This window comes from Bubalus kerabau, chromosome 3, assembly GCF_029407905.1.
Source record: "Bubalus kerabau isolate K-KA32 ecotype Philippines breed swamp buffalo chromosome 3, PCC_UOA_SB_1v2, whole genome shotgun sequence".
NCBI classification, from domain to species: domain Eukaryota; kingdom Metazoa; phylum Chordata; class Mammalia; order Artiodactyla; family Bovidae; genus Bubalus; species Bubalus kerabau.
In genome coordinates, this window is record NC_073626.1 from 46,434,460 (window position 1) to 46,498,615 (window position 64,156).

Here is a 64,156-nt window from a genome sequence, read left to right on the forward strand (position 1 = left end):
GGACATGAAAGTGAAAGTCGCTCAGTCATGTCCAACTCTTTGCGACCCCATGGAATTCTCCAGGCCAGAATACTGGAGTGGGCAGCCTTTCCCTTCTCCCGGGGATCTTCCCAACCCAGGGGTTGAACCCAGGACCCTGCATTGCAGGCAGATTCTTTACCAGCTGAGCCACCAAGGAAGCTGGAAGCAACTCAGAGACAGTGAAGGACAGGGAAGCCTGGTATGCTGCAGTTCATGGGGTCACAAAGAGTCGGACCTGACTTAGGAACTGCACAACAACAGCTATAGGAAATAAGAGACAAAACATGAGAACGCAGGCACCACTTGGAAGAGTTAAAGAGAAGGTGCTCTTGGGTTTAATATGTCATTCACCTCCTCATTCATTATTCATGTATATTTCAACTAGGATTTCTTTTTTATGGGTTTATTTTTTAATCAGGAGCCAATTAAGGTTACGACGTGGTCATGACTAGATATTTGATCTTAAGGAGTTACTGTTAAACATTTTAAGTGTTGTATTTTCTTTTTTAAAATGTTATTTATTTTTAATTGAAGATAATTGCCTTATAATACTATGTTGGTTTCTGCCGTATATCAACATGAATCAGCCATAGGTGCCCTTTCTCTTGAACCTCCCTCTAACCTCCCACCCCATCAGACACCTCCGAGTTATGACAGAGCACCAGATTTGAACTCCCTGTATCATACAGTAAATGTCCACTGGCTATCTGATTTCACCTACGGTGATGTATGTTTCAATACTACTCTCTCCATTTGTCCCATGTCCCCCCATTAATCTACAAGTCTGTTCTCTATGTCTGCATCTCTACTGCGGCCCTGCAGATAGGTATAGTTCAGTACCATCTTTTTAGATTTCATTCATATGTGTTAAAATATACCTGTCTTTCTCCTTCTGACATACTTCACTCTGTAAAATAAATTCTAGGTTTCTCCACCTTATTAGAACTGAGTCAGATGTGTTGCTTTGGAGGCTGAGTACTATTCCGTTGTGTATACATCCCGTGACTTCTTTATCCATCCGTCTGCCAGTGGATATCTCGGTTGATTCCGTGTCATCAATACTGTTAATAGTGCTGTGATGAACAATGGGGAGCATGTGTCCTTTTCAATTATGGTTTCCTTGGGGTATATGCCCGGTAGTGGAACTGTTGGGTCATGAAGTAGTTATATTCCTAGTTTTTTAAGGACTGTCCATACTGTTCTCTGTAGTGGCTGTATCAATTTGCATTCCCACCAACAGTGCAAGAGGGTTCCCTTTTCTCCACACCTTCTTTAGCATTTATTATTTGTAGATTTTTTTGATGATGGCCATTGGGACCAGTGTGGGTGATACCTCATTGCAGTTTTGATTTGCATTTCTCTAATAATAAGCAATGTTGTGCATTTTTTCATGTGTTTATTGGACATCCATATGTCTCCTTGGAAAAATGTCTGTTTAGGTCTGCCCACTTTTTGATTGGGTTGCTTGTTTTTCTGGTATGGAGCTGAATGAGCTATTTGCATGTTTTGGAGATTAATCCTTTGTCAGTTGTTTTGCTTGCTATTATTTTCTCCCTTTGGAGAAGGAAATGGCAACCCACTCCAGTGTTCTTGCCTGGAGAATCCCAGGGACAGAGGGGCCTGGTGGGCTACAGTCTATGGGGTTGGAAAGAGTCAGACACAACAAAGCAACTAACACACATTTTCTCCCATTCTGAGGGTTTCATCTTGTTTATAGTTTCCTTCACTGTGCAAAAGCTTTTAAGTTTAATTAGGCCCCATTTGTTCATTTTTGTTTTTATTTCCTTTACTCTAGGAGGCAGGTCATAGAGATCTCACTGTGATTTATATCAAAGAGTGTTCTGCCTGTTTTCCTCTAAGAGTTTTATAATTTCTGGTCTTACATTTAGGTCTTTAGTCCATTTTGAGTTTATTAGGCTGGTAGGGAGTGTTCTAATTTTATTCTTTTACACATAGTGGTCCAGTTTTCCTAGCACCACTTACTGAAGAGACTATCTTTTCTCCACTGTATATTCTTGCATCTTTTGTCAAAGATAAGGTGCCCATCGGTGCATGGGTTTCTCTCTGCACTTTCTATCTTGTTGCATTGGCCTATTATTTCTGTTTTTGTGCTCGTGCCATGCTGTCTTGGTGACTCTAGGTTTGTAGTATAGTCTGAAGTCAAGGAGGTTCATTCCTCCAGCTCCATTCTTCTTCCTCAAGATTGCTTTGTCTATTCGGTGTCTTTTGTGTTTCCATACAAATTGTGAAATTTTTTGTTTCAGTTCTGTGAAAATTGCCATTGGTAGTTTGACAGGGATTGCATTGAATCTGTTGATTGCTTTGGGTAGTATAGTCATTTTTACAATATTGATTCTTCCAGCCCAGGAACATGGTACATCTCTCCATCTGTTTGCATCATCTTTGATTTCTTTTATCAGTGTCTTATAGTTTTCTGCATATAGGTCTTTTATCTCTTTAGGTAAGTTTATTCCTTGATATTTTATTATTTTTGTTGCAGTGGTGAATGGGATTGTTCCCTTAATTTCTCTTTCTGATTTTTTCATTGTTATTGTATAAGAATGCAAAGAATTTTTGTGTATTAATTTTATATTCTACAACATTGCTATATTCATTGATTAGCTCTAGTAATTTTCTAGTGGCATCTTTAGGGTTTTCTATGTATAGTATCATATTATCTGCAAACAGTGAGAGTTTTACTTATTTTCCACTCTGGATTCCTTTTATTTCTTTTTTCTTTTCTGATTGCTTTAGCTAGGACTTCCAAAACTATTTTGAATAATCATGGCAAGAGTGGGCATCATTGTCTTGTTTCTGATCTTAAAGGAAATGCTTTCAGTTTTTCACTGTTGAGAATAATGTTTGCTGTGGGTTTGTAATGTATGTCCTTTATTATGTTAAGGTATGTTCCTTCTATGCCTATTTTCTGGAGAGTTGTTTTTATCATACATGGATGGGTGTTGAATTTTGTCAGAAGCTTTCTTTGCATCTATTGAGATGATTATATGATGCTTATCTTTCAATTTGTTAATATGGTGTATCACATTGATTGATTTGTGTATACTAAAGAATTCTTGCATCCGTGGGATAAGGGTCCACTTGATCACAAGGTATGATCCTTTTAATGTATTTTTTGGTTCTGTTTGCTAAAATTTGGGTTAAGATTTTTGCATCTATGTTCATCAATGATATTGGCCTGTAGTTTTCTTTTTTTGTGGTATTCTATCTGGTTTTGGTATCAGGGTGACGGTGGCTGGTGGAAAGGTTTTCAATCCTCTTCCTTAGCCACTCTGCCTCTGGGACTCAATTGTGGTTTTATCGCCACCTCTGCATGTGGGTCACCCACTGGAGTCTGCCTTGAGACTGACTCAGCTGACTCAGTGGCACAGCTGCTTGGATCTTGGGGACTCTGGAAGCACCAGGCGTGCAAGGGCACAGGCAGTCATGGGCACAGGTGAGATGGCACTGTTAGGGCTTTTTCCCAGCCTCTGGCCACTCTGCCCCAGTGAGGACCAGGCATGGAGGTGGTGCAGCTGCTTGGGTCATGGGGAACCCGGCAGCACCAGGTATGCAGGGAAGCCGGTGGCCACAGGCACAGCAGATATGGTGCCCGTGGAGTCCTCTTCCAGTTTCTGGCAGCTGGCATTCAAGGGCTTGTCTGGCTGGTCCTTCTTTGTTGCTTGGCACAGCAGGTGCTCAAGGGCGCCCCTGGCTGATGTCCTTATCTGTTGGTCAGCTTGTCAGGCTCTAAGAGGCCACCCTCCCGGGGTTTCCTCTGTTGGGCAGCTGCTGGCCCCTGCAGGTGGGGAGAAGGAGAGGCTGTAGTGACGGCTGCACCGCCTTCGCCTGCGGAGACTCTGCAGGGTCGCCTCGCCTCCTTGGCTGCCCAGCTCTCTTCCAAGGGCCTTCCCTGCCGTGATCTCCCCCTGCACACCCCTGGGGCCCTCTCCCCACAGGCAACAGCAGTCCACACCCTGATTGCCCTCCAATCCCCACACTCCAGCTCCCAGCCATAGCAAGTACCAGAGGACCTGCATCCCTGTCCAGGGTGTGAAGGCTGCTGTGTGGATGGTCCATGCAGATTTCACCCCATTCAGACCATCACAGATCATCTGCTTCCCTCTCCAACGGCCTCAGATGCCTCTGCTCTGTTCCAAACTACTGCTCCTACGTGGGGATCTCACCCCTGCTTCAGTTCCTCCACCCCTTGGGAGCAGGTCCAGTCTCACTCTCCCCCTCTTTTTCCCTTTCTCCCTTCATCCTCCCAAGTTTTGTGGGGATCTATATATTCCTTTCTGGTGGTCAGGGATACTGCCAGCTCTCAGTTGGTGCTCTGTGAGATCCTCTGCATCTGAAGATGTATTATTCCTGATGCATCCATGGAGGGAGAAGTATTCCACACCCACCTACTCCTCTGCCATCTTGTCATCTCTCCATTAGTCATATATATATTTTGAACCCCCTATTATGCACCAGGGATCCTGTAGTGGACAGGAACAGATAGATGCTTATTCCCTGGGAACTAAAGGAGTGAAACAATTGCATAAATTATAATTACTACTGGGACTTCCTTGGTGTTCCAGTGGTTAAGAATCCACCTTCTAATGCAGGCAATGCAGGCAATCCCTAGTAAGGGAACTAAGATCCCATAAGCTGATAGGGAGCTAAGTCTGCCCTCCTCAATCAGTGAGCCCAGGTTCCACAGTTAAGACCTGACAGCCAGAAATAAAATAATTAAATAAATGATTAAAAATATAATTACCATAGTTTTGAGGAAAGAAAACCACATGGAAATATATAAACTTATAGCCGACCCAGTCTAAAAAGCCAGGAAGTCTTTCCAGTGGAAGAAAGGGTAACATTTAACTCAAAGGAGAAGCTTATAGTAGACCTTCCTTAAATGCACACAGATGTTTATTGCAACCTTGTGAATAGTAGAAAAATAATGTTACAGCAAGTCTCCTACATAAGAACCAGTTCCATGCTGAGACTGCATTTGTAAGTCCAATTTGTTCATTAGGTCCAACAAAGTTAGCCAGGTACCCAACAAACACAGTCGGCTATATAGTACTGTACTGTAGTAATACATAAAAACTAACACAAAAGTGAAGAACACATTTTTAATCTTGTAGTACAAAGTACAGTAGCACAACAGCTGGCACACAAGGGTTGGCGTTGAGTGAACAGGCAGGAAGAGTTACTGGAGGAGGGAGAGGAGGTGGGAGATCTTGGAGCTGAAGGATCGTCGGCAATTGGAGGCAGAGGGCATGCTGCTTTCCACTCAGTCTTACAGCATCTTTGAAAATTCGCACTTTAAGGTTCATATGTAGGAGACTTACTGTATACGGTTGCATACTTTTGGCAGAGAAGTGATAAAGAGATGAAGGCTTTTGAATTTTAAGAAGCCCACACTAGTCAAATCTAGAATTAGACACTGTAAGGATAGGGATGGGTGGCGAGCAATAGCAACGCTGCAGAGGGGCAGAAGGGAAGACAAGAGAGGGGGCAGACATCACAGGACAGAGATCCACAGAGCAGATGTGGGCAAAGGGATGAAGGGCAAGTAAGCGTGGTATGTCTGGGAGACAGGGATACAGGATTGCAGACAGTCCCAAATTAGACCTTCCAGAAGCGGCAGGAGAATTGGCAGTTTGCTCTTGTTTTCACACTCCCCGCCCCCTCATTGCTTTAATTGCAAAAGTACAAGCTACACCTCAGACCTCAAGTGCCCTCTGTGAAATCCACTCCAGGAAGGAATGACCTTGAGAACACCTAGAGCGATCACTACTGATGTATCTCTAAGTAATTTATACAGCATAGGAGAGTGATGAATGTTAGTGATCATGTTAATAACACTGGTGATCGTGGCTGCCGCATATTGCCACTCTAAACTGCCTTAGGAGACTCACATTCATCCATAAGAATGATAAAATAGCTAACGGCGTTTCAGAAGGGAAGCCTTTGTAAAGATATTTAAACGGGACAATTTTCATGCATCTTAGCAAATAGTTTCCCACTAATGAAAATTAAAAAAAAAAGTAGGTACAGTAATCAGTACATTTCATTAAATATCTTCTGTTAGCATCACTACATATTCTGTCCCTCTATTTCATTGCATGATTATGTATTATACTAGTAAATACTGGTAAGATTTTTAAAGTTATGTGTGGAGGTCATAAAAAATATAAGCAAGCTATTTGTTCTGCCCAAATTGAAGAGAAAATGCATGTGTGAGAAGGTAGGACCTAATGGGCTATTAAAAAATATAAGAGGATGGTTTTCTCCATTTTAATTACCATTTTGTTTCTCTTTAAAACTAATGATTAGTCCACACATGTATCTACTTATATATAACTGCATTTTTTCCATACCTCTTTTCACAAAGACTCACAGCATCACTTTGAACTTTAAATTGTATTCAAAATCCTTCCATCTTTACACATACATGAACATACACAGACACACAGACACACACACACACACAGACACACACACACACACACACACACACACATCAAAGATTCAGATAAACAGCTGATTTCTAGGCATACCTACTAGGCCCAATTAACTTTCCACCCTCTGCCCTAACTAGCGTCTGGTATGATGCCTTTCCTACCGAAAGTTCTCAATAAATATGTGTTGAGTTAATGACACTTACCTTATGAAACAAATTAAATGTGGAACATAGATAAGATGTTCATTTCAATGATTTCCACAGTCGTCATACAAGAAATGTCATAAGACAATTAAACTCATGTGATTATTCATCCAAGAGTGCTTTTTGCCCAACACTGGTAGGGATTTTCCTTCTTAATTTTCCCCAAAGTTCTGGGGGAAAATGTTATTGATAAGCACAGCTAGTTTTTTATTGTTAGACGTGACATTCTTTCTGTATCAATGGCTGTATCTGCCTGGAAGGCATTGCCTTCAAGTGCACTAAAACGTTTATTTTAAAGCTCTTGAAAGGACCAGAAGCCTAGTGCTCCTTTGTTCTATAAATAATGGCTGAAATATAGTCATTCATTGAAATGGCTTCTTATCATTTTTCTAAGACATTTTGAAGGGACACAGTTTTGTTAAAAGCAAAATAAACAGAAAAAATAGTCACTGAGAATATAAATTTTCTTATTTTCCAATAAATTTTAGTTGTTTTTTCTCTTCTATGATTTCTCTCTCTTATTTTTCTGCATACTTCTGTGCATCTATATATTACTCTGTTATTCTATTTCATTATAGTTTGTCTTCTCAATTAAATTACAAGTACTTCAAGGGTCAGAAAAAATACCTCATACTGTTTTGAAATGCCTTGTGTATGTGAACTCAATACGGGCGATAGATGAAGCTCTGTTCAATGAAATTTCAGTGCCACTATTTTGTTCTTGGACCTCAGCCTGAATTTTGCGGAATGGGGTAAAGATGGACTTGCTGTTTGATCAATAAATATTGTCTTTGGAGCCTCTTAGTCATAAATACCATCTTCTCACTCATTGTATTTGTTATTTTTTAAGTATAAATTTATTTGTAAAATCCTACTTTTAGTTCCTGGTTTCAATCTATGCTGCTGTTTAAAAAAATAAAGGTTAGAAAATACTAAGCAGAGTTTTCACAGGAAAGACTGAGGTTTATGTGTTCTTTCCCATACTGTCTGGATCTTGTTCCTTACCACTGTTCTTTCTATCCTTTGCTGTTTCCTTTTCACAATGTTTATAGATTTAGAGAGGTCCCCAGAAATAAATTTCACATGACCCTGTTCCTGAAAAGTAGGAAGACTACTTTTCACATACATGGCTAGTTTATTTCTTTTCCCCACTGACAACCTTTAGCTACTCTGGTTATTTCTTATTTCATTCATTTAAACTTCCACATCCGCTCTGACCCCAAACGATACTGATTTTCAGTCTCAATGGTTGCCAGTTGGTCTCCTTTCTGTTGTCACTGCTGCTACCCTGCCACCCTTTTTAGACCACAGCTGGCCGAACTGCTCTTTCTTACACTCTAGAATTTATCTAGATGGGAAACAACTATGAGATCAGTCATTATTTCACCATCAATAGATACTAGGTCTGCGCTTTGCAGCTTTACAATCAGGAATCTTCACAATCCGAGCCCAAGTGTAACAACAGTGGCCGCTAATTACCACACATCAGTGCCCAGATAAGGGTTTTACAAGTACTATTCCTAATTCATAATTCTTACAGCAATCCTAGGCAGTAAAAAACTATGATCGCATTCTGCAGGTGAGGAAATATCTGCAAACTTTATTCCTAAACTTACCTTCCAACGCAGTCCTGCCACAACCATGGCCATGCGTGGCCACTTCTGTGCAGGGCCCCAGAACTCACTTTTACTTTCTTGCCTCTAACCTTTCCTCTGTGATCTCAGCACCTAGTTGTATGTCAGCTTCCATCTTCTGTCAAGTTTGCTTATCAGTCAGGACTCAATTCAAATTCCAACATTTCTGTGAAATTCTGCTCGCATTCCCCAATGATCTAAGCAGTTAATCATTTCTTCCTCTTGCCCGGAAAGCACCTGGAGCTTTCCATTTAAAGTTCCTCTCACTGGCTCATGCTAGTTCTGTTTGCTGTACTTGTGTGCCGTCCCCTCGTCTAGCTTGCAGGCTCCTTAAGGTGTCATGTCAATTTGATACAGTCTCTTAACCCATTAAAGATGGAAAGCCCTTAATATAGGGTCTTTAATACATTCTTCCTCTCTACTTATAGTTTCCTCTCTTTTATTGTTTAGAATAATTAACATCTTAGTAGATATCCTTCTTTGCTATTTCACTTGCTTTATGTACGAATGCATATCTTAATAAAATTCAACTTCCCATGAGCCCTTTTAATTTGTTTAATCTAAATACTCTTGTTTTTAAAATAAGATAAGCATATATTTATTAACGTAGTTTCAGGTGCTTATATTTGAGAAGGAAATGGCAACCCATTCCAGTATTCTTGCCTGGAGAATCCCATGGACATAGGAGCCTGGCAGGGTACAGTCCATGGGGTCACAAGAGTCAGACATGACTTAGGGACTAAACCAGTTGCTCACAGTAAATGAAAATCCACACAGAGAACATGGATTGAGTGAATCAGAAGACTGCATGTGAAAAATGAAGAGCAGAATTGCAAAAAGATTAAAAGGTGAAACATGGGAATTGGCAGAAAGAGAAGAAAGAAGTTAAATGTGTAAAACAAGAATATTCTCCACTTGCTGTTAAAGAAAAGAAACTACAGATCACAAATAGCACAATCTGGAAGCTTAGCTTTGCGATGTGGTGGGACTTACTGTTAGTTTCAACCTTTGCCTTTTGCTCTGTTTCAACATCTAGAAAATGTAAATTTCATTTGCCTGCATCTATTCATCATTCAGGAGGACCTAACTCAAATCTCAACAGTTTAGCATTTTCCCCAAGTTATTTATTCCGGGCAAAATAACCATAAAAGTCATTTAAAAAGTCAATGCAAGCTTATGATAATTGACACATCACGCCAGAAGTTCAAAATATGCCTATTTTTTTCCTAAAGATTCATTTTTCTCCCTACTAGGATGCCTTTTAAACATTTATGGCAAATGGCTAGACCTTGAAGACAACGTGATGATACACTTATTAGAAACACTCGAAACAGATTTACTGAGATGTAGACGAGACAATATAAAATTCGTTTTATTAATTGCTGCAATTATATTCAAACCAAACGAGAGTGTCTCTCGGTCCGGTCCACAACATTGCTCCATGGCACCCCACCGAGTGACCTGCTTTTCGCTCAGGTCTTCCTTTCATTCCAAGTCAGGAGCCAGGACAATCCAAAGACAGTCCCACATCTCTGAAATACTTAAAATTCTTCTCTCTTCCAAAAAGGTGACTTCACAAGCACTTTGTCTGACACCTTTCTACTGCCTGCTCCCCTCCAAGTCCGGATACACTCGGGCTGGCGGCGGGGTAGGGTCTGCAAGGCCGGCTCCTGATAAGAATTATCTCCGGGGAGCCGAGTCCGCCGGGTCCCCGGGGGTGGTCCCAGCCCGGTTCCCACCGCACCGCCCCTGCCGCATTCCTGAGCCGGGAGCGCACCGGGGAGGGGGTCCGCCTACCCGCGCCCCCACCCCCAGCCAGGTGAGCGCCGCCGGCCTCTCGGGGGTCTGCTCACCCGGGCCCGGATGCCGGGACCTGTCGAGGCTGGGTAGCCCCAAGGGCGGACAGAAAAAGAAGGGTTTTCTACTTTGTCGGTCGAGGGCTGGATGTCTGAGTTCGGACAGGTTCCGGGACGCTGGCCAGCTGCGCGCGCTGCGGTGCGACCCGGCGCGGGACCTGTTGCAACCCGTCCCCACCCCGCCCTCGCCGGCGCGGCACCTGGGCCCGGGAGGCGCGGCCCGGGCGGGCCCGCGCTGCCCTCCGCCGCCCGACGCGCAGGTGACTCCCCGCCTCCTGCGCCCTGGGCCTCCTGGGACGCGAACCTTCGGCGCGGGCGCGGCTGTGCACGGCGCGGGGCGCTCCCGGCGGTGAGTGGGGTCCTTGCTCCCGATCCTCCCTGGAGGGTGCGGGGCGACGACTGGGGCGGGGACCGCCGACACCCCCGGGCGGCCGGGAGGGGAGGGCGCGCGCGCGGTATCGGACGGTTGCAGGCGTGGAGTCGGGTCCTCGCCTTTTTCTGCTTTTCTTTCCTGGGCGCGCGGGTTAGGAAGTTTGCAAAGTTCCGTCTCTGGCGGGCCGCGTTCGGCCGGCCCAGGGACCCGCTTCGCCAGCGGTGGGCTTTGGATCCCGTTTCCTCGTGGCTCCGGGGTCCACGGCGCCGGGGGTCCCGGAGGGGCGCGTGTGCGGGAGCCGCAGCTGTACCGCCCGTGGGTGTACTTCAGATCCCGCGTGGGGAACCGAGCTCAAAATGGAAAATCCAAGTTTACCTGGACACCCTCTCCCGTTTGTGTGGGTCCCGCTTCTGCTCTCAGAGGGGTCCAGATTTTAGAAACTTTGAGTTTCCCGGCCCCTGGGTCTGTGACCTTGGCAAGCTCGCCGGGTCGTTCTGCTTCCTATCAGATTCTGAGAACCGCTGCTGCGGGTGCTGGTGGCCCTCAGAGGAGAGGCGATTACTGCTGGCGAGTCGCATGGAGACGTTAGGCCTGTTCTTTGTGTCCTGTTGGGAGAATGATTACCTCCATGGGGCGTGGGGGTGGAAGGGGGCAGGTAACATGTGTGTGTCAGACGTTGGAATTACGGGTGAGTGAAGAGACAACAGTGCTTTATAGAGAAGAGGCTGGCGGTCCGGGAGCACAGGTTTGCCTGGGGACTGTGCCCAGAGGGATGCGGCTATAAAGTGGAGTTAAGAGCTAAAGTCTTAGGGCTTCCCTGGTGGCTCAGCTGGTAAAGAATCTGCCCGCAATGTGGGAGACACTGGGTTCGATCCCTGGGTCAGAAAGATCCTCTGGAGAAGGGAAAGGGTAACCATTCCAGTATTCTGGCCTGGAGAATTCCATGGACTGTCCATGGGGTTGCAAAGAGTCGGACACGACTGAGCAACTTTCACTTCACTTCACTTCAAGAGCCAAGGAGGCCAGAACAGTAGAAAAGAGCCTTGCTGGTGGCCAGTAGTCGAGAAGAGGCTGGATGTCCCAGGGCTCCTTTCCAGATTCCCCTGGAGATTCTTCTGCCGGGTTACCGCCAGGCACCTCCCCTCTTCCTTGTGTCATCCCCAACACAGGGAGAACCCCAGGGAAGTCCATGATTGATGCTGAATCAGACTTGACAAGATATAGGCTAGGAAACAGTGAGGAACGAGAAAGCTGGTCTTTTTGGTCTTCCAGAATAACCAAAGAAGGGGGAGTGGTGTGAAACCAGATCGGGCAGGGGTGGGCTGGGTCCTTGGTTTTGTTTGATTTCTCCCTGTCTTCCTACTGTTCCCGGAGTGACAGAGGCCCCCACACACCTTCCAGTCAAAATTGCGTCCCTTGGTTTTGAGTTTAAGGCGCACGTGGTATACACACCTGTGAGGGAAGCTGGCTGCACCCAGCAGAGCCTGCCTGAGGGGCTGGGTGGATCCTGCCTTTCAAGTTGGTGCATTCTAGACCCCAGATGCTCAAAATGTATTGTGGGAAGCATCACCCATTGAACAACTGCTGAAAGGGATTGCACACAGGAAGACAAACCACACCTCTTGCTGCTGACTCAGTGATGTTTTTTTGTGATCACTCTTTGGAGGTTGTTGTTTAACCATAACTGACTAAACTCTTTGGGATGGGTTAGTTAATTTATTATTCTTTCTATTATATCCCCTCCTGCTACCATACTCCTTACAGTTTGTGGTGGAGCTTTTCTTGATCATGACTTAGTCACCCTGTAACAACTCACCTCCTGCTTCCTGTCCACTGCATCACACAACTGTGAGTTTCCAGGCTGGGAAAGGAAGGATCCTTCGAGTTTGGAGAACCTTGTGCTGAAAATGTGATTCCAGTAAATCAGGCCTCTTCTATAGTAGAAATCTGGTAGGAGGAGACCTTTTGAAAAGGCCCCACACTTAGCTTAATTTAAATAATTATTTGTAAACTTACAAGTTGTCCTTGTATAGCCAGTTAGGTAAGTTCATGTCTCTCCCTATGTAACTTGCCAAATGTAAGTGTTCCAGGGATGTTTCACAATTTCACAGAGTCTGTGAAACACAATGTTTTAAATATACTTTTGATTGTTTAATTACTTCTAACTTGGAAGTGCGAGGTATTTTAGGACTTTGTTGGTGAATTTATTGAATATCAGAATGCCCCCCCCCCCACTGCCACCACCATGGAAACACAATTCTAAATGATGGATTTTAAGGATACCATGGGTTAAATTTTATACAGATATCACCTAAGCTCCATCAAGAATTAAATCCACCAACATTTCTCTGAGCAAACATGCCAGAACCTTCAGGTGACTCTTCCTTCCTACCACCCTGCAAAGTAGAGCCGGGCTCCAAAGGGGATCAGCATCTGCCAGTTGGGAGATGAGTACTCTGGGTGGCTGACCCTGAAGGTGGGGAATGGTGGAATGGGGATGCATGGAGGTGAATTTGAATGGGAACCAGTTAACTTCCATTAGGAAAGGAGGGTTTTTGAGGAGTTGAGAGGCTAGCGCATGTAAGAGGTTAGGAACAGGGGTTGAGGGAGGCAAAAGATGTTTTGAGCAGTTGGATGCTGTGAGGAAGATGCACCTGGGCTGGAGAGATGATCCAAAGATAAGGGATATTCACCCGCTGGACACATCTACTTTGGGACTTGCTTGAGTCACATGATTGTGGCTAAAACAAGGAACCTTTTCCTCGGGGGACATCTAATTACTACCCAGTTTGTGTTTTATTTTTCATACTGTCCTTAAGAGTGAAGCCAGATGTCCCCTAGAGGCACAGGACATTCATCTTCTGAGCTGTGTGTCAAATAATTTGTAGGCTGAGCCCATCCTTGGTGTAGGTACGGTGGTAGTGGGCAGTCTCTCAAGGACTGGCATAGGGTCTGGTGTAACCTCCATGTTTCTGGCAGCAGCCTATATTTAAATTTTTTTTTCAATAGCGTTCTTTCTTTGGCTGCTGTGGGACTCAGTTGTAGCATGCAGGATCTTTTTTCTATGTCATCTTTTGTTGATGCGTGCAGACTCTCTAGTTGTGGGGCTTAGTTGCTCCACCACATGTGGGATCTTAGTCCTCTTACCCGGGATCAAACTTGTGTCCCTGCATAACAAGGTGGATTCTTAACCACTGGGCCACCAGGGAAATCCGAGCAGCATGTTTTAAAGAATCTAATACAAAAGTTATGCACTCATGATGTGTAAAGGTTATAATTTTGTGCTTCTGGGCCCCTGTTGTTCATTTTCTAAGTCGTGTTCGATTCTTTATGACCCCATGGACTGCGTAGCACACCTGTCCTCCACTATCTCCTACAGTTTGCTCAAATTCATGTCTATTGAGTCAGTGATGCCATCCAACCATCTCATCCTTTGCCACCCCCTTCTCCTTTTGCCTTCAAACTTTCCAAGCATCAGGGTCTTTTCCAGTGAGTCAGCTCTTTGCATAAAGTGGCCAAAGTATTGGAGCTTCAGCTTTAGCATCCATCCTGCCAATGGATCTTCAGGGTTGAGTTCCTTTCGAGTTGACTGGTTTGATCACCTTGCAGTTCAAGGGACTCTCAAGAGTCTTCTTCAACATCACAGTTCAAAAGAATCAGTTCTTTGGTACTCAGCCTTCTTTATGGTCCAACTCTCACATCCATACATGACTACTGGAAAAACCATAGCTTTGACTACATGGACCTTTGAAGGCAAAGTGATGTTTCTGCTTTTTAATATGCTGTCTAGGTTGGTCATAGCTTTTCTTCCAGGGAGTAAGCATCTTTTAATGTCATGGCTGCAGTCACCATCTTCAGTGATTTTGGAGCCCAAGAAAAGAAAATCTGCCACTGTTTCCATATTTCCTATTCTCTTTGCCATAAAGTGATGGGACTGGATGCCATGATCTTAGTTTCTTGAATGTTGAGTTTCAAGCCATCTTTTTCACTCTCCTCTTTCACCCTCATCAGGAGGCTCTTTAGTTCCTGTTCAGGCTTGTGCTCTATGCATTTATTAAATATACATATATTGGCTATGATGCCCTCACCAGTGTGTTCTGCTCTGGGAATATGGGGTTAGCATTGTTCTTAGCTCTCAGGAAGTTCATTGTTATGAACCCTAATAATAAGTACAAACAGATATTAATGGATCAGGTTCCTTTACTTAGTATTCCCTTCATGCTCTCTGAAGATCCCAGCAGATACTCTATATGTTCACTAATAATTTGTGAACTTCGACATTATCAGACCTGAGTTAGTGGTGATTTCGGCCAGAGTATTTAAATTCTCTCGGCCTCTCAAGTTTTTCAGTGATGCCATGAAGGGCTTGAATACTTGATCACTGGTATGTGTCATTCTGCTCTGAAATTCTCTGTGATCACTTTTATTTGAGGGTTCAATAAAATAACGTTAGCTAAGGTCTCCCCAGAGTGTCACTGGAACCTCATTATTTCCACTTCTGTTATCCAGCGTTCATTTTGGAGAGTTTTAGATCTCTATTTATTATTCCATTGCTTCTCAGATTGTACAAGCATTACTCACTTGGGGAAGAAAAGGCAGTTTTCAGAGCACTGCGGTGTGGCATCTTCCACCTCAATGGCCGTGATAGAATTGATCACCGTAGGGTGTCTGACTGTCATCTGTATACATGCACAGCGATGATGGCTAAACTGTAAACCGAGTTCCTCTAAATGCTCAGTCTCATCTGACTCATTCAGCAGCTGTTTCCTGATTTTTTTTTTTTAATCTACATTTTTCTCAAATAAATGTAACTCCTGGATTGTTTGAGAAAAGTCAAATAAAGTTAAGGTGTTTTTAAAGTAACTGTTGACAGTGTTCCCCAATGATTTCCTTTTTAATTTTTTATTATTTCTTTCAGTCTCAGCCCTTCCTTTGCTTTCTAGTCTCTTACTGCCCTTTGACGTTTTTGTCCTATCTTAGCATTTCTGACCCCTCTTTGCCCCTTACTGTTCCTTCTTGCCCCGTTCTTTCTTTGCCTCGGTCTCCTCTTTTTTTGCCCCTCTCTCTTTCCTTTCTCTCCTCTTTTCTCTGCCCTGCACGCCCAATCCCTGCTTCTTTCTGTCTGTTAGTATTCCCTTCATGCTCTCTGAAGATCCCAGCAGATACTCTATATCTTCACTAATAATTTGTGAACTTCGACATTATCAGACCTGAGTTAGTGGTGATTTCGGCCAGAGTATTTAAATTCTCTCGGCCTGTCAAGTGTTTCAGTGATGCCATGAAGGGCTTGAATACTTGATCACTGGTGTGTGTCACTCTGCTCTGAAATTCTGTGTGATCACTTTTATTTGAGGGTTCAATAAAATAATGGTTTTTGTTCATCTGTTTAAAATCTTTCTTTGTTCCCATCTGCCATCTTTCTCCATCATTTCAAGTCTCTACCCTTCCACATTATCTGTTTCTGAAACTCTGTAAAATAAAATTATATTAAAAATATAAATTACAAGGGGAATTTTATTCTCTAACAGCTAAAATATGTAATAAGTAAAATTTCCATTTACACTTTAATATTAAATACAGTGTTTAACAAAACAGTTATAGCATTTTTATGCATTTAAAAATTTTGTTCTTTTCCTTCCCAGTGGAATAGATGTACAGTGATCATCTGGCTAAAACTAAAGATTTGCGTCATTTGGCATAACTAATAATTCCATCTTTGCCTTGATTGTATTCCACTTATTAGATAAGAATTCTGTCACTACCATGGAGACTTCCATTTTCTGTTTTTCATAAACTTATAGAATGAGTTCAAGTTGGAATAAAATATTCAAATAGAGTACAAATAAGACAGTAAAAAGAGGGTAATGATGTTATTGAAACTGCATATTGGCATGCTGACAGCCTTACTGGGCAGGAAGTTGAAATATTTGTTAATGGCTGGATTAAAGACTGGATTTGTCACAGAAGAGTTACTTTGAGTGTTAGTGTCTAATGCAGAAAGGTTCACAGGGCAAAAGAACTAAGGAGGGAACCACTTATACATATAATTGAATCTTTCTTTTAAAAAAAATCTCAGCAGGAAAATGATACAAAAGAAAATTAAGAGTATACCCTATGTCTACAATTTCCATGTCTGTTCATGCCAGGCAAAAAGCATCAGCCTCTAGACATCAAAAGTGACATGAACATTGCTTTGTTACAAAAGCATTTATTTGTGCAGTTGGCCACTTCTTATACACTCATATCTAAAGATATTCCTGAAAAATCAGTCGCATCTGGTCCATCCTCAAAGGCCTAATTCAGAGCCCTATTATTAAGACAGTGTCTTCACACTATTTTACATTCTCTGTTGTGTTTATAGAATAGATTTACTCCCATCTAGCAGGTTACACCTTGTACATAGTAGAGTTAGGACAAGAAACCTAAATGGAAAAGAGCATAAACTCTCTTCAAAACCATGGGATCCTGAATACTATTCCTCAGAAATTTGTCATAAGAACCCTTGACCATCCTAAGTAAGATATCACATGTGGAATACGTGACTTGATAAAATCATTAATGATTTGAGTTAAAGAAACAAATTGTTATCTTTGGTTTTAATATCATTGCATAATAATACCATTATTTGAGGGAGACCCAAACAGTTTATTTTGTTTACATTTCATATGAATGACTTTTAATGTTTTTAATTATGGTAAAATCACATAATATAAAGCATACTATTTTAACCATATTTAGCTGTACAGTTCAGTGGCACTAAGTATACTCATATTGTTGTATGCAGCTCTCACCGTCATCCATGTCATGAATTTTTCACCTTTCTAAACTGAGACTCTGGCCCCATTAAACACTAACTGCCCATTCCCCGTCCCCTTTCCTCCCCCCATTCCTCATCTCCTGACATCTTCCGGTGTACTTTCTGACTCTATGAATTTGACTGTTCTAGTTATCTGGTATATAACTGGAGTCAAACAGTATTTGTCAGCATCTAATATATATTGGAATGCATTTTTCAGGTTAACTTAACATATGTCCTGCAAACATATTGTACCTTCTTTTTTCCCCACGCTCTGTGCTATACATGGTACTCATTGGTTATCTATTTTATTTATAGTAGTGTGTTTATGTCAATTTCCAATCTCCCATTTTATCCCATCCCTCCTTTTTCCCTGCTTTGCGTCCATCCTATACCTGGATAAAACCATAATTCCAAAAGATACATGCACCTCAGTGTTCCTTGCAGCACTATTTACAATAGCCAGAACATGGAAACAGCGTAGATATCCATAGACAGAGGAATGGATAAAGAAGATGTGGTACATATATACAATGGAATATTACTCACCAAAAAAGGAACAAAATCGTGCCCTTTGCAGAGACATGAATTACTTTCTTGGTTTGTATAAAGGATGGTTACAACTGAGGCTTGCTTTCTTGGTTTGTATAAAGGATGGTTACCATTGAGGCTTGCCTGGTGGCTCAGATAGTAAAGAATCTGCCTGTAATGCAGGAGACCTGGGTTCGATCTCTGGGTCAGGCAGATCCCCTGGAGAAAAGAATGGCTACCCACTCCAGTATTCTTGCCTGGAAAATCCATGGGCAGAGGAGCCTGGCCGGCTACAGTCCATGGTGTTGCAAAGAGTTGGACACAACTGAGCGACTAACACACACACACAGCCCTGAAGCAAACAGAAGATAGGTTTCGATAATGTAACCAATGATAACACACCTTCAGACCAGTGCTAAGTTCTTTCAACTTGGAAGTGTACATTGTTGTAGGTACTGCCTTTTGTTACACCCTCCTACAGTTATGGAGAGAGGTCACGGGGAACCGAGGTTACTGTTCCTGTGAAATCAGACCTAGGGTCCATTATACATTCCAGCAGCATTTTACACATTTAAGAAATGTGTTTATTTAGACCTCATTGACTGATTTCTTTGTGTGCATGTGTTTTATAAACAAACGAAAGGAGCCAGTGAAGAAACTTATTGAGAAAATAATAAAAGGGCTGACTTAGCATGGGCTCTTTTTCCAATCACATGTTGGGCGGGGGGAGGAGGGGATTTCTGGGAGGAAATAAAAGAGGAATACTCTACTTCAACTGTGATAGCTAGGAAGGCTTGATTAAAAGTGACTCCCGAGGGAAAAGACAAATAAAAGACTGCTAGAAGTTGGTATTGTTTTAGATGTTCTGATTTTTTTTTTTTTTATGGCTCTTCACACAAATTGAAACTAATATTTTTCTGAGCTGGATATATTATTACCATTTTTTAGCATTTTAATGAAATAAATGTGTGTCAGTTTGTACAGTATCCACATCATCTTCACATGATTTTAAATGTTTACTTTCTAACAGTCCAAGATTATTTTTTTTTTTGCTGCTAAATATTTATAACACCTTGAATTTCAATGGCTGTTCCCAACATACCTTCACAAAATACATTTTCTCAAGGCATTGTATTCAGAAGCTTCCATTTTTTAAGTACACTGTTTTTACTGATGTATTGGAAAGCCTCTTATAGTTCACGTTGGGGCACAGGATTATTATGTTTTCCTACAGCTCCTGTTCTTCTGCAAATGTCAATGTGAGCCACGATTGACCTTTTATTACCTTAAATAGACTCAAAAGATGGGCCAGGAGTGCGTTTAACACATGTTCAATCTTCCTCTCCAGGTGGCCCTTGTTGCCTGCCATGCCCTGGGCTAAATATATCAAGTCTTTTGATAAATTCTGCTAAAGTTCAGAAATTGAGGTTGAAAGATCCTGAATCCCACTTCCTGTGGGATCAGGGAACTGTAGATGGGTATTGTGAAGTAAGAGGAAAGGAAAGGCAAAGAGGTAAGGAGATGGATAGATGGATGCATGGATAGATGGATGGATGGATGGATGCATGGATAGATGGATGGATGGATAGATGGATGGGTGGGTAGATGGATGGATGGATGGATGGATAGATGGATGGATAGATGGATGGATGGGTGGATGGATGGATGGATGGATGGATGGATGGCTGGCTGGCTGGCTGACTGGATAGATGGATGGATGGATGGATAGATGGATGGATGGATGGATAGATGGACGGATGGATGGATGGATAGATTGATGGATGGATGGATAGATAGATGGATGGATGGATGGATGGATAGATAGATGGATGGATAGATGGAGGCATAGAGATGGATCCTTAGATATTTCTCCTTTGTGATTACACAGAAAGAATAAAACCCAAGAGGAGAACATGAGACATGAGACCTATCCAAGACAGTGGGGATAGGTACTAACCAGTATGGTAAGGGCACTGGTAAATTAGAATACTGTTTGGTGGCCTTTGAGGGGTTTCCATTCTAGTGAGGAGGATACAGACCATAGCAAGTAAATAAATACCTTTGCTATTTTACAGCATGGTAAGTGATATATCTTAAATAAAACCAGGTAAGAGAATTAAGCATGGCAGACAGGGTGTTTTTGTTTTTGTTTTAATCAGCAGTCTGGAAGACTTCTGTAAGGTGGTGACATATAAGAAAGGAGTGAAAAGAAGGGGTGTTCCAGGTAGATGAACAACTAGTGTCGAGATCCTAAGAAGGGAATGAACTTGTAATGTTAAAGGTAAAGAAAGGTACCCAGGGAAGATGTCGGAACCAATTGACTATATGGATCTGGAGCCTAAGGGAGCAGTCAGGTCTGGGATTCACGTGTCACCTGTGGACAGGTGTGTTCACCTGTAAGGTTCCTGGGGAGAGTGTTGACAGAGACGGTTGAGGACAGAGATGAGTGTAGCTCCCAAGTTCAAGCCAAGAAATGGGAAAATGGGCCTTGATGACATTTGAAAGTAATTCTCAGGTGGTGTCCTGGAACCCAGCACGGAGGATATCTCAGCTGTGTTTTTTCGATATTGTTGGCTCTAACAACTGTCACTATAAAAATCACTTCCCCTGACACTCTAGCAGTTCTCAAGGTGGAAGGAGATCCTGGTCCTATTGTAAGTTTTGCGTGCTTTAGAACAGAGAGATTTACATACTTCTTGGAACCATAATCTGGGTTTGTATCAGGGTAACTTAAGGGATAAACTGAAGCTTCACCATGAGGTGTTTTATCAAGTTGTAAAAAGAAATATAGACTTTGAAGCTTCTCAGGGCTGCTCAGGAATATACGGTTTACTCCAGTTTCATGTTAATGATACACCAAACATCTATAATCATAACTCATTTAAACACCCAATGAATCCTTTCTTCCTGCTGAAATAAATCTGTTTAATAATAGAACTGACATTAGTGACACAGGGAAATGAGTCATGCTTTACAGCTAATTTGTATCACTGTTTCTGTTGAAAAAATGCAAGACTTAGAACTTTATTTTGTTAAGATGAAGTGCAGAGAAGTCACTTTTGAGAATGACTTTAACATAATTAAACGCTTTAAAATACAAATTTTAGGGAGAATCTCCAAGTGACACAATAACAGCTCCATACTTCTGATAAAGTGCTCATTTGAAATTAATTTTTTTGATAGAGAGCATGGATTTATCAAAGAACTTTTACAGTACTCATTGGATTTCTGATTATTCTCTTAAAGTGCTTTACAAAAGGGTAATAATTTGTATTACTGAAAAACTAAGCTCCACTTAGCAGAAACAAATAGGTGCTTACACCTTTCAAGTTCTGCACAAGCATGCGTGAGTGCATAGTCACTTCAGTCGTGTCTGACTCTTTGCAACCCCATGAACTGGAGCCTGCCAGGCTCCTCTGTCTATGGGATTATCCCAGCAAGAGTACTAGAGTTGTTTCCACACCCTCCTACAGAGGATCTTCCTAACCCAGGGATCGAACTCACATCTCCTGCATCATAGGCAGAATCTTTACCACTAGGCACCTGATAAGCCCCACTCCAGTATTTTTGTGCTTCCCTTGCAGCTCAGCTGGTAAAAAATCCACCTGCAGTGAGGGAGACCTGGGTTTGATCTCTGGGATGGGAAGATCCCCTGGAGAAGGGGAAAGCTACCCACCCCAGTATTCTGGTTTGGAGAATTCCATGGACTGTATACTCTATGGGGTTGCAAAGAGCTGGACATGCCTGAGTGACTTTCACACTTCATGCACACACCTGAGAAGCCCAAACGTTATGCAGAGGTTTTAGCATTTAAAAAAAATTATACTTCAGTATTTTGGGGCCTATCATACTTTGCATGTGTGCTAAGTCACTTCAGTCCTGTCTGACTCTTTGTGATCCCATGGACGGTAGCCCGCCAGGCTCCTCTGTCCGTGGGATTCTCTAGCCAAAATACTGGAGTGGGTTACAATTTTCTTCTCCAGGGGATCTTCCTGACCCAGGAATCAAACCCATGTCTCTTTAAGTCTCCTGCATTGGCATTTGATTAAAGCACCACTTTAATCAACTCTAATTCTGTTTGAGTTTTTAAGGTAATATGTGATTAATTGGTTATTTAACAGTTACGTCCATACATCCTGAGCACTGATGAGTGTGCTAAACAGACACAGTCTCCTCGATCACAGGCTCCTAGCCTTAGGAAAGAGGCAGAGAACAAGGCCTTTACTTGATGCACCACATAAGATGCTCGGTGCTGGAAGTGCTGTGGGTGCCCCTTGCCCTGGCCATGGTCCTGACTCCCTGAGAGGTGGGGATGACACCGCATCTGTCTCCCTGAGCTACTTATTTAAGACCTCGTTAACCACATGTAGTTATTTTCATTTTGTTTTCTTTATGGCCCCCGTAACAATATTGCTTTATTTTCTGTATGTTTTGTACCTGTTCATGTGTTGCTTTGTAATAGTTATTAGACAGTTTTATATGCAGTGTTTTGAATTACCTACTATAGTCAACTTAGCACATGAATGAAAAAAGAAGAGGATTTTCTAAAGTTAAAATTAACTGTTGGAATAATTGTTTTATCAACTTTCTTTTTCCCCAGTGGGAACATCCTCTTCCCTAGTGTGAACAATATATATTCATTGATAAAAGTGTGTGTTAGTTGCTCAGTTGTGTCCAACTTTTTGCAACCCAGTGGATTATAGCCCACCAGGCTTCTTTGTCCATGGGATTCTCCAACAAGAATACTGGAGTGGATAGCCATGTGCTCCTCCAGGAGATCTTCCTGACCCAGAGATCAAACCCGGTCTCCTGCATTGCAGGCAGATTCTTTAACCATCTGGGCCACCAGGGAATCCCATATATTCATTGTTAAAAAAGTGAAAGTCACTCAGTTGTGTCCAATTCTGTGACCCCCATGGACTATACAGTCCATGGAATTCTCCAGGCCAGAATACTGGAGTGGGTAGCCTTTCCCTTCTCCAGGGGATCTTCCCAACCCAGGGATCAAACCTAGGTCTCCTGCAATGCAGGTAGATTCTTTACCAACTAAGCCACAAGGGAAGCCCAATTCATTACTAAATATTTGGCAAATACAGAAAGGTATAAAGAGTTTTTAAAAAAATCACCCATAGCACCAGCACTCAAAGACAAGCACTCTCATTTTTATGTGTGTGTCCTTTTGATTTTGGATGAATTTTCTTAAGTTATAATTTTTCTCTTGAGTAGTTCAGTAGCCTGCTTGTTGTCCATACGGCATCCCAGCAGAAGCGAGAGACACCTGACTGTCTTGGCTTTTTCGTTCTCTTGTTTTAATTTGAAAATGGGTGTGTTTAATGTTGTTTATTTAGCTTCAATAAAGTGAAGCTGAATGGGGAAGGCTGACCCAGGAGAATCTAGGACAGGACTTAGTAGGCAGGTCTTTGTCACACCTGAGTGAAACATGCTTTCTTAACCACCTCCATGCTTCCAAGTAAAGTTCGCGAGTTTGTGGGTATCTATTCCAGATTTTTTCAGCAGGCAATATAAATGTCATCTTAGAGTTTTAGAGCAAAAGGTGTGCCCCCAGAACTCAACTTGTGACATGTTATAGGACTCTGTCCAAAAATGTGTCCTTTGCCTGAATACATACAGAAAGAGAGTACACAGGTAGAAATTAAGGAAAAAATGGAGACTTATTACTAAATAAAATCCATCCTATATGGCTGCCTCACCATTTGTAGCAATATTTATGGCAAATAGATAGTAAGGCTTTTATAGAAACCCTTTGCCCTCAGTACAGGAACATGAGGTTTGGAGTCATGAAATGACAAGGTCTTACAACGAGTATGTGGCAGAGCAGAAGTCGACTCCTAGGCTGTTTTTCCCACTCTGGGTCACTGAACCAACCTCTGATTTGTCGTTTGCCTTTAAAATCATTCTCCTTCCCTATTTCATGTAATTAAAGATTACCCTAATATGTCTCTATTTGTGTTCTCTTTGGATGAACAATTCCGTTTTTCAAATATTCCTCACGACATAATCTTCCCCCTACCCTCCTCCATCCTGTACTTATAGAACTAGTTTTTAATGTAAACTTAAACTTTAAAATTTATTGTATTGGGTTTCATCCTATCCAGTTGATCTATTATCTTACTATGTAAGGTCATTTTGAATATTGAGTCTGTCATCTAACATATATGTTGTTGTTCAGTTCTGTAAACTGTATCGACGTTTTTCTATTTATTGGTACAAATAATTGTCACACACGTTGATCAGGACCAGGCTGAGGTGGAGCATTTTTGGCACAAGATGTAACCAGTTAGGGTTACCCTGTTCCATTCCTTGGATATTTTGGTGTACTGATATCATAATAAAACACAATTTAGGAATAGGTCAGATATTGGTCCAAGAGTAATTTGCTTTAATTTCTCTTTCATTTTAAGCCATGCATAGAGTAATTCTCTGCAGTTTGACTATTAAGTACATGTTCTCTCAGTAAAGTGTTTATTCTTTCTCCTACATGTTTCTCTATAGGAATTACTCAATAAATCCTTCCAAATATAATAAATGACTATGTTTTATTGACATGAACATAAGTTCATGGTCTTTATGTTCTTCCATTTGAACTATAGTTTAGACTGGGGATGCCAATATATTGAAGAGCAGCCAATAAGAAACAAACCCTGGAACTATTTTGATGTGAAAGTGATCACCATGCTATTCCCCAATTAAAAGAGATTAAGGAAACTGAGAAATGATTAGATAGTGAGCAAATGATATTTTCATCAGGATTTATAGAACGAGTTGCAGCTGCTTAGTTTTGTCCTTTTCATGAGTTTGATAAGATGGCTGATTCTCTTGATGACCACGTATAGAGGCATTTGCACCCACTCTAACTGCGTGTGCCACATGGGCATATCCACTTGTGGGCAAGTCTGCACCCACACCGCATGTGCTGCAGGAGTGTGAATTCCTTGGCTTGCTCTGTGGAAGCCTGTGACCCACACTATTGGCCATTTTATGAAATCAGCTTAGAATCTTAGTATGTTTGGTTGCCGCGATTATGTATCTGATTGCCCTCGGCAAATTATTATAGTGAATTTTAAATTTAGTAGTAGCTTCTTTAATGTTTTCATGGTCAACTTAAATTTCTTAAAATCAAAGTCAAACATAATATTGGCAGCGTTGGTGATGGATGGGGAAGCCTGGTGTGCTGCAGTCCACGGGGTTGCAAAGAGTCGGACATGACTGAGCGACTGAACTGAACTGAAAAATTTGAAGAAAGAAGAGTTAAGTTATTTTCAACTGTTGTCCACTGTAGATTTTATCAGTCAAGGATGTTCTGAAACAAGCCTTTATAAAAAATTTTCTCATCTTCTATAAGCAAACATTTTGATGCACATCAGAGTCAATGCCCGCTCCAAAAAGAGTGATTTGAGGTATCTTTTCCCTCAATATTTGAAGGACTATCAAATGTCCCTTAAAGAAATTTGCCATAACGTCGAAGTTATGTCAGAAAACTTGTTTTATAATAACACACTGGAAAAACAATTGAAATCATTTGTGAAGGGTAAATTTATTTAAGTTCCTTTATTTGACATTTTTAAGATTTACAAATAAAAATAATCCTATGTGTGTTTATGTTAGCTTTCCAGGGCTGCTGTAACAAAATGTGACAAATTTTGGCCTAAAACAATAGAGTTTATTCTCTCACAGTTCTGGAGGCTAATAGTCTGGTGTCCTTGGGACCCTGTTTTCTTGGAAGCTCTAGGGGATAATCTGTTCATGACTTTCTCTTAGGTCTGGTGTTGGCAGTAATCTCTAGGATTCTGATCTCTGCCTCTTCAGTCACCTGGAGTTATCCCACGTATTTGTCTACGTCTTGTGTCTTGCAGAGAATACCCTGTTTCCAAATGAGATCACATTTACTGGTACTGAGGGTTAGGTCTTGAACATATTTTCTTGGATGACTCAGTTGAATCCATGACAGCAGTGTTGTGGTTGTTCAGTTGCTCAGTCGTGTCTGAATCTCTGCGACCCCACGGGCTGCAGCACACCAGGCTTCCTGTCCTTCACCATCTCCTGGAGCTTGCTCAAACTCATGTCCATTGAGTCACTGATGCCATCTAACCATTTCGTCCTCTGTCGTCCCCTTCTCCTCCCGCCTTCAATCTTTCCCAGCATCTGGGTCTTTTCTAATGAGGCAGCTCTTCGCATCAGGTGGCCAAAGTATTGGAGTTTCAGCTTCAACATCAGTCCTTCCAATGAATATTCAGGATTGATTTCCTTTAGGATTGACTGGTTTGATCTCCTTGCAGTCCAAGGGACTCTCAAAAGTCTTCTCCAACACCACAGCTCAAAAGCATCAATTCTTCATTGCTCAGCTTTCTTTATGGTCGAACTCTCAGATCCATACATGACTACTGGAAAAACCATAGGTTTGGCTACGTGGACCTCTGTCGGCAAAGTGATTTCTCTGCTTTTTAATACACTGTCTAGGTTTGTCATGATTTTTCTTCCAAGGAGCAAACGTCTCTTAATTTCATGGCTGCAGTCACCATCTGCAGTGATTTTGGAGCCCCCCAAAACAAAGTCTGTCACTGTTTCCATTGTCTCCCCATCTATTTGTCATGAAGTGATGGGACCAGGTGCCATGATCTCCATTTTTTGAATGTTGAGCTTTTGGCCAGCTTTTTCACCCTCCTCTTTCACCTTCATCAAGAGGCTCTTTAGTTCCTCTTTGCTTTCTGCCATAAGGGTGGTATCATCTGCATTGGTTGAATAGAAACAGCCTAAGACTGAAGTTGGTAACAGAACATCAGGGACATTGGCAATGCTTACCTCTCTGGGGTTTCTTTCAGCCAAAATCCTGATTTGGGGCCAGCCGCTTGCCCATGAGCTAATCATAACCTCAGACTATCTGTTATTTAAGAAGCTTATAATTTCTCCTTGGAGCATTTTTCCACCAACCTCTTATTTCAGAAGTCTTTCCAATGATCGTTGTGTGATCAGAAACTGTAAACAATGGAGACTAGGTTTAGCTGTTGGCTTAATACTACAGTTGACAAAACAGTGTTAACACTGCTGATGGGATGACAGAGACTGCCTTTTTTTGAATCCTAAAAGACTTTCATGACCAAATTTTTTATATCTTTAGAGTAATTATACTGTAACATTATGTTAAAATGTAAAATAGGAATACTAGTATAATACTTCACAGGCATTTGCCTCATTTATTTCTAAGAATGACCTAATGTCATGAACATGTAACTGAGCAGGACCTATGGGGCCTTCCTTGGACAGACCCCTCTCCATATCTTCTGCTTGAGCACCTCTCTGAAGTACCCCCACCATAATAGCATCTTGTATTTTCCCAAGTTTTTCAGATGCTAAAAGTGAAAGAAATTGATGACCAGGAGTATATAGCCCCAGACCTATTGGAGCCTGAGGACTGCTAATGTTAACCCCTGTGACACCATGCTGGTACCTCTCACCATTAACCAGAGAATTGTGCATCAGATGATACATTCCTTGAGATGCTTCTGTCTCACCTGCCTTTAAAAATGGCATTTCAGGGAGTTCAGGGTTTTTGAGCAGGAGCCACACATTGTCTGTTCAGGGATCTGCAATATACCTTCCTCCAAACTCCGATGTTTCACTTTGTTTGACCTCACTGTGGATCAGGATCACAAACTTGCATTTGGTAAGAGGCATAGACTGAGGCTTGTGTACATAGGTCATTTGTCCATGAACTTCACAACATGGTAAATCCCCTACATACAAATGAGTTCCATTCCAAGAGTTCCATTTGCAAGTCCTGTTTGTTCATAAGTCAAACAAAGTTACCCTAGGTACCCAGCTAACAATCAGAGGGCAAGCTGAAGTTTCACCCACCCTGATGTTACTGGAACACACGTTTACATCTTTGAAAGCTCACAACTTAAAAGTTCATATGTAGGGAATTGACTGTGATTTGGGAAGCAGGCTTTAAACCTAGTGGTGTGACCCTGAACACAAGCTCTCACCCTCCCAGTTATATGTTATTTTTATTTTGTTTTCTATTCAAGGCAGGTGAAATTGCTAGTGAGCACAATTTGTTTTAAGATAATTGTAGATTCACATGAAGTTGAGAGAAATAATACAGAGAAATTGGTTGTTATCTTTTATGCAGTTTCCCTCCCTTTAGGCAGCGGTTATATCTTGCAGAACTCTAAGTTTGTATCATAGTCTTTGGGGTTTGGCCTTCTTCACCCAGCGTACTTCTCGTGAGGTTCGTAGAGGTTGATCAGGCATCAGAAGTTAGTCCACTGTATGGCTGATGAATACTCCATGATATGGGGGTACCACAGTTCGTATAATACTCAACTGCAAAAGACGTTTAAGTTGTTGCCAGCTTGGGGCTGTTATAAATAAGACTGTTGTGAACATTCGTGTACAAATCTTTGTGTGAAGGTCAGTTTCCATTTCTCAGGATCAACCCTAGGAGTGCAGCTGTTACCTTGTGCGAGTTGTATATTTAGTTTTATAATTGAAATGTCCAAACCGTTTTTTTAGAGTGGCCCACACATTGAAATCTATTCTTTTATACCTTGTTTATATATTTTGTATTTACAGATTTCATTTTTGGAATTTATACTTCCCACAATGACCCTAAAGTTTGATAGCAAATGCAGTATGTGGTGGTTTGGGGGTCTGGATTTGAATCATGTGTTTTGCGAGTCTCTTTTTCTGGAGTGAGTCAAATAATAGATGAGCCAAACATTCTCCTCAGCTTTTATATCACGGAAAGATTTTATTTTTCTTTTCTCGTTAACTCTGTCCTGTGAAAAGAATATACATGAAATAGTATATGAAAAGAATGTACTTTCTAAGAGTTTTTAATGGTTATTAATTAAATGATGCTAAATTTTTCTGTGTTTAAAGGCATACCCAATTCATTTTGTCCTCAAATATAACCCTTTGAATATTTAACAACTGAACTCTTAAAGTGCTGTACTGAGTCTATAACTAATTGCTGCTGCTGCTAAGTCACTTCAGTCGTGTCCAACTGTGTGCGACCCCATAGACGGAAGCCCACCAGGCTCCCCCGTCCCTGGGATTCTCCAGGCAAGAACACTGGAGTGGGTTGCCATTTCCTTCTCCAATAACTAACTACAGGTGCTATTTTATTGCGGTAGCTCTTTATGTAGGAGCCATTGCTTTGCTCTCTCCCATTAACATTTATGTAGCTGGCTCTTTTATAAGTAGCCCCCCTGTAAACAGCTCTTGCAATAAATGAGTAGGTCTCTAGACAATGGTTGAAGGATAGCTTCTCTCCAGCAGGACAAATCAAGTGTATTTGTTTCTTATCTTAACTCTTATACATCATATCTCAACTTCAGTACTTATGGCTGTTGCGTTTTTCCTCTGGTGTGTTTTATCTGCATCGTATCTGGTTTTGCTCTTGACTAGTCCTATAGGGTTTCACTTTTATTCTCACTTCCAATTGTTTTTTCCTTCATAATTAATTTTTCATATGTGTCCTCCTAGTTTTATTTTACTTTCATAATCCCTCTGATCTCTGTGATTTCTCAGCTTACACATAGTTCAAGAATGAAGTTTTTAAAAATATTTACAGTGTATATATTTGCATAGGTAAAGCTCAGAAATGAATTAAGTATTTTTTAAAGCACTTTATGCATTTTGATTTCCAGATGGAATAGGCAGGTAGCATCACATGTTTTAGGAATTCAAAAGTTAAATTTTGAAAGTTTAAAAATGAGTGCTTAGGAGGCCTGGGACTGTTACGAACAGTCATCAGTTACCTACTGTTTTTAACAATTACAGATGATCTGTGTGATTTTCTGTGATCACTGGATGTTTGTCCCTTCGTGGACTGGAATTATCAAATGAAAACTACTCTTCACTAAACCTTAGGAAACTCAACTTTGATCAGATTAATTCATTCTGTCAAACAAATAAAAACCTTATTTCTTTGTTAATAAATGAGTGTTAATGTGCAAAAGAGAACTTTAATGAACACTGCAAAGGTCATTATTTAGTAGTTTAATACTGTGCACAGGAAGTGAGCAACTTGATGAGGATTTCTCAACCTTGGCACCATTTGCATTTTGGACCAGGTAATTCCTTACTGTGGGCGGCTGTCCTGTGCGTTGATGTGGGCTTAGCAGCATCCCTGGTCCCTGCACACCGCATGGCAGTAACACACCTCCCCACATGTCCTTATCATTAAGAACATCTCCAGACATTGCTCGTGCTTAGAGTGGGTGGCATCAAATCTCTCCCATTGAGAACCCCTGGGCACCTATATAAGATTGAAACATTTATGAAAGTTTCCTTCTTAACATCCTGGTACATGTCAATAGATTAAGTTGGATGTAATGAGGTAATAAAATAATCAAATTTTACTTCTTTGTAGCTTATCTATCAGTCTAGCAGACAGCTTAGTCCTTATTCCTCTAGCCCATGGACTAATGAGAGCATGTTACCCCAAAACTGCACCATAATCCCATGGGAGGCAGGAAGACTGTGTTGCCCAGAACTCCGATGCCATGTTGCAGAGATGATGATGGTCCCGGGACCCAGGGACAGTTCCAGTTGCCTTGGCTTTGGTCAAGTTATTGCTCAAGCTGAGAATCCTCCAGGAAACTGAAAGCAACGTGTTCTCTTTTTTCCTTATGTCAGATTTAATCTTTAGGTTTCATTCCTGCTAGATTTTCTCTGTAAAACCTCCAAGCCTAGGGATGGAGGCAGGCTTGTCTCCATCTATTTACATAAAATAGTAAAGTAAGGTACCCTGAACCCCGCTCACTTCTCAGTCTGTCTTCCTATACACTGGATCTTTTCTGACCTTTTCTCCCCCAGCAGAACTATGGCCCTGTTTATTGTCCGTTCCCCCATGACTTCTGTCTATGGTTAGTGACTCTTGTTACGTATTTTCAGGTGAGGAGTTAATAAATGGTAATGGCTTCCAGATTAGCTTTTCGGTAAAGCTGAGAGAAGTAGAAAACTGACAACTACGCAGGGCCACTGACAAAGGTGTTTTTAGTCAGAGAAGCCCTGGAGCGCTTGTAGCACATCGTAGAGCTGTACTTTGCCTGCATCCACACAATGGAGCTTGTGACCTCAAAAGCCTGGAAAGTCCCCACTTTGACGGACATAAGGTCCAGTCCAGTATCTGACAGAGGGAGTGAGGGAATGAATAGCACTTTGTGGGCATTGTGAGGGATGGGGCGTGGGCTTGGGTAGGCAGATTTTCCTCCCTAAGAGAAAACTGAATTGTCTTTGATGCCCTGAATTTCTTTATCACCTGTATGCCGTCAAGCCATCAGATTTCAAGTCTGTGCTTTGCACCATGGCTTGAATATTCTTGTCACGTCCTCACTGGGAGTTTGAAAAGAGAAGGGCTCTCTCAGCTCCTTATCCCTCCTCTACTCCCCTGATACTGCCAGACTAATTGTCTTGGGCACAAGTTTTGCTGAATCACAACAATCTCCCGTGGGCCCCCACACCTGGCTCCATTTGGTCTATCCCCCTCTATCTCCTGCCACCAACACAAGGATCCTGATTTCCAGCAGACCAAGTTGTCTTTTTTTTAAACCAACTCTGGATGTACCAAGCTCATACCTGTTCTGTGCTTTTGCTTAGGTTTTACATTCTTGTGTGGGATGAAAATATTCCTTCTTGACATCTGATCATATTTTTACTCATCGTCCCAGGTTCAGCTGAAGCCCACCTCCTCTCTAGGCTAACCATAATGCATCTCTTCTATTCCATATTGATCTCGACTTGCTTTTATTCTGAAAACATTGACTACACACAGTACTCATTTTGGCCCCTAGCAGTATATGTCTTTGTTCAAAGTGGTAACAAACAGCTTTGTGTGTATAGTTCACCTCTTCATCTTATTAATACATCCCTGGAAGGCAAGTGTTTTGAGCTTTTTAAATTTCATCAGGATATATGCTTAACAGGTATTTGGTAAAGATTTATGTAAATGGCTGACCAGGCATTGGTTTTATTCTGATTCTAATCATACCGTGTGTAATCCCAGATTAAACTTAAGAAGGATGAGCTTTCAGAATGTCAGAGGAGGAAGGTATATTTCCTTAGATGAGAAACTAGAGTTAGAGGTATCTTGGGAAGGGATTTATCAACAAGGAATCTGTAAAAGGAAATCAGTTTAACTTATTTGGATTATGGTATTATCTGAATAATACCATAATAATTATTGGGATTATGTGAATTGTGGTATTATTAATGCCACTTTGAATATAAAATGTATGTTATACTGAGCCGGTATTAAAAATGAATAAGGATTTTAAAACATTTGATTTCCAAATTCTGATTTTGATTTTCTTCTTTTTAGACATCCAGATACCTCTCTTTCCTTCACGAATGGACATTTGAAAGTGCCCTTGTCAAAGATTTGCAAGCATGGAGTCCTCATCAATGCTGTCCTCCTTGAATGACGAGTGTAAATCAGACAATTACATTGAACCTCACTATAAGGAATGGTACCGAGTGGCCGTGGACACGCTGATTGAACATGGGTTAGATGCATACAAAGAATTTCTTGCCAAGGAACGAGTGTCAGACTTTCTAGCTGAGGAAGAAATTAATTACATTTTAAACAATGTTCAAAAAGTTGCACAAAGCACGGCACATGGTCCTGATAATTCCTGCGATGATGCATCATCTTCAGGGACTTACTGGCCTGTGGAGTCCGATGTGGAAGCCCCAAATCTTGACTTAGGCTGGCCTTATGTAATGCCTGGACTCTTAGGGGGTACGCACATTGAGCTCCTCTTTCATCCACCAAGAGCACAACTGCTTACGATTAAGGAAACCATTCGGAAGATGATCAAAGAAGCAAGAAAGGTAATATTTCTGTCTCTAGATGAAAGATCTGAAACGTGGGAGATCACCAGAGTAGTATCAATACAGCAGTCTCCAGCCATTTTGGCATCAGGAACCAGTTTCGTGGAAGACCGTTTTTCCACAGACCAGGGTAGAGGGGGCGGGAGGAATGGTTCGGGGATGATTTGAGTGCATTACATTATTGTGCACTTTTTTTCTGTTATTCTTAACATTGTCATATGTAATGAAATAACCGTGCCACTTGTCATAATGCAGAATCAGGAGGAGCCCTGAGCTCCTCTTCCTGCAACTGGCCGGTCCCATCTGGGGGTGACGGGAGACAGTAGCAGCCCAGTGCTAGCATCACTGCCTCAGATCACCAGGCGTTAGATTCTCATAAGGAACGAGCCATCTAGATCCCAGTAGTTCACAGCAGGGTTCACGCTCGTCTGAGAACTAATGCCACCCCTGATCTGAGAAGAGGCAGAGCTCAGACTGTAAAGTGAGCGATGCGGAGCGGCTGGAGAAACACACGAAGCCTCGCGTGTTCACCCTTCACTCAACCCTGCTGTGCAGCCCAGTTCCTAACAGACCTCAGACTGGTAGCAGCCCGTGACCCACGGGTTGGGGACATATGGTATAATAGATACATATATTAATAAGAATCTCTACGTGTATAGACTATGCTTGTTACTTTCAGGAAATATGCATACAAATATATAGGCAGGCTGTACTTCTCATATGTTGCAAATTTCTGAGATCAGGTGTTGCGTCCCTGCTGCAGGTGGAGATTTCCTTCTCTTCATCATGTTCATACATGTGAGAGACCTTCATGCATGATATCTAAGGTGTATGGACTGGAAATGGGATGATTTGATGCATTCATAATCTAAGTCATTTAACTTTTCCTTAATCTCTGAAAGGAAATATGTGGTTAGTAAATCTGGGAAAATTTTCCTTGTTCATAAGTGCACAGAGCCCTAATTCTTGCTCTGGATATAGTTTATTTTGGTAAATAAAACATTTTGTTGTTGTTCAGTCGATCAGTGCTGTCTGACTCTTTGCAACTGCATGAACTGCAGCACACCAGGCTTCCCTGTCCTTCACTATCTCCTGGAGCTTGCTCAAACTCGTGTCCGTTGAGTCAATGGTGCCATCCAACTGTCTCATCCTCTGTTGCCCACTTCTCCTGCCCTCAGTCTTTCCCAGCTTCACAGTCTTTTCCAATGAGTTGGCTCTTTGCTTTAGGTGGCAAAAGTATTGGCACTTCGGCTGCCATCTTTCTAATGAATATTCAGGGTTCATTTCCTTTAGGATTGACTGGTTTGATCTCCTCGCAGTCCAAAGGACTCTCAACAGTCTTCTCCGGCACCACAATTTGAAAGCATCATTCCTTGGTGCTCAGGCTTCTTCATGGTCCAGCTCTCACATCATTCACGACTACTGGAAAAACCATAGCTTTGACTAGACAGACCTTTATTGACAAAGTGATGTCTCTGCTTTTTAACACACTGTCTAGGTTTGTCATAGCTTTTCTTCTGAGGAACAAGTGACTTAATTTCATGGCTGCAGTCACTGTCCACAGTAATTTTGGAGCCCAAGAAAATAAAATCTGTCACTGTTTCAATTATTTGCCCATCTATTTGTCAAGAAGTGATGAGACCAGATGCCATGATCTTAGTTTTTTGAATATTGAATTTCAAGCCAGCTTTTCAATTTCCTCTTTTCACCCTCTTCAAGAGGCTCTTTTCTCTTCACTTTCTGCCATTAGAGTGGTATCATCTGCATGTCTGAGGTTGTTGATATTTCTCCTGGCAATCTTGATTCCAGCTTGAGCTTCATCCAGCCCAGCATTTCACATGATGTACTTTGCATATAAGTTAAATAAGCAGGGTGACAATATACAGCCTTGACATACTCCTTTCCCAATTTCGAACCAGTTCATTGTTCCATGTCTGATTCTAACCTGCATATAGGTTGCTTCTTGACCTGCATACAGGTTTCTCAGGAGGCAGGTGAGAAAGTATTCCCTTCTCAGAAGGTAATCTTGTTTTCCCTTCTCTAAGAATTTTCTACAGTTTGTTGTGATCCACACAGTCAAAGGCTTTTGTGTAGTAAATGAAGAAGAAGCAGATGTTTTTCTGGAATTCTCTTGCTTTATCTCTGTTCCAACGGATGTTGGCAATTTGATCCAGAGATCCTCTGCATTTTCTAAATCCAGCTTGAACATCTGGAAATTCTCAGTTCACATACTGTTGAAGCCTGGCTTGGAGAATTTTGAGCATTACTTTGCTAGCATGTGAAATGAGTGCAATCGTGCGGTAATTTTAATATTCTTTGGCGTTGCCTTTCTTTGGGATTGGAGTGAAAACTGACCTTTTCCAGTCCTGTGGCCACTGCTGAATTTTCCAAATTTGCTGGCATATTGAGTGCAGCACTTTCACAGCTTCATCTTTTTAGGATTTGAAAGAGCTCAACTAGAATTCCATCACCTCCACTAGCTTTGTTTGTAGTAATGCTTCCTGAGGCCCACTTGACTTCAGACTCAGGGATGTCTGACTCTAGATCAGTGACCACACCATTATGGTTGTCTGGGTCATTAAGACCTTTTTGTATAGTTCTTCTTGTATTCTTGCCACCTGTTCTTAATCTCTTCTGATTCTGTTATGTTCATACTATTTCTGTCCTTTATCGTGCCCATCTTTGCATGAAACATTCTCTTGGTATCTCTCATTTTCTTGATGAGATTGCTAGTCTTTCCCATTCTATTGTTTCCCTCTATTTATTTGCATTGTTCACTTAAGAAGGCTTTCTTATCTCTCCTTGCTATTCTTTGGAACTCTGCATTCAAATGGGTATTATCTTTCTTTTTCTCTTTTGCCTTTTCATCTCTTCTTTTCTCAGCTATTTGTAAGGCCTCCTCAGACAACCATTTTCTTTTATTTTTTTGGGGGGGGGAGGGGCGGGGTGTATGGTTTTGACACTGCCTCCTATACATTGTTATAAACCTTCGTCTGTAGTTCTTCAGGCACTCTATCAGATCTAATCTCTTGAATCTATTTATCCCTTGAATAAAGCATAGATTTTCTTATTTATTTCCTGAGTTGTGTGAAAACAGTATTTAGTCAGGCTTGATAATGTAAAATTCTGAAGTAACTTTCTGTGGTGTTTAGCATGTTAGGGTGTCTGTTCTGTTTATGAAATATTTATATTGGCTTATCAATCTCAGAAATTCTATCACAGAGCTCAGACAAAACTGTATAAATATTTTTTAACTAACATCTTAAAGCTTATTAAGAGCTTTCTATGTACTCAGCACCATGATAGGTGTTTTGGACATTACAACACGATTTCCGAAGTTGTTTATTGAGTTTTAAAATATATAAACAAAAGATTATGATCGTTAACTATGAAGTGTCTATTTCTTAGTTATGGATACTGTGTTGTTGTTGTTCCGTTGCTAAGTAGTGGCTGACTCTTTGAGACCCCATGGACTGCAGCGCAGCAGGCTCCTCTGTCCTCTACTATCTCCTGGAGTTTGCTCAAATTCATGTCCATTGAGTCAGTGATGCTATTTAACCATCTCACTTCTGCCACCCGCTTCTCCTTTTGCCTTCAATCTTTCTCAGCATCAGGTTCTTTTCTAATAAGTCAGCTTTTTGAATCAGGTGCTTCAGCTACAGCATCAGTCTTTCCACTGAATGTTCAGGGTTGATTTCCTTTAGGATTGACTGGTTTGATCTCCTTACTGTCCAGGGGACTCTCAAGAATCTTCTCCAGCACCACAGTTCAAAAACATCAGTTATTCAGTGTTCAATCTTCTTTATGGTCAAATTCTTACATTCTTACATAACTACTGGAAAAAAACATAGCTTTGACTATTTAGACTTCTGTTGCAAAGTGATGTCTGCTTTTTAATATGCCATCTAGGTTGGTCATAGCTTTCCTTCCAATGAACAAATGTCTTTACTTCATGGCTCCAGTCACTGTCTGCAGTGATTTTGGAGCCCAAGAAAATGAAGTCATTTATTATTTCCATGGTTTCCCCATCTGTTTGCCATGAAGTGCTGTGACTGGATGCTATGATCTTAGTGTTTTGCATGTTGAGTTTTTGACCAGTTTTTTCACTCTCCTCTTTCTCCTTCATCAGGAGGCTCTTTAGTTCCTCTTCACTTTCTGCCTTTAAGGTAGTATTATCTGCATATCTGAGGCTGTTGATATTTCTCCCGGCCTTCTTGATTCCAGCTTGAGATTCATCCAGCCCAGCATTTCACATGATGGACTCTGCATGTATGTTAAATAAGCAAGGTGACAATATACAGACTTGACATACTCCTTTCCAAGTTTTGAACCAATTCTTTGTTCTATGTCTGGTTCTAACTATTGCTTCTTGACATGCATACAGGTTTCACAGGAGACAGGTAAGGTGGTCTGGTGTTCCTATCTCTTTAAGTATTTTCCACAGTTTATTGTGACCCACACAGTGGACCTTTACATACTCTGTACATCTATGGATACTTCTATATGTATACTATACAGTATAGAATTTAGACCTAAAAGGGGTTTGGGATGCAGACATACCTGGCATTGCTTTCTTTCATGTCTACAAGACACAGAGATGCTTGGGAAAGCATGCTTTTATGAAGTACAGATGTATTAGATTCCTTGAAACCCACAGGGACATGACAGTTTGCAAGACAGGCAACTAAGAATCTCTAGTTCTTATTAAGGAGACACAATGTTCCAAGACCAATGTCACATGCAGGCTTTGCAAAGTAAGGTGGTTTTTTCCCTCCTTAGAACTTCAAAGCTCAAATAAGCTGACTTTGTACTCGTATTAACCCCTTTAGCAGGATTACATTAAGAAAGCACTTATCTATTCCAGTTGTTAAAAATTAGCTGTAGAATCAGGCACATGGTAGGCATCCAGACTTTCACTGAATAAGTTGAACTATGAGAATTTTTAAAACTGGACTATTCTACGCTCTGTAAACAAATTCTACAGTTGTATTTTGTAAAACAGCACAACTCGAGAATATATATATATACTCATATATAAACTCTATATATTCTCAAGTTGTGCTGTTTATATATACTCATATATAAACTCGTATATATTCTTGAGTTGTGCTGTTTTACAAAATACAACTGTAGAATTTGTTTACAGAGCATAGAATAATGAAGTTTTTAAAATTCTCATAGTTCAATTTATATATAAATTCAATATATTAGTTCAGTATATACGAGTCCTTGTATAGGTAATATAGAGCTTCCCTTGTGGCTCAGCTGGTAAAGAATCTGCCTGCAATGTGGGAGACCTGGGTTTGATCCCAGGGTTGGGAAGATCCGCTGGAGAAGGGAAAGCCTACCCACTCCAGTATTCTGGCCTGGAGAATTCCATGGACTGTATAGTCCATGGGGTCGCAAAGAGTTGGACACAACTGAGTGCCTTTCACTTCACTTTCACTTCATAGGTAATATAACAAATACCAAGTAGTAATATTTGTGAATTTCTGTTTGGGGAGACAGTATGTTTTTGAACTACAGTGTTAACTGAAAAATGCATCAGTGAAGCTTCATATTTTTATTATGTTAATCTTTGCAGTTATTAGTTCATCAGCCTGAACCTCAGGCAGTCTCCCTTGGGGCATTGCACATCTGTGATACAAAGTGAAATTCAGGAGCTAGCCTGAGTTCGCAGGCGAGCACTCACTGGACACTGAACATTAGTCATGACCTTCTGATGTATTTTTGTTCTAATGTGACAGCTGTTTATTTAGTAAACCTTTAAAAGTAATATCCTCTGCCTGGTCATTGTCTGCTGGGAATTCCCACTTGAATTAGCAAACAAGGAACTCAAAGTCCAAACTGTAAAACAATATTATGATGCTTTGCTTCTCTTTCACCAATTCCAGGTGGCATAAAATAAGGAAGAATTCTACCTTTACACTTACCCAAAGTATGTATATTACCTTGCATACATATATCCATTCTGAATTCAAAGAAAGAGAATTATTTGAACTTTATAAGTTGAGTAAAATGAAATTGAGTATAAATCACAGTAGATAACAGTGGTTTTCTGTTATTTTCCTGAAAGCATTGGAGAATGTGTTTGTTTCTTACCAGATTTAATACATATTTTGACCAAATGGGCTATAAGTATATGAGATGTATGTTGTGCAAGTATTTTGGAAGTTTCTTGCTATGTCACAATGTTAATTTAAAGATTTTTGAAGGATCCAATACTCCAGAGAAGACACAGTTATTGACCACATTTTTAAACAATTTTACACTGCTTGCCCATAAGTCCTGTGAAAAATGTTAAAATAAGAAAAGAAAATATTGCTGTGAAATATTATTATGAAATCGTAGCTTGTCAAAACACGTTTCCTTTGAAATATTCTGCCTGCTTTTCATGACTCAGCAGCTGAGTTAGGCTCTTGTAAACCTTCAGATTCTAGCCTATTAGTTATCATCATAAACTTCTTGTTTCTGAACTATTTTCAGGGGATGAATTCTCTTTACTGGTAACTGTCAATGAATTGTCATGAGAGGATAAAATGTACAAAGAGGATTATCTTTTTTTTTTTTTTTTTCTGATAAAGTACTTGAATAATGTTTATTTTGGAGGACAGAATGAAGTTTCTTGCTTCCACATTTCTTAGGCAAATTCTTTTGTTTTCTAATTTTATTTTTGGCTGTGCTGTGCCTTCATTGCTGCTTGCCAGCTTTCTCTAGTTGCGCTGAGCAGGGCTCCTCTCTGGTTGCCTTGTGTGGGTCTCTCACTGCAGCAGTTTCTGTTGCTTCAGAGCACAGGCTCTGGGGTGCACGGAGCTCAGTAGTGTGGGGGGCAGACTTAACTGCCCTGTGGGGTGTGGAAGCTTCCCAAACCGAAGATCGAACCCGTGTCCCCTGGATTGGCAGGTGAATTCTTAACCACTTCTTCACCACCAGGGAAGTCTATGGAAATTCTTTTCTTAATCATTATGAGACTATAGAGCTATGAGGTCGTAACAAGTAATGCAAGGAACCAGCATAGCTGAACCCAGTAATGATCGCAGAGAAGAATTTAAATTTTTTTTCACTGTTCTGTTTGCAAATGAGATAAACTGCTTATGAAATAAATGCCATTTAATAGAAAAAAAATCAAAATAATAAAAAGAATTCAAAAGCAGTTTTCTTAGAGGTCCAAATATTTAAAGTCTGATCATAACCACCAAACTAACCTTCCAGTCCCTTGAGAAAGGAAATAAAAATGATGCTATATCTCATCTCTCTTGTCTGGGAATATTTTGTTTTTGAACTTTGCTAATTTATTGCATTTGCTTTATCTCTGAATCATTCTGCTTTTATAAGCAGAATATAATCTTTATAGCATTTCAAGGATTTATAGATTTGTATGTATTCATTTTATTTTTGCCAGTTGTCACTTACAAATTGTTCAGAAAGATGTTTTCTTTTCTTTTTCTTATGAAAATTTGATTATTTGAGAATTTTCCTATGAGAAAATCCAGTTGTAGGTAGCACCTTGTGCCCTAAGAGGATCTTATTTTTATTTACTGGCTCTTTGTCAACCTCCTTCTATTTATGTCACTGTATGGTTGACATAATTATATTTGGTTCAACTTTATAAAGTCTGATAGCATCTAGCAAGACTTTTCCCAGGTAATTATTTGGCTCTCAAGAAGTGTTCCCAAGATGATATATGCATTTATTCCTAATTACCATGAATACCTCTTATGAAAATGTCTCCTCTAATTACTTTGAAAAGTCATCTTTCATTAAAGTCACTTTTCTTCTAGCCACTCAGTGGTAGATATCCATAAAGTCATCATTTCTGATCATCTTGAATATGTAAATGTTTAAGCAGATAGTGCTGGTTTTTCTGTTTCCTAATTCTAGCCTAGTGTCTTCTGTGGGATGTGACTCTTACTCTTGTGAAATATGGAGAAGTCACATAAGCAAAAATCTAGTGAGAATTAGGCCAGCGTGATTCCCAAGTTGCTCAGACCTGCATCTCCTGAGTTAAGTCTTGGTTGCTCCCTGAGTCACCATTCCTGGGTTTGTCTGTTATGGCCTCAGGATCCTTAATACTAACAGAAACTGAAGTACCGGGTGGCCCCATTGCCGCAAAGTGAAAGGTGGCTGATAATGGGGACTTTTCCCGGGACTCGATGGGTGCAATCAAAGTGCTGGCAGCTTGATAGCTAACTAGTTATGGATTGAACAAGTCATGGTCCCTCTCCAGGTATCTCCACTTATTTAATGAAAGACACAAAGCGAAACCTTTTAGGATTTTTAAAATTGAATGTTCCTGCCCAAATCTCTAACAGCAGTTAGGGAGTCACAATTATTTCAGTGTGTTATATTCCTTCATTACGTGAGTAGAATTCACTGTGTCATAGTGTGCCACTTTCATTGCCATTTCTTTGCAGTCATATCCTGCCCAGCTAGGGGATATTTATGTGTTTATCACTGCCTTTATTATCTCTCTCCTGACGTTTCCAATGCTTATTAAGAATTTCCTCTCTGTACCCTTCCTATTTCAACACTCACCATGAATATTTCATTCTTTAAATTTGAGTCAAAATTAGTTTCTCCCAGGAAATAGCTTTTGCTTAGTCAGATTTAATGACAGGAGTATCCTGTGACATTAATTTAATAGCTTTTCTTTGAGTAAATGCATTATATGTGTGTGTAAATGTGTGCGTGTATCTGTGTCTGTGTGTCTGTGTGTGTTGAGGAAAGAGAGAGAAATCTTGTTAAGAATCTTTTTTACAAAATTTTTATTGGTGTAGTTATAGTTGCTTTATAATGTTGTATTAATTTCTACTGTACAGCAAAGTGAATCAGCTATATGTATCCATATATCTCCTCTTCTTTGAATTTCCTTCCCATTTTAGGTCATCACAGAGCATTCAGTAGAGTTCCCTGTGCTATTCAGTAGATTCTCATTAGTTATCTATTTTATACATAGTATCAATAGTATATACATGTATAAATCCCAATCTCTCAACTCGTCCCATCCCCCCTTCCCCTTTGGTATCCGTACGTTCTCTATATCTGTGTCTATTTTTGCTTCATAAATAAGATCATCTATACCAGTTCTTTTTTCAGATTCCACATATATACATTAATATTTGTTTTGGTTTTTCTGACTTAGTTCACTCTGTATGACAGTCTATGGGTCCATCCATGTCTCTACAGATGACTCAGTTTTGTCCCTTTTTGTGAATGAGTAATATTCCATTGTATATATACACTACATCTTCTTTATTGCATCTGTCATTGGACATTTAGGTTGTTTCGATGTCCTGGCTATTTTAAACAGTGCTGCAATGAACACTCACTGGGGTACATGTGTCTTTTTGAATAATGATTTTCTCTGGGTATATGCCCAGTGGTGGGGTTGCTGGGTCATGTGATAGTTCTATTCTTAATTTTTTAAGAACCTCTATCTTATTCTCCATAGTGGCTATCTCAAGTTATATTCCCATCAACAATACAGAAGGGTTCTCCTTTCTCCACACCCTCTCCAGCATTTCTTGTTTGTAGATTTTGTGAAAAAGTCTTTTTTAAATTACACTGACTTTATCATGTCAACTGTCATTGTGATTGCATGGGAATACTCTTTCTATGTCAACCCTGGTCCTGTTCTCCTATCTTCCACTACTACCAATAAACCTGATATTAAGTATATAATTTTTAACACAGTTACTTAAGGGAGAGGAAAGAGGAAAAAAATGCTCTTTCAGTTCAGTTCAGTTCAGTCGCTCAGTCGTGTCCGACTCTTTGCAACCCCATGGACTGCAGCACGCCAGGCCTCCCTATCCATCACCAACTCCCGGAGATTATTCAAACTCATGTCCATTGAGTAGGTGATGCCATCCAACCATCTCATCCTCTGTCATCCCCTTCTCCTCCTGCATTCAATCTTTCCCAACATCAGGGTCTTTTCAAATTAGTCAGCTCTTTGAATCAGGTGGCCCATGTATTGGAGTTTCAGCTTCAGCATCAGTCCTTCCAATGAATATTCAGGACTGATTTCCTTTAGGATGGACTGGTTGGATCTCCTTGCTGTCCAAGGGACTCTCAAGAGTCTTCTCCAACACCACAGTTCAAAAACATCAATTCTTTGGTGCTCAGCTTTCTTTATAGTTCAACTCTCACATCCATACATGACTACTGGAAAAATCATAGCCTTGACTAGATGGACCTTTGTTGGCAAAGTAATGTCTCTGCTTTTTAATAAGCTGTCTATGTTGGTCATATCTTTCCTTCTAAGGAGCAAGCGTCTTTTAGTTTCATGACTGCAGTCACCATCTGCAGTAACTTGGAAGCCCCAAAAAATAAAGTCTGCCACTGTTTCCACAGTTTCCCCATCTATTTGCCATGAAATGATGGGGCCGGATGACTTGATCTTAGTTTTCTGAATGTTGAGCTTTAAGCCAACTTTTTCACTCTCCTCTTTCACTTTCATCAAGAGGCTCTTTAGTTCTTCTTCACTCTCTATCATAAGGGTGGTGTCATCTGCATATCTGAGGTTAATGATATTTCTCCTGGCAATCTTGATTCCGACTTGTGCTTCATCCAGCCCAGCATTTCTCATGATGTACTCTGCATATAAGTTAAATAAGCAGGGTGACAATGTACAGCCTTGGTGTAATCCTTTTCCTATTTGGAACCAGTCTGTTCTTTCATGTCCAGTTCTAACTGTTGCTTCCTGACCCGCATACAGATTTCTCAGAAAGCAGGTCAGGTGGTCTGGTATTCCCATGTCTTTCAGAATTTTCCACAGTTGATTGTGATCCACAGAGTCAAAGGCTTTGGCATAGTCAATAAAGCAGACATAAAACTGTCTTGCTTTTTTGATGATTCAGTGGATGTTGGCAATTTGATCTCTGATTCCTCTGCCTTTTCCAAAACCAGCTTGAACATCTGGAAGTTTATGGTTCATATACCGTTAAAGCCTAGCTTGGAGAATTTTGAGCATTACTAGCATATGAGATGAGTGCAATTGTGTGGTAGTTTGAGCATTCTTTGGCATTGTCTTTCTTTGGGACTAGAATGAAAACAGAACTTTTCTAGTCCTGTGGCCACTGCTGAGTTTTCCAAATTTGCTGGCATATTGACTTCAGCACTTTCACAGCATCATCTTTTAGGATTTGAAATAGCTCAACTGGAATTCCGTCACCTCCACTAGCTTTGTTCATAATGATGCTTCCTAAGTCCCACTGACTTCACATTCCAGGAGGTCTGGCTCTAGGTGAGTGATCACACCATTGTGATTATCTGGGTCATGAAGATATTTTTTGTATAGTTCTTTTTTGTATTCTTGCCATCTCTTCTTAATATCTTCTGCTTATGTTAGGTCCATACCATTTCTGTCCTTTATTGAGCCCATCTTTGCATGAAATGTTCCCTTGGTATCTCTAATTTTCTTGAAGAGTTCTCTAGTCTTTCCCATTCTATTGTTTTTCTCTTTCTTTGCACTGATCACTGAGGAAGGCTTTCTTATCTCTTTTTGCTATTCTTTTGAACTTTGCATTCAGATGGGTGTATCTTTGCTTTTCTCCTATGCTTTTTGCTTCTCTTCTTTTCACAGCTATTTGTAAGGCCTCATCAGACAGCCATTTTGCTTTTTTGCATTTCTTTTTCTTGGAGATGGTCTTGATCACTGCCTCTTGTACAAGGTCACGAACCTCCATCCATAGTTTATCAGGCATTCTATCAGATCTAGTCCCTTAAATCTATTTCTCACTTTCACTGTATAATCATAAAGAATTTGATTTAGGTCATACCTGAATGGTCTAATGGTTTTCCCTACTTTCTTCAATTTCAGTCTGAATTTGGCAATAAGGAGTTCATGATCTGAGCCACAGTCAGCTCCTGGTCTTGTTTTTGCTGACTATAAAGAGCTTCTCCATCTTTGGCTGCAAAGGAGTGTTTGAGGTTTCTTGATTGACTTGATAACATTTATGGGCAAAATATTGTATCCTCCTTTAATTGCACAATTTCAAATGATGCTTTTTTTCAGAGACTTCATGGAATCTCATGAAGGCTCTGAGTCGCAGAGTCAGTTAGGGCCAGGTTGAATCCCAACTCAAACAACTGTTTGCATTAGACATTGTACTACAACCGCTTTGAGCTTTAGTTTTCCCATCTGTGAAATGGATATGCTAATACTTCACTGTGTCCTGGTGAGAGTGGAATGAATGGACTGACACGTTTACCATGTTACCCCCAAACATTTGGTGCATGTGGTGTTGAGATGATGACAGCCACTCCTCCTCTTCCTCCTCCTTCTACTTTTCTTCCTCTTACTATATTTTTCTAGACCTTTATGTTGTCAAAATTTCATCATCCTTTATTTTTGCATCACTGTAATTTGGCCTTTCTTTTTTAAAAGTGAGAGCAAATGAACGACCAAGTCCAGCATCTAAGAAGACAGCATCTTACCAGGAGTGGCAGCCAAGGTTATTAGCTGCTGGTGAAATGACTCAAATCCATTTCTGAAGTATTGTGGTGATTATGTAACAGTGCATTAGCAAAGTGCATAGCATTTTCCAAGGGTTATTGCTTAGAAGGTTCAAAATGGGAAAATATTGATTTCAACATAAGTGTGCACTCTTGAAAATACTACCTACTGTGAAGACAGCTCACATGTTACAAATTTTATACTCAGGATGTGCAGAAAAGGCATCCTCTTTAATGGACAGTTGTTCAGAATTGAAGAAAAAAAATCTAAACCATGCTAAGATCTGAAAAGATACAGAGTTTTGGTGAAAAGCTAAGGGGGAGGACGGGGAACATTGTTGTAGACCAAGAGGAAAAAAAAGAGTCATTCCATTTCATCTCTAATTTGAAAAGTGATAATTTTTTGGATTTTTATACAAAGATTCTATATTTATAAAAAAAAGAAGAGCAATTTTTTGTAAGTTTTATTTTAGACCTGACATTTAGTGTCCAAAGTTCAAGTAACCCTGAGTTTATGAACTATTATTACTTATTAAATATTTCTGATATAATTAAAAAAGTAATAGAGGGCATATTATTTAAGACTTACCCTAATTAGTCATCTCAGCTTAAAACTCTTATTTTCCAGACCAAGACGCTATTTCTTTTTTTTGCTTAATGGAAGCAATTAATCTGAAATGTATGAAAAAATACAAATAAAATTGTTATATACGATCTGCAGCTTGTTTTTTATACTAAAGTCATGTGTAATTTATGAGTTTCAGGTGTTTTACCAGGCTATGTCTTATCAGGTAAAATCTAAAAATCACCCTTGATTTTCATTTTTAACCCATTTTTATTTGACAGTGGCAATCTGGGAAAGAGTTTAACTTTTAAAAGAATAGTTAAAATCATTTATAGGAGACAGTAAACTTATCAGAAACTCTGCCGTGGTGGTATTAACCTATACCTGTATTACCAGTTGGGAAAAAATGGTTTTAAAATTTGAATTATTCAGAGTGCACATGATTTATTTGATTTAGGGGAATGTTTTTAAGACCATTTTCTGCCCTCAGTTACTATCTTTTGGCATCCTTTAATTCTTTTTTTTTCTTTCTTTACAATATGAGCTGTGAGAAGCAGTTCCCCTAGGACTGCATATGGTGTGTACATTCTTTCTACTGACCTGTGAGGGAGACTGTTATTGACCACGGCACAGAACTTAGTTCAGTGTATTCTGGGATCTCTGAAGTAGACAATTTATTTTTTAATGATAATTTCTGCTTACTCATTTTCCTTCCTGTCGCAGGATTAAAATAAAAAATAAACAGGTACTTATTGAAGTGTGTAACATTTTTCTGATACCACACCTTTAGTAGTTTTTGGAATGGCAGATCTAATTGTCATCATAAAACATTATGATCATAAAACATTCAGTTTTCCTAATGTCTCAGTGATCCCAAAAGTTCATAGGGATAGAATTTAGCAGTTGTGCAAACTCAGATGCTTTTTTGGGGGAAAGCCAGAAAAGTAATTCTGCACAGGAGAAAGGGGCAAGTGATATTCCAATGGGAAGTCAAAAGAACATGGATGAAGAGAAGTTATCCTCAACTCTGTGGGCATCCCTGTTTAGAGTGATGAAAATAGAGGCTTCCCTGGTGGCTCAGTGGTGAAGAAGTGCACTCGCCTGCCGGTGCAAAAGATAGAGTTCAGTCTCTGGTGATCTGGGCGGACCCCACATGCCTGGAGTAACTAAGCCTGTGCACCACCGCCGTTGGCGCTGTGCTCTAGAACCCGGGAGCCGCAACTGCTGAGGCCCGTGCTCCACACGAAGAGAGGCCACTGCAGTGAGACGCTTGTGCTCTGAAGCTAGAGAATAGCCCCTGTGGCTGCAACTTAGAAAAAAGTGCATGCAGCAACGAAGCTTATTTATTTTGGCTGTGCTGGGTCTTTGTTGCTGCATGCACTTTTTTCTAAGTTGCAGCCACAGGGGCTATTCTCACAGGTACCCCAATGTTCATCGCAGCACTGTTTATAATAGCTAGGACCTGGAAGCAACCTAGATGCCCATCAGCAGATGAATGGATAAGAAAGCTGTGGTACATATACACAATGGAGTATTACTCAGCCTTAAAAAGAATACATTTGAATCAGTTCTAATGAGGCGAATGAAACTGGAGCCTATTATACAGAGTGAAGTAAGCAAGAAAAAACACCAATACAGTATACTAACGCATATATATGGAATTTAGAAAGATGGTAACAATAACCCTGTGTACGAGACAACAAAAGAGACACTGATGTATAGATCAGTCTTATGAACTCTGTGGGAGAGGGAGAGGGTGGGAAGATTTGGGAAAATGGCATTGAAACATGTATAATATCATGTATGAAACGAGTCGCCAGTCCAGGTTCGATGCACGATACTGGATGCTTGGGGCTGGTGCACTGGGATGACCCAGAGGGAGGGTATGGGGAGGGAGGAGGGAGGAGGGTTCAGGATGGGGAACACAGGTATACCTGTGGCAGATTCATTTCGATATTTGGCAAAACTAATACAATATTGTAAAGTTTAAAAATAAAATTAAATTAAAAAATTTTAAAAAATAAATAAGCAAAGTTATTTTAAAAATGATATAAATAAATTGAGGTTTGCAGCTGATTGTGGTGATAAACTTAGAAACTCAGGTCAGATTGAAGTATCTTATCAAATGTTAACTTCCATGAGAATAAAGGGACGCAACTGTCCTTTGCTTATCTGTGCTCTTAATGAGATGTGAAATGTAATGGGGTTGGGGGTTGCTTTAGGATGTCTTTTTGAGGTGAGGGAGGTTCTCACAAAAGATTGACGTTTTGTAGTTCAAGGATTTTTGCCTATTCTCCTGTAGTTGCCACAGATTCATCATGAGACATATACTTTATATCAATTTTCCATGTCGTTTAACTAGTCACTCTTCAAATTTCTTGAAAAACATTGCTTAGCTTTTATTATCAGGACTAGAACTAGCAACTGATTTTGAGGAAGGGATTTATGTTGTATAATCCAGTAATGGTAACATGTAATATTTGTGGAACACTTATGTGTCATGTACTGTTCAGCAGTTTTCATGCACTACTTTAGATTGACCTTCACACTGCCCACCTCGTGAAAGGGGTACTTTAATGATCCATATGTTAATGGTGAATAATCTGCTTTCTGGTAATAGGCATGATGAGGTCAGTGGTAATGATCCAAAAGGATCATAATTGGAAAGTATGAATGGCGGCCTATTCCCAAATGGTTGTAGAAGACCTGGTGAGAGGGTCTGGCCTAGAGCACGGTTGGTGGCCATGTGGGAGTGCTGATTTCTAAATGGACCAGGCACAAGGCCACTGTGGGGTTTGCTGCTGGAAGTCAGAAGTGACCGACTGGAACCGACAGAAGACTGTGATACGTGGATGGGGTGTAGCACCTAGGATACAGACTGTATTAGGACACACGGGAAAGAAACAAATTCTGTGGATTTCACATAAAGGAGACTTTAGAAGAAGTAATCAATGAGATTGTCCTTTGGCCTCTGTTGTGTTCAGCTATGACTGGATCAGCCAGCCTTCAGCAAGCCTTAACAGGTGATCAGTATAGCGGGCGGCTCACTTATTCAGCAAATATTTATTTAATGTAAACTGCTTGTCAAGTACAGTTCTAAATTCTGAGGATACATAAGGGGATAAAACCCCAAAGAAACACTGTCTTTGAATGGAGCTTATGGACAAATAGGGAGAATTAGATAATAAGCACAATAAATGAGGAGTGCTATGGAGAAAAGCAGAACACAAACATGGAGGGGAAGGAGCATTGCGTGGTGGCAGGGGGCAGTTTAAGATTTTAAATTGGATTCTCAGAAGAGGCTTCATCAACAAGGTGATGATGGAGTCAAGATTTGAGGAAAGAAGGAATGGGCTCTGCCTCTACTTGTGGGCAGATCAGACTGGACATGGGGTAAGCTTTAGGGCAAGGACATGCCTTCTTGTTTATTAAAGGAATAGTGTGGATGCCAGTTCCTGGACCCAAGAAAACAGAGGGAGATGAGCAGGTGAGTTCAGAGAGGTACCATGAGGTCCTCATGGACCATTACAAGGACCTTGGTTTATGCTCCATATAAAATGGGGAGCCACTGGAGAATTTTGAGCAAAAGAGAGACATGATCAATTTGAAATATGCTGTATTTTAAAAGGATACATCTGGCTGCAGTATTGAAAATTAAAGGGTCAAGAATAAGCTTGCTAATTTGCTCCAGTCGTGTCTCATCTCACACACTATCAAAGTAATGCTCAAAGTCTCCAAGCCAGGCTTCAACAGTTTGTGAATCATGAACTTCCAGATGTTCAAGCTGGATTTAGAAAAGGCAGAGAAATCAGAGATCAACTTGCCAACATCTGTTGGATTATCGAAAAAGCAAGACATTTCCAGAAAAAGCATCTACTTCTGCTTTATTGACTATGCCAAAGCCTTTGACTGTGTGGATCACAACAAACTGTGGGAAATTCTTAAACAGATGGGAATACCAGACCACCTGACCTGCCTCCTGAGAAATCTGTATGCAGATCAGGAAGGAACAATTAGAACTTGGAACAGACAGATTCCAAATCAGGAAAGGAGTATGTCAAGGCTGTATACTGTCACACTGCTTATTTACCTTATATGCAGAGTACATCATGAGAAACGCTGAGCTGGAGGAAGCCCAAGCTAGAATCAAGATTGCCGGGAGAAATAGCAATAACCTCAGATATGCAGATGACATCACCCTTATGGCAGAAAGCGAAGAAGAACTAAAGAACTTCTTGATGAAAGTGAAAGAAGAGAGTGAAAAAGTTGGTTTAAAACTCAACATTCAGAAAACTAAGATCATGGCATCTGGCCCCATCACTTCATGGCAAATAGATGAGGAAACAATGGAAACAGTGGCTGACTTTATTTTTGGGGGCTCCAAAATCACTGCAGATGGTGGCTGCAGTCATGAAATTAAAGACACTTTCTCCTTGGAAGGAAAGTTATGACCAATCTAGAGAGCATATTAAAAAGCAGAGACGTTGCCAACAAAGGTCCATGTAATCAAAGCTATGGATTTTCCAGTTGTCATGTATGGATATGAGAGTTGGACTACAAAGAAAGCTGAGCGCCCAAGAATTGATGCTTTTGAACTGTGGTGTTGGAGAAGACTCTTGAGAGTCCCTTGGACTGCAAGGAGATCCAACCAGTCCATCCTAAAGGAAATCAGTCCTGAATGTTCATTGGAAGGACTGATGCTGAAGCTGAAACTCCAATACTTTGGCCATGTGATGCAAAGAATTGACTCATTGGAAAAGACCCTGATGCTGGGAAAGATTGAAGGTGGAAGGAGAACGGAATGACAGAGGATGAGATGGTTGGATGGCATCACCGACACAATGGACATGAGTTTGAGTAAACTCCGGGAGTTGGTGATGGACAGGGCGGCCTGGCCTGCTGCAGTCCATGGGGTCACAAAGAGTTGGACACAACTGAGGGACTGAACTGAACTGAACTGTCTGACTCTTTGCGACCCCATGGAGTGTAGCCCTCCAGACTCCTCTGTCCATGGGATTCTCCAGGCAAGAATACTGGAGTGGATTGCCGTGTCATCCTCCAGGGGATCTTCCCGACCCACAGATTGAACCCACATCTCTTATGTCTCTTGCATTGGCAGACGGGTTCTTTACCACCGGCGCCATCTGTGAAGGAACCCGAGAATAAACTTAGCAGAGGCTCTTACAGTAATTCAAGTGTGAGATTATCTTGTCTTAGATTGCCATGATGGTAGCAGTGCTGATCAGATTCTGGATATATTTTAAAGGCACTAAGATACAAGGTATGAAATAAATTGAAAATATAAGATTACTCCACCATTTTTGATGTGAGCATTTGGGATGATGACATTGTCCTTGAAGTTGGCTTCAGAGTCATCAGCTTGTTCGAATCAAGATGCAGGCAGAGACCAAGTCACAGAGGCCTTTAAGTTATCATTTTTACCACAACCCTGAGATAGCTGACTGGTGACTACAGCCCCCACTGTCTAAATAGTGACCAGGGTTCAGATTATAATTTATACCCAGAGTGACTGGACTTGGAGACAGTCCTAGTCCTGAGGTCATTGGTAAGGAATGGACTGGGACATAGCTAGATAAGCCTGAGATACAAATAAGTAGGTAAATAGAGCGTGTGAGATAAGAAGCCTGGCTGGATGATGACCCAAGGCCTTATAAGGCAGGAAGTTACAAAACCTGCAGAGAAGCAGAGCCTCCCAAAGGCAAGTGTTAAGCAACCACATATGCTGATCTGGTGAAGTAAGACAACTGGGAAGGTGTTTGTTGGGACCCCACTTTCTTGAGAGGTCACTGTGGATCATATGTGTGGAGGAGAAGGAGATGTACCCTGGAGAGCTTGGCATTTTCGACAACAGGGAATGTGGAGGGAGCAGAGTGGGGCTGGAAAAAGGAAGGCAGGGGGTGTTGAGATCAAGCTGTGAAGGTCCTTCAGTCTGGCTTTGTGAGTATGGATAGTGGGAGGCTATGAAGTTTCTGAGTGATACCATCACATCTGGTCTTGCACATATTAACATTTTGTTGGTTAGTTAAAATGTAGAGGGAAATATAAGTAGGTTGTAACAAATGTTGATATAAAGCTCACCGAGAGGATGATAATGGCCCAGAGCTGAAGATCTCTTCTTGAAATGAGAATATATTATATCTTCAATTTTTTGCAGAGGTAGAATACTATAACTACTTAATTCATTATCTTAAGGAAGGTGATTCGAGGGAATTATTTCTAAATGTCCTAACTATTTGATTTTAAGTCAATAAAATTTATTTCTGAATAAAACCTTACAATTATATACTACACTATATATAGTTTGTATGTATCTATTAAATCTTTGTTAAGTTCAAGACACTCTACTAGGTCATACAAGTGGAAGAGAAATGCTTCAAGTGGTTTAGAGTATAGTATTTGGGGTATGTGGTAAAAGATTTATGGGAGATTTATAGATAAGAGCTTGAGGGTATTGGCCATTATGTGAGTGACTTATGTGTTACAAAGGGTCTGGATTTTTTTTTCCACCTTTTTTACTCTATGTATCAGAGAGTTATAGAGATACTTCTTAAAGTTTCAAAGTAGAAAAATATTTTGCCAAAATATTTATTGGCAAACAGGGATTACTAGTTCAATGAATACATAGAATAAAAGTTTACTTTTTCTTATTATCAGAATATACACATTCCTTATAAAAAATACGGGGAAAATACAAAAAAGAGCTAAGAAAATAAAATCTAGGTATTTTCTTCCCTCTAAGATATAAATTGATGGACTGGAAAATACACGTGCACCCGTGTGTATTTTATATGTGTGTGTAAATCTCTGAACACCCAATATTACGTTTCTGACATAGAATGTTCATATGTAATATTCTTGAGATTATACTTGAAATTATGTATAACAATTTGCCTCCTGACTTTTCCACTTAGGACTTTTCCCATAATAAAATACTTGCTTTCCTGTGCTGATAAGCAATGGCATAGAACGGGGGCAGTGAAGGGTGCCTGGGTGCAGGTAATAAGGAAGTTCGTTGCCTCTTGGGAATCTGAAAACAGCAATAAGACTGAGTAAAAGGCAGTCTGCTTTTTATGACACTGCACTGGCAGTTGTAAATAATATCAGTGATAATGTCCTGTTTCTCAGCAGGGCAGCCTCTGCTGTAGGCAGAGCAGGTCCTTCTGTCTAGGTCCGTCCCCACCCTCCTCCCACTCCTCTGTACATCAGTGCTGATATGATGAGAATCCCAGTAACATTCCTTTAGAAATGAAGAAAGCCTCATAACCATCTTTGTGTAATTATTAGCTACTCAATAAGCACTCTTGAAGCTTTAAAAGCAGAGAAATCAGTAAGTATACATTTTCTTTCTAAACTTTGTTTCAGGCTGTATTAATGTCTTATTAATCATCACCTATCAATTTCCCCCTGATAAGTCAAATGAATATTTTAAGCAAGTAAATAAATGTGAACATGCAAAAACATTGCCATTTGGCTAAATATCAATCCAATATGTGCTACTGGAAAATCCATAATCATGGAAAAAATCAGTGTCTGTGTCACAGTATGCAGTCATAATCAAGCCGCCTGAAATTCAAGAATGGTTACTTAAAAAAAAAAGAAAAGATATGAACCCAGTGACCATGTAGCCTTTTTACAATAAACAGTTGGAAATTTGAAGAAGCCCAAAAGTTCAGTCACCCAGCTGATTAGTAACCCTCAGGACAGATTGTCGTTAGGTGTCTTGATTCCATTCCCAAACTCTTACATCCTGGGTTGCTTCTCTACTGGGAAGGAGCACTAAATTTGTTCCTGACATTAATACTATCCAGCATGTATTGACTGGTACGTGCCAGGCAGTATAGTAAGCTCTTTATATGTATTGACATTTATATTCACAGAAGCTCTCTCAGATAGGTACCTCTGTTGCCTCCTTTCATGGGTAAAGAACAAAGAGATTAATAACTTTTTACTAGGATTTGAAGTAGGAAAGGCGATGCTGGAACTTGAACCCAGACAGAGCACCTAATGCTGCTGCTAAGTCACTTCAGTCATGTCCGACTCTGTGCGACCCCATAGATGGCAGCCTACCAGGCTCCCCCATCCCTGGGATTCTCCAGGCAAGAACACTGGAGTGGGTTGCCATTTCCTTCTCCAATGCATGGAAGTGAAAAGTGAAAGTGAAGTTGCTCAGTCGTGTCTGACTCTTAGCGACCCCATGGACTGCAGCCCACCAGGCTCCTCCATCCATGGGATTTTCCAGGCAAGAGTACTGGAGTGGGGTGCCATTGCCTTCTCTGGAGCACCTAATAGTCCTTGCCTATTGGTACCCGACAAACCACTGAATTCTCAGGGCAATTTTGTGCAGGTCTTATTACGTTTGGGTCCTGATGATCTACCTGATAGAGTCCAGGTGGACAAACATGGCGTATACGAGGCTCCTCCTGTTGAAGGTGGCTCCTCCTCACCTTTGCCCTTTATCTCCTTCCTCTTCCCTCCCATCACCTGACTCTCCAGTGTTACTGCACTGCCATTCTGCAGGCTTTCCATGGCAGCTGATTGTGTCCTGATTTTCAACATGATTATTCTCTGTGGAGCATCCCTTTGCTTATTCTTTGCCTCCCATTCATCTTTTAAAATCCTTGTTCAGTTTTACTTGCTAGTTGAGCTCCGATCAATTCCCTCACTAGATTTGGATTAGTCAGTTGCCCTATGATGTTGTCACGTTTATACTTGTCCTTTGGATTTTAGATGAGCTGTGTTATCCACTCTATCATAGGGCTCAGGGTTCTTCACCCATTATTATCTTCTTATTCTTCTTCTTTTTCTTAAAGATAAGTAATTATTTGTTTAAAATTGATTTCCTGCCTTACAAATAGCTGTGAAAAGAAGAGAAGTGAAAAGCAAAGGAGAAAAGGAAAGATATAAGCATCTGAATGCGGAGTTCCAAAGAATAGCAAGGAGAGATAAGGAAGTCTTCCTCAGCAATCAATGCAAAGAAATAGAGGAAAACAACAGAATGGGAAACTAGAGAACTCTTCAAAAAAATTAGAGATACCAAGGGAACATTTCATGCAAAGATGGGCTTGATAAAGGACAGAAATGGTATGGACCTAACAGAAGCAGAAGATATTAAGAAGAGGTGGCAAGTATACACAGAAGAACTGTACAAAAAACATCTTCATGGCCAAGATAATCACGATGGTGTGATCACTGACCTAGAGCCAGACATCCTGGAATGTGAAGTCAAGCGGGCCTTAGAAAGCATCACTACGAACAAAGCTCGTGGAGATGATGGAATTCCAGTTGGGCTATTCCAAATTCTGAAAGATGATGCTGTGAAAGTGCTGCACTCAATATGCCAGCAAATCTGGAAAACTCAGCAGTGGCCACAGGACTGGAAAAGGTCAGTTTTCATTCCAATCCCAAAGAAAGGCAATGCCAAAGAATGCTCAAACTACCGCACAATTGCACTCATCTCACACGCTAGTAAAGTAATGCTCAAAATTCTCCAAGCCAGGCTTCAGCAATTCATGAACCGTGAACTTCCAGAAGTTCAAGCTGGTTTTAGAAAAGGCAGAGGAATCAGATCAAATTGTCAACATCCGTTGGATCATCGAAAAAGCAAGAGAGTTCCAGAAAAACATCTATTTCTGCTTTATTGACTATGCCAAAGCCTTTGACTGTGTGGATCACAGTCAACTGTGGAAAATTCTGAAAGAGATGGGAATATCAGACCACCTGACCTGCCTCTTGAGAAACCTATATGCAGGTAGGAAGCAACAGTCAGAACTGGACATGGAACAACAGACTGGTTCCAAATAGGAAAAGGAGTATGTCAAGGCTGTATATTGTCACTCTGCTTATTTAACATCTATGCAGAGTACATCATGAGAAACGCAGCACTGGAACAAGCACAAGCTGGAATCAAGATTGCCGGGAGAAATATCAATCATCTCAGATATGCAGATGACAGCACCCTTATGGCAGAAAGTGAAGAGGAACTAAAAAGCCTCCTGATGAAAGTGAAAGAGGAGAGTGAAAAAGTTGACTTAAAGCTCAACATTCAAAGAACTAAGATCATGGCATCTGGTCCCATCACTTCATGGGAAATAAATGGGGAAAGAGTGGAAACAGTGTCAGACTTTATTTTTGGGGGCTCCAAAATCACTGCAGATGCTGATTGCAGCCAAGAAATTAAAAGACGCTTACTCCTTGGAAGGAAAGTTATGACCAACCTAGATAGTATATTAAAAAGCAGAGACATTACTTTGCCAACAAAGGTCTGTCTAGTCAAGGCTCTAGTTTTTCCAGTGGTCATGTATGGATGTGAGACTTGGACTGTGAAGAAAGCTGAGTGCCAAAGAATTGATGCTTTTGAACTGTGGTGTTGGAGAAGACTCTTGAGAGTCCCTTGGACTGCAAGGAGATCCAACCAGTCCATTCTAAAGGAGATCAGCCCTGGGATTTCTTTGGAAGGAATGATGCTAAAGCTGAAACTCCAGTACTTTGGCCACCTCATGCAAAGAGTTGACTCACTGGAAAAGCCTCTGATGCTGGGAGGGATTGGGGGCAGCAGGAGAAGGGGACGACAGAGGATGAGGTGGCTGGATGGCATCACTGACTCGATGGACGTGAGTTTGAGTGAACTCTGGGAGTTGGTGATGGACAGGGAGGCCTGGCGTGCTGCGATTCATGGGGTCACAGAGAGTCCGACACAACTGAACTGAACTGATGTCACCATATATTCAACTCATGCAATCACCATAATAAAGAAGGGGTCACAAGATAATTTTTAAATTAATTTTATTAGAGTATAATTGCTTTATAATATTGTGTTAGTTTCTGTTGTACAGAGAAGTGAATCAGCCATACGTATACATATATTCCCTCCCTTTTCAATTTCCCTTACATTCAGATCACCCCAGAGGACTGAGTTCCCTGTGCTATACAGTAGCTTCTCATTAGTCACCTGTTCTGTATATAGTGGCACCCCACTCCAGTACTCTTGTCTGGAAAATCCCATGGATGGAGGAGCCTGGTGGGCTGCAGTCCATGGGGTCGCTAAGAGTCGGACACGACTGAGCGACTTCACTTTCACTTTTCACTTTCATCCATTGGAGAAGGAAATGGCAACCCACTCCAGTGTTCTTGCCTGGAGAATCCCAGGGATGGGGGAGCCTGGTGGGCTGCCCTCTATGGGGTCGCACAGAGTAGGACACGACTGAAGTGACTTAGCAGCAGCAGCAGCTGTGTATAGTATCAGTACTGTGTATGTGTCAGTCCCAATTTCCCAACTCCTCCCACTCCCCCTTCCCCTTGAGTATCCATGTATTTGTTCTCTGCATCTGTGTCTCTATTTCTGCTTACTAACAGTAAGGTCATCTGTACCATTTTTCTAGATTACACATATACCCGTTAATGTATGATATTTGGTTTTCTCTTTATGACTTAACTTCACTCCATATGATACTCTCTCAGTCCATCCATGTCTCTGCAAATGACCCAATATCTTTCTTTGTTTATGGACTGATATCCAATATCCATTGGATATATGTACCACATCTTTATCCATTCCTCTGTTGATGGATGCTTACGTTGCTCCCTTGTCCTTGCTGTTGTAAATACTCTGGTGCATGTATCTTTTTGAATTATGGCATTTTCTGGATATTGCCCAAGAGTGGAATTACTGGATAATATGGTAGTTATGTATTTAGTTTTTTAAGGAACCTCCATACTCCTCTCCATGGTGGCTGTATCAGCCTACACTCCCACCAACAGTGCTTGAGGGTTCCCTTTTCTCCACACTTACTCCAGCATTGTTTGTAGAATTTTTTGAATGGGGCTTAGCGTTTGAAACTGTATTGAACATGTTTACTCCTTAATCTCTAAGAACTGCTTCCCTGGATAAATCCTTGATGTGAAGACTTTCCAAGCGACTCCCTTTCAACTGCTAGCTTTTCCCCGGCAGAAGTCTAATGTAGGCTGTTGTCTCTTTTAATCTGTTTTCTTCCGAGAGAGGAGAAAAAGAAAAAAAAAAAAAAAATAGAATCTATGATCTTAACTGCCCCCTGCCGTGCTATTACTCTGTTTTCTATATCTTTATTTCATATTTATGGTTACTTCTCTCTGCTTTCCAGTATGACACTCTGAGTGAGTTGCTTGCCTCCATCCTGTTGCCGTTCTGTCTCTCATTTTTTAATCACTGTACTTCCTTCGGGTGTAGGTCATCAAGCGTCTCTGTGTCTTTCTTTCTCCTTCCTCTCACCTCTGCAGTCTGGGCCTCTGTTCCATTCCTTTCTAACCCAGTGCCTCAGAGTCCACTGTTGTGCATGTGTTTAAGACACGCCAGCCACTTTTTAACAAACCCCAGCCTCCTCAACTTCTCTGTAAGCACTCGTCACCTCTCATCTCTTGCCATTGTTCACCTTGATGTTCCTCTCTCTTCATTCTGTTTCTTCCTGTCCTTTTGTGGCTCTCATTCCCTCTCCCAAAAGTGAATGTTTCAAAGCTTCACCTTGACGTTCCTCTCTCTTCTTCTGTTTCTTCCTGTCCTTTTGTGGCTCTCTTTCCCTCTCCCAAAAGTGAATGTTTCAAAGCTTTTAATCCTTGGCTCTGTTCTCTCTGCACGTTATCCCTTGGTGCGCCCTTCACGTCCACACCTCCTCCTTTTTACAGCTCTGGTGTGGACTGTCTGCTGAATGTCACATATTAATTTTTTCTGATTGTCCCAGATCTTTACCTACAGGGCTCACTGGGCTTTCAAATGCAGTTGTGTCCAAAAGAGTTTATGAAGTTCACTGAACATTTTCTCCTGTCTTCTCTCTGTGTGAAAGGCATCATCACTTTCTCTGATACCGAGGCCACCTTGGAATCACATGTGACTCAATCTTCTCTCACCACACACCTCCAGTTTTGCCATCAGGCCCTGAGGTTCGGGCCTCTGCCACGTCTCCCTTCTTCTAATTCTCTCGATTGCTACCGCCCAAGTTCTGCTCTCAACTTTCCATGGTTAATTACCATAGTCCTTCTAACTCATCTTACTACCTAACAATTCTGCTTTCTCCAGCATCCCTGCAGTCACTTGCCAGAAGGATCCATGTCATCCTTCTCTGATGACAAGCCCCTGTACCTTTGCTTTGTGTGAGTGCCACAGAAGCACCGAGGCATCCAGCATCTGTCCCTGTAGCTTTGACATCTGCCATTTTTACCTTTAAATATTCGCTTCTGCCCTTCCCTCTTCCAGAAATGCTCTTCTTTATCTCTGCCTACTGGTACTGTATATACTTGGGGCACACCATCTTACTGTTGCCTGTGCTAATATGTCCACAACTCTTAACAGTCCTCCTTCTAAAAGTAGAGCTGAATTCCCTTCTCCTTGAGTTCTAGACTGAGTGACTCCCCTGTAATGAATAGAACATGGGAGAAGTGAGACCAGGTGATAAATAGGATATCTTGCTTACCCCTCTCTGTCTGAATGATTTTTACTCTGACAGAAGTCATCTGCTGTGTCATGAGGTCCTTCAGCAGTTTATACAGAGGCCCGTAGGGCCAGGAACCAAGACCTCCCACAACCGATGTGTGAATGAACCCTCTTGGGAGCAGATACTTCTCAGCCAGCCTCAGATGACTACGACCTTGGCTCTGAGTCAGAACCACCCAGCTAACTTAAGCCACTCTCACATTCTTCACCCACACTAACTGTGAGATAATTAATGTTTGTTGTGTGAAGCCACTACATTTTAGAGATAATTCTCTACTCAGCATTAGATAACTATTATAAGAAGCCTGATCTCAACTAGCAAGATGAGATTACGTCTGAGAAATCTTTTGATTTATACCAATGATGTGTTCCTTGACACAGACTATTCCTATTATAGTTATTTGTTAATCCATTTTATAGTTGATGTATTAGGACATGTTTTTACAAGTCTAAACTGTTTAATAATGTGAAGAATGCATATTATGTTTAATAACTATGCCAAATGCATCAGCACTTATAACGTAAACCAAATTTCTGATATCAGTCAGTTCAGTAACTTAACACTTTATGTCTTGGTTCTAGAGATGATCTTTGCCAAATCAGCTGCTGGTTGTTAAAAGACATTCTCAGCATCACAAGTTTCACATTTCCAGCAATGATATAGGCCTGACATCTATGGACCAATTAAAATGTTATGCTTCTACTAAATCAGGTTATATACAGCGTCAATTTCTAAATTAAATTGAAGGTCAAATATCTGAACAAAATGATGCAGATGGAAAGTGGCTTTTTATATAAAAAAAAATCCTTCTAAAGTTTAGCACGTAGGATTCTCCTTTGACAATATTTATGTGAAGAGAAATAAAAGGAACCTTTGGAGTCCTTTCTCGTGCATATGTGAATATATGTGAGGCCTCAATATTTATTCCTGTAATCATCCTGCTCCTCTCCATTCTGAAAGTGGTTTGACACTCAAATTACTTTAAGTGTTACAAATGCTAAAAAATAATTGGTTTTGTGTCACCTTACTTGAACCTTAATCAATATGTTTTATGGTGGTTGGAAAACTGTATTGTTTAATTATTCCATGAAAGAGACTGTTTTTTTTTCCATTTGGACGTTTACATTTGTCTGTTAGTTTGAGGGTTAATTTAAGGGTGAGAGAGAAGAGTTTCTTCCTGGCTCATATTTAATAGTGTGTCTTTTGCACTTGAATCCCTTAAGTGCTATGGTGTATGCAGCCAGTGACCTTCAGTCCGTTGGTTTAAATGACTTTCCCAGTGTCCCATATCTAAATTCACGAAGCAACAGATCTGCCCAGAATTTACAAACTCCAATTCCTAGAAGCAATTTTTTTTTCCTGATAGATGGTATATGTAGTCTATATGGATACTAATGAGTCTCTTAATTTTGCTTAGGATGATAATCATTAGGTAAATTGGGGAAATATAATCTACCTTCTGTAACATATCCTGTTTGTGATGTCTGCCAATAAAAAATGCACATATGCCAAAAATGGTATAAATACAATATAGTTTATGCAGGTGTCTTATATTTGAGAGAACATACTTGAGGAGATTTTAATTAAAAATATGTGTCATCTTAGGGAATATAAGAAACAGAACTCTACAGAAATGTGCCTTAGCCATCTGGTGTTTGAATTAACATTTTTGTTCTTTACTGGAATAGAATACAAAGCCTGTATATCCAGTTTTCAGTAGATGACATTAGAAAGAGTAGTAGACCCTTGGAATTGGGCTGCTAATGAAGAATGGCTTTGGCCAGAAAACTATTGGAAATAAGCAGGGTAAAATCTGGTATGATACCTTTCAGAAAGAAACTTCAGAATATGCAAATGTATTTGGCAGCTTAGGGCAGGGATCATGAATATAGGCATGAGCCCTGGGTCCCGACTGTCTGGTGTTCAAACTCAGCTATCACCTAGCCTTTTACATGCCTGAAAGGTTTTTATTTCATCCTTGAAAAGACTCTGGGGTATGCTTTATTTTCCCATTTTTCAAATAAAGAAGCTGACATTTCAAAAAGTTAAGTAATTTGACCAAGGCTAGCATGATAGTTCCAAACCTGGAACCAAATTATTGCCAGAGCATTTATAGATACTTTATTGCCTTGGACTCTGTAACTCAGAAGGGATGTGGGAAAACAACCATGGTAACATCCAAAGTGTGGATGAGGGAGAATTTGAAGAGATGGTCACTGCTGGGCCTGAAGAGAAGTTTTGGTTTGCCTGGGGCAGGTGTATTCTTGGGAGGGTAAAGGGACAGATTCGATACTCCATCAAGATCCCTTCTGGTATTTTTCATTTTAGTCTTGTAAAAATTGCTATTATACTGTGTTATGGGCTTCCCAGGTGGCACTAGTGGTAAAGAATCCACCTGCCGATGCAGAAGACACAAGAGACGCAGGTTTGATCCCTGGGTCAGGGAGATCCCCTGGAGAAATGAACAGCTACCCACTCCAGGAATCTTGCCTGGAGAATTCCATGGACAGAGGAGCCTGGTGGGCTACAGTCCACGGGGTCACAATGAGTCGGACACGCTGAGCACACTGTCCAGTCTGTACTGCATCATCCTTCCTTGAGCCTTGTACATATCTTTTTATAATATACATCTGGTTTTTCTGTTCTCAGGTAGATGTGCCAGCTTGTGGTTCTGGCTTTTATTGTCTCAGGGCAGTTTGTGTTCAAACATGATTGTTGCGCCAGAGAATTTTGACATACACTCAAATATCAAGGCACCATATATCCTGAAAATAAACTTGCCAAGTTCATGTTCATAGTTTTTGGTTGTATGTGTTGTAAATGTGTGTAATGGTTGTCTCGGTTGAGAGAGACTTCATCTAAATTAGGGGGAAATGGGCTCTTAAACCAAAACTTGAAAACATTGGCTGTTGTTTAGTCTTTAAGTCGTGTCTGATTCTCTGTGACCCCATGGACTGCAGTATGCCAAGCTTCCCTGTTCTCCCCTGTCTCCCAGAGTTTACTCAAGCTCAGGTCCATTGAGTTGGTGAGGCCATCCAACCATCTCATCCTCTGTTGCCTCCTTTTCCTCTTGCCCTCAATCTTACCCAGTATCAGGGTCTTTTCCAGTGAATCAACTCTTCACATCAGGTGGCCAAAGTATTGGAGCTTCAGCTTCAGCATCAGTCCTTCCAGAGAAAAGCATGGCAAAGCCTAAAAAAAAAATCATTGGTTAAAATACTATACTTTATCAATTGCTTAAAACTAAAGTACACACCAGCATGCTACCTTTGCAGATCAGGCTGCCTATTTATAGCACTCGTCTAGAATGATGCAGAGAATCAAGAAATAAGGAAATCAACCCTAGAACAGCCAAAGTAGACATGAAAAATCTACAGCTTTTTGGTGGAACAGGCCTCTTAGTCCCTTAAGTGTCTGTGCATGCTCTGTTGCTCAGTCATGTACAGCTCTTTGTGACCCCATGGACTACAGCCTGACAGGCTGCTCTATCCATGGAATTTTCCCGGCAAGAATACTAGAATCTTCCTGACCCAGGGAGTCCCTTATATTATACAAAATTCAAACTAGCTCTTAAATCTTTACAAACCCGATCAGACTACAGATATTAAATTAGAACACAAGGAGCCATGCTGTCAAGAAAGAAAGTGTTAGTTTGACATCCTGTTAGCAAGAGAAACACAGTAAGAACACGACTGAAGCAACTTAGCAGCAGTAGCAGGGTCTTACGAGGCTTCGCTTATGTTAGTCTTTCGTACGGTTCTTCTGGGTACCACGATTAACCTAAAATAACATTTGCAATCTTCTTGCTGAGAATAAAAGCCTTGATTACATAGCTATATATCCTGAGTAGTTTAAATGTTTTAAATTGGAGAGCTCATAAATGAGATTAAAATTTCTGACATGTGCTTATGTATTATTGTGTTCTCTACAAATCGAATATAGGGACAGAGGACTCACACATTTTTCTTACAGCTTTTGACAGAAACTCTGGTAATAATTTTTGTGTGAAAAATTCTGTGGATGTCTGGAAAAAGACAAAAGAACATGAAAACCTAGCTGTTACATTAGCTGTCAAATTCAGGTCAAAGTGTTTAAGCTTTCATTTGGTGAATATCCTGGAACTTCTAGTCATTCTCTTTTTGTCTAGACCAGTAGGATAATGTGACGGTAAAAAAAGACATGTCAGTAACACCAATGCATCTGCCATAAGAAGTATTAAAAGGCGTCTATCTGCCGGAAGAATTAAGCAGGGCACATGCCAGCCAGTTCACAGCCAGCAAAGATTTTGGCAAGCAGATAGCGATTAGACATGTATGAAATAAAAATAGTACCTATACTGTTTTCCTAATTAGCAACCTTGAAAGTTATGGAATTTTGATGTGATAATTACAGCATACTGAAGGAAAACAATCAATTATGGGGCCCCAAGAAAAGAGCAGAATAAGGGAAATATCCTCCCATCCTCTACTCAGGGTGGCCTTTCTTAGAGTGGCTAGTGTATTTTCTTCCTCCTCCTATGGGTATTTAGCGAAACTTTTTGTCTTATATAGGGTTTAATTTCTAAGGATCCAGTATGGTTTTCCTGCATATTGCCTGGGAATTAAATCCGAAACAAACCAGAACCTTCTGGCATAGCTGAACCCACCTGTTGCTCCTGTCCAATCCTCTTTCCTGCCAAGCTGTCTGCAGCTCAGAGAAGAGTTTTCTGCCAACCCCACATCAGTGCAGGAAGCACAGGAGTCCATGGGAGGCTTATCACTGGCTCTGTTCAGGTGTGAAGCAGCCTCAAAGATGCTCAACACTTGGCAGAAACTCAGATTACAGAGATGGCTGGTCTTTGTAGGTCATGTTATATTTGTGAAGATTTGGGACAAAGGTCAGAAAGAATGAAGTGATGTGACTGGTGGAGACCTCAGGACATCGCCA

At 40.8% G+C, this 64,156-nt stretch overlaps 1 protein-coding gene across 1 annotated transcript; it reads left to right on the plus strand.

Annotated features, from left to right (window-relative positions):
- Positions 1-32,221: 32,221 nt before the first annotated feature.
- LOC129646084 (protein FAM83B-like) lies at positions 32,222-60,748 on the plus strand. Its single transcript, XM_055571776.1, has 2 exons — positions 32,222-32,728; positions 59,243-60,748. The coding sequence occupies exons 1-2, from the start codon at positions 32,285-32,287 to the stop codon at positions 59,261-59,263; spliced, it is 465 nt and encodes a 154-aa protein (XP_055427751.1). The 5' UTR covers positions 32,222-32,284; the 3' UTR covers positions 59,264-60,748.
- Positions 60,749-64,156: the final 3,408 nt, after the last annotated feature.

Bases quoted from the DNA above. Each gene is read 5' to 3' on its own strand.
- LOC129646084 (XM_055571776.1), top strand. From the start codon at position 32,285: ATGGAGTCCTCATCAATGCTGTCCTCCTTGAATGACGAGTGTAAATCA. The intron at 32,729-59,242 runs GTAATATTTCTG...TTACTCTGACAG, and splicing joins TGATCAAAGAAGCAAGAAAG to AAGTCATCTGCTGTGTCATG.